Source organism: Malaclemys terrapin, chromosome 25 (genome assembly GCF_027887155.1).
Source record: "Malaclemys terrapin pileata isolate rMalTer1 chromosome 25, rMalTer1.hap1, whole genome shotgun sequence".
In the NCBI taxonomy this organism is placed as follows: Eukaryota; Metazoa; Chordata; order Testudines; family Emydidae; genus Malaclemys; species Malaclemys terrapin.
In genome coordinates, this window is record NC_071529.1 from 10354769 (window position 1) to 10425851 (window position 71083).

A 71083-nucleotide genomic window follows, 5' to 3' on the forward strand; every position below is an offset into this window, starting at 1 on the left:
TATGTGCTGGTGGTAGGAAGAATGGACTAAGGGTTACTGGCTAAGGCAGATGGGTAGAGTAGGATCTGAGGCTAGGGGTGAACAGAGAATGCCGTGAGAGGGGTGAGTAGGGGAGAGCATGGATGGAAGAGGTACGCGAGGAGGCAGTTGGTAGGAGGAATCTTCTGTTGATTGAGCGTGAGACTGGGGATGCAGAGCTTGGGGAGGGGCCGCGGTTGCAGATGGTCTGATGTAGGATGGCAGCAGGGAATGGGACAAGATTAAGAGGATCTGAGAAATCAGACCTCGTTTGTAGCCTGGAAGTCTGGGACAGGGAATGGAACAGGACGGTCTTACGAGAGCAGAGGGAAGACAGGGCACAGCTGGGGGGGATTTTGTTTGAGGCACAGAGTGTGGGGCTGATGGGTTTAGGAGCTGACAGGGTGCAGCGAATACCAAAGCGTCAATAAAGGGCTGGGGGGGTGGGTGGCTCGGTTGGGGTCGTGCTCTTCAATCCACCACTCCCCCAGCCTCCCTCTTTGCCCTCCCCACCCGCCCGAATAAATTCCATCAGTCGCCTGACGCGAGGCTCGCTGGAGCTCATGACTGCACGTGTGCGATTGAGCCAGGGGCCAATTTCTCGCTCCTCGGGGAGCAGTAAACAGCAGAAAGGAAGTTGTCCGAGTCCCTTTCCCCAGCCCCTCTCACCACAGCAATGGGAACCCCAGGCTCCTTTCCAGACCTTATTGTTAATATTTTCCCTCCTGCAATAACCATAAATCGGTTTTGTTTCCGGGGGGGCGGGACATATTACACAGCAATTCCCACACATCAAGACCACCTTGCTGAGTCTCCTCCTAGCCCCCCACCTCTCCCAATCAGGGCTTTGCATCCGGGGAAGAGAAGCAGCAGGCGAGGATGCCATGACCCTCACTTGGAACCTTGCAGGTGGTATTGTCACCCTGAAACTTGGGACAAAGGCAATCCAGATCACGGCCCAACCCAACCCATCCACCCCGACCTCTCAAAGACGCTCATCCCCTTCCTCTGGGATTAAGGGGAAGCAGGTTAAAATCATGAATCGACCGCAGTTATTCACCATTTCGTTATTTGCCGTGTCAGAAGGAAGGTGCAAGTGGAGGGGAGCGACAGATCTATAATCCCGGGCTTCACCACAACGCCCACCAAGGAGAGGGAACTGAGGCAGCTGACAATCAAATCATTCAAGACCCCAATTACAACCCTGGGAGCAGAGCTGAGTACATGCTTCTGTGCGTGGAAACCACCCCCCCACCAGACCTGTGTGCGTAAAGCCACACCACAGCCCCGCAAACACACGCGCAGTCCTACCGCCACATGGCTATAAACGCACTCTGCACCAAGCCCTGCCTTTATCTGAAGGGCATATTGTCTGCTGTGGAGCCCGTGGCTTTTACCAAAGACCTTAACTCCCCTTTAGGCCTGGTAGTTGCTGAACGATGGGAATCTGGCCCTTATTTCGGTGTTTAAATGGGAGCAGAAAATCTGGCCTCTGTGGTGGTGCTGAGCCATTTTGAAAATCTGGCCCTGAGTTCTTTGGAAAACTGGACCATAACAAATAATAAACTCTGCCCTTATGTTTTTGTCAGGTTAGTTCTGTGCTCATTGACCTCAATGGGGGCCCTCGCTGGTCAAAGCACCGTGCAAATCTAAAAGATGCCCCAAAATAATAATTCGGGTTGTGTCTATGTAGGCTTCTTTTTCATAGCTCAAGAGCAGCTCGAAGGTGTTTTGGGGGCAGGAAAAATGTTTTCTTCATCCTTTCTTCTTTTTTAAAGCGTTAGAAATACAGGTCTTGTCTGCATTAGAAGATGCTTTGGGGACCAGCTAAATAGTGAAACTATGAGCACACACAAGACTGAAACCTGCGGGGCAGTATCTTCAGTCAGATGCTGATTCTGGTACGATCTCTGTGGCACTCATGTCCAACGAACCATTGGGAGAAAAGAAGTCTTTGTTAAAGAGTCCTCAACCTGCTGCTTTAATTGAGGTGTGAGTTCCCACAGTACACGGCTGACACTCCCAGGCCATCCTCTCTCCAACTCAATGAAGACCAGACTTTATTCTTCTGATATTTCTAAGGTTAAAAATCAAGCGGGGGGGGGGGGAACTAAAACAAACCAACCCCCACCTTAAAAGGGACTTAAGAGAGTTTTTATCTTTCATAAACATGGGGGGGAAAGGAGCACGAGTCTCGCTATTTAACAATCATTTGAAGGTCACCTTCCACTAATCAATCCCAATAGCAATAGCATCATCCTCACTGGGGAAACTGAGGCACAGACTGCTAAGGCAGCTTGACTGGCATCTCAGAGTAAACTCAGTGGTAGAACCACAATTAAAATCCAGGTGTTCGCAATTCAGCTAGACCAAAAAGCCTCATCTTGAGAGACAGTCCAAGCAATACAAACACAAAGGCCAACAAGCACATACCCACAAGCCCAAATTCCAGTGCAACACACAAGTGAGGACACAAGCCTACACACACACACACACAGTATGAAACACCAATGTACTCACACGTGCAATCACAGCTACATGATCACACGTCAACGAAGGCAAAAGCAATCGCATGCAAAATACAGCCAAGACACACCAGAGCTGTATGCTGTTTATTCATGGCTGAACAATACACCCGGATAATTGCCCACACAAGCACAGGTTCATTCACGGACACACAGACACAACCTTTTGATGCTGGGCCAGGTCAGCCATCCACCCAAACCTCCACTGCGAGCCGCTGACACCAATCACAGCAAAAGGACTAATTGTGTGGTTCAATTACAGGACTATTTATTCATTGTAAGAATTTCTAATAAATTGGCATTTCTCCTCTTACAGAGAAACCCGAGGGGCCGGGATAATAACAGGTATTAACAAGAGGAACGTGCTGTCTTTGTACAACAAAACATTATAAAAAGCAACAAAAATCTCCAAGATCATTAACTTTGGCTTATTTTTTCCTCGTTATGTTTGTCTCAGCACAGGAAGGTGAGACGTCCCTAAGTCCTTCTTTCCATACTGAACGCTTCTCGCTTCAGCATGGAATTTGGTGATGCACCGAGGGGCTTCTCCTACATGGCCGTTAGGACCTGAGCGCTTAGCAATATTGCTCCGGCGATAAGAAAGAGATTTCTGAGCTCAGTAGCTCCAGCTCTGCACACTGAATTGCACCCGGTTAAATGAAAGTGCGACTTTAAACCGATTTAGTTTAAGTTGTGCAAAAACCAAATGTGGCCGCTCGTCAATCCATTTAAATCTAATTTCTAATGGTTTAATTTTTACCAGTAAATTTAACAACGCAAGTAAAACTGGAAGCCAGTTTTAAGCTGAGCTGAAGGTACGTTTACACTATAGCCATGAAAACAGCATAGCTTTGAAATGGATTGTAATCAAACCAGTGCCACTTCTGTGTGTAGACAGGCCATAAATCCAGAGGCATCCCAATGTCAGGGGGTTTGCACATTCAGACGAACTCCGTTGGATTTCATTGGGATTTACGTCAGGGCGGCTGGGCTCAGAGACAAGTTCTCCAAACTGGTGGGTTTTGCATGCATAGTTGACAGCTAAGGCCGTCAGTAGTTGATGTGGGATGGAAATGGTTCGTCCTTGGAATGGGTCTTTCTGCCTTGTCTACAGAGAGATTTGCATGAACGCAGACTCTTCAGGGCTTAAAAATTCATCCTCTGCTGAGCCTCCACCCCCTGCTTCTGACCTCTGGCGCTTTCCCTGTGTCCCACTGGGATGCGGCAAGCAGAGGACTATATGCTGGGTGAGATGGAGGCTGCTACTCAAGCAGGAGCCACCGTGGCTACCACGGCTGAATCCCTCCCTGCCAAAGTGCCCGTCCTCCCATGCCCATTGGAGCCACCACGCTGCACGGAGCCTTCCCCCCTCACGCAGACGCCATCTCCCCCATTTCCTGACGCCACACTGCTCCCTGATCCTTTCTGGAGCCCAGGGAGGCATCCCTTACACCTAACAGTCTCTCTTCCCCTCCTCCATTAGAGATTCCCCACCCCCACCCCTTCTGCCAGGCTCCCTAGCTGCCCCATCTTTCCCTGCTCGCTTTGCAGAGCCGGCCCGATCTTTCCTTGTTCCCACACCGTGCCCTAAATAACCCCTGAGTCCTCCCTTATTCCCACCGGAGGCAGGCCGCCCCGTGCACATGCTTTAAGCCTCATATGGCCCCTGTACATGACCCTCGCTGACTTGCTTTGGATTCTGGCAGACATCTGGGCCATTTTTTTTTAGTCTCTTGCAGCAAGGGACAGGCGTTTGCAGGTAGGGGTGTAACTGAGAGCCTGGCTTTAAATTAACCCTTTCACCCCGCATGGACGGAACACAATGTGATGCCTAAGGATTTACAGGGGGGAGGGGGGATTATTTGGAGATCTGTGACTAACGAGGATGCTTTTGTTCTGTTCTCTGGTTTTAGGATTCACAGTGCAAATAATATAATCAAATACTGCTTTGTGGTGCTGAGTGACTTCTTAAAAAAGAAGGTGGAAGAACATTAACTCATAGAGTCCTCCTCAGACATCAGACCATATAAATCACTCCTCAGAGAAAGAGAGAGAGAGAGAGAGAGAGCACATGGGGTCTATGTGGTTGCAGGGGAAGCAGGATGGTGAAGTGCTAGCCTGCAGCACAGGAGAGCTGGATTTATTTCCCCTGTTCTTCCATAAACTTCCTCTCTGATTTGACACAAGTCATTTAGTCTCTGTAAAGTGAGAATAATAGCACTTCCCTGCCTTAAAGAGTGGGAGGTGATCAGATAAGAACATAAGAACGGCCCTACTGGGTCAGACCAAAGGTCCATCTAGCCCAGTGTCCTGTCTTCTGACAGTGGCCAATGCCAGGTGCCCCAGAGGGAATGAACAGAACAGGGAATCATCAGGTGATCCATCCCCTGTCGCCCATTCCCAGCTTCTAGCAAACAGAGGCTAGGGACACCATCCCTGCACAGATACCACAGTGATGGGAACCATATAAGTACACCTCTACCCCGATATAACGCGACCCGATATAACATGAATTCGGATATAACGCGGTAAAGCAGAGCTCCGGGGGGGTGGGGCTGCACACTCTGGTGGATCAAAGCACGTTGGATATAATGCGGTTTCACCTATAACGCGGTAAGATTGTTTGGCTCCCAAGGACAGCGTTATATCGGGGTAGAGGTGTACCGCAGACGTCTTCCACTGACTTTCAGTGTGTACTTGGCAAATCCCAGCCAAAACCCCAATATAAGCCTGTTTTCATGCAAGTTTCCCATGTGATTAAAAAATGGAGCTAACCCAAAATATTGGAGCTGGTTGAAAATCTTCAGCTAAAGTTTTGTTTCAATGTTTTGCAGGAAATTTTAAAACAAACCCTGAGAATTTTCATTTCATTCCGATTCAACTACAAATGTTCCCTTTGATGCTAGTAGAAATTTTCAACAATCGAAACAAAAATTGCCATCTCAAATGAAGCTAAATGAATATTTTTGTTCTGAACTTTCCCTTGAAAATGAAAATAAAATTTCATGAAAAACTAAATTTTCCTGTGATCACTTTCATTTTTGAGGAAAACCTAATTTTCTGGTGGGACCAATAGTTCAAAAAATTTCAGCCCGCTCTACAACGTAGACATGAGTCTGCATTTGCTTTTCAGAGTTCTCTGCAGGGCATTTTTGTCTGAAACACAATACAGGTATGTTACGACTATGATCACCTTCCACATATATAAGACAACTCAAAAATTAAAGCTGTTGCTTCATGTACAATATCTAAGCACCACTGGGTTCTGTGAAGAATACCTGATCTCTTAGATGATGCTTCAGTACCTGCATACAAAAAATGAGTAATAAGGTCACTATTAACATTTTTTTTTAAATCCCTTGCCTGCGTTACTAATAACACCATATAGATTGTTAAAGATAAAATCGGTCTGACTCCAATATGCTTTTTTATTGTTTCTAGTCTTTCATCGCTTGTTCATATTTCTCCCAGTTTGACCTAGACTGGTAAGTTTCAGTTTTTGCTTCTCATGCATTAGCTCAATGCTGCTGGCCAAGAGTTTTGCAAATGGCTTGTTATCTGGGGACGCCTTAAAGGGGCCTGATTTTCAGAAAGGGCCGAGCACCCACCCTCTGAAAATCAGCCCCTTTTAAGGTGTCCTCACTTGGGTACCTGAAGTCACTAGTCACTTTTGAAAACCTTGGCCATTGTGTTTACATTTTCAGCACCGAAGCAGGAAGGTTTTGATCCAATCCCTCCTTTTTCCATTGTCATTTTTTTGCTTAAAATATTTGGGACATTTCCACTCACATTAAGTTTTCTAAAACTTAAAAAAACATACATCTAAACAGGCAACATTTTTCAGAAACGGGGGCCTAAATGATCCGCTGCTCAGTCCATAGTTTGGCACCTGGTTAAGTGGCCTGATTTTCAGAGGTGCTCATTTCCCCACTGACCGCAGTTGCTGAGTGCTTAACCCTAAATCAGGCCATTTAATCACATGCCTACATATGGTCATCATGGGTGTGGGGTTTTCCAAAGCATCTTAAGTGACCTAGAAGTTCAAGCCCCACTGGAAGCTGATAGGACTTGTACTCCTAAATCAATCAAAGGTATGAAGGTAGCCGGGCGTTTTTGTAAATCCCGTTCTAGAAGCCCAATTCTTAGCAACCTCCGCCCACCCCCATCTTTTAAAGCACAATGGGTGAAATTTTCCAAAGCACTTAAAGGAGTTAAGTGCTCAACTTCTATTGACTTTCAATGGGATTTGGGTGCCATCTAATAACCATGGGTACGTTTGAAAATTTCAACCTGTCCCTTTAAAAAGGCCTGAAAGTTCCATCCTGGATCTAATCTCTGCTTTCGTCAGTTTCGCATGGCCTTTCAACATTGCCATCATCATTAAAAAAAAAAAAAGTGTGCGTATGTCAATATCCTTCTGTCCTCTCTTTACTCTGTAAGGCCAGAATCAAGGTTATTATAACAAATACAAGGCTGGTAACATAAAATTCAACCTGCAATGCAGAGCCATGAGCAAACGGATCTTTGCCATCACACCGTCCATCAGGAAGACGCTGGGAGGCCAGTCAGTTCATGGGAGCTGAATGGCACTGGTTATAACACTTATCATAGCTTTGTGGAAGAACGGGTAACAGCTAGACCCCATGCTAAGACAGCGTTGAACAGAAGTCTTGATGACAAAGCCAAGGTCTCCTGCTTTTTAGCACTGTAATCCACGTCACACTTAGAAACATTTAGCAGTGAGTAAAACAAGACAATATTATTTACAATTCTTAGTTGTCTCATTTAGGTTTTTTTCCCCATTTCTTCCTCAGTTAATAATAAGATTTCTGGTGGAGCTGGGAGGCAAACAGCGGGTCCTTCACTTATGTAGCTCAATCTCTCAAATTTCCCTCTTCAGGGACAAGTTCGGCCCCTTTGGAGCAGAGATGAACGTGGCCCATAGACTTCATTTCGTCTGTGAAATTATGACCATCACCAAAACGCAGCTACTGCAGGCCCCGAACATGAACTCCTTTCTCCAACAGTGCGCCCACTGCTTTCCAAGGCAATGCTGTCTGAGCAAGGAGGCTAGAGTCAGGCTGTTAATGAATTTGCAACTCAGGTCGGATATACAACATGGACTTGCTGGCTTGAGGTCTAGAGGAAGATGCCAGACCAGAGGTATAAAAGGAGGAAGGGTGAGGGGCTCCCCCCACCCTAGTTCTGCTACAATTCTTCACTAGCCACCAATCAAATGAGATTTGATCCTATGTTGTGAGGGCAGAAGTAAATAACCGTTCCTCTAGGGTAATATTCTAGAACTGAAGACATTTGGGGCTGGATTCTTACTTGGATTGGATAGAAGAGCTGGCCAGGAATTTTCCAAAGAAACATTTTTGTCCATTGGAAAATGCTGATTCTTTGAAATTGAAACTTTTTTTTTGCAGAAAAGGGTCAGTTTCGACAAAAGTTTTCTACCCAACATTTGGGGGGGGCGGTGTTTTGTTTCCCCCCCCAAAATCATCAATGTTTTATTTTGACATTTTCTACATGAAAAATCATAGTTTTCCTGTTCAAAGTGGCTTTTTGCTTAAAAATTTAAGCTAATTCTAGTAACCCCCCCAAAAAAACCCTTAAAATGGTCAAAATTAAAACAACATGCTTCAAAATTATTGAAACGAAATATTTTGACCTGATCTGAATTTATTTTGCCAGATTTTTTGATGTGCGAAAAACATTGCCATTTAGACTTTTCCTCTCAATTTGGGATGAGAAAATGTTTCAATAACTTGAAAACTTTCATGGGATGGGAAAATCATTCCCTGGCCAGCTGGGTTTGAATAGCCCCTTATTCAAGGAGTCTTCATCATCAGGGGGTTCCTGGTGAAGCAAGGAGCTATTCAGTGGGAGCAAAGAGAATCTGGCCCTCTCCGAAGATCAAAGTGCTGTGAAACAATCTTCGAAGTCATCAAAACTTTTGCTACCAGTTATTGGTCCCTCAAAAGGAGCCAACCCAAGAACGACCTCCCGTCTCCAGCTTCTAACGCTCCCAGGTGTGATCTGAAGTGTAAGTAACCGTTCCTCTCTGGTTGGACTGCTAACAACAGATGCAAGTTCTACAATCACATTCACATTCTGTATTTTCCTCCCTCCTTGCTCCACAGACGGTTCTTCCACCTTGGGGCCTCTTGCAGGGACACTTCATTTGTAGCTGCTGGGCACCCCCCGAGAAATTTTATTGTGGATTGGTCTGCGGATGCTGGAATGCTGCAGTCCAGGAGTCATCCACTCAAATCTGGAGTGAGGTATGATCACCAGTACTGCCCTGTATATTATTATCATTCCTGTGCTGTCATTTCCCGTCACATACCAGCCATACTAGGAATCTGATGGGTCCAGGAGGTAGAACTTCCACTTGGGCAAGGAGGAGAAAGCTTGCAAAGCAAGGACGTGCCGCAGTTCTGGGAGAGGTCTCCTGAGCCTCTTAAGGGCTAGAGCACTTTGCATAGTCCCCTTGACTTCCTGATGGCTGTCGGCAGGTGTGGGAGCCCTTGTGGTGAAGGAAAGGCATTTTCAAGTCACCCTTCCCATCAGGAGCTTTATATGAAAGGGAGCCCTACGGACAAGGCTAAGCCACTCATACCACTTGGCTGCCAGCGACCCTGGGCTCCATTAGAACTCCCCTCTCCTAGGAATACATATCTGGAGCGCCAGGAACTGGTAGCTTCCTCCAATGGGTGGGAAACAGCTGAATCCTACGATTTGGTGCTTTTCTAGTGTCTTCTTCAAAGAAGGAACTTCTAACTGACGATTGGGCCCAGCTGATTTGGAAGAAGCAAGATCCACCCCCTCCCCCAACACCCCCTTTCATCCAAACCCATTTCCGAGCCTGGGAAAAACTCCATCGAACACACTCCCTGACCCCCTGTTCCTTTAGAAAGGTTGCTGCAACTGCCTCTCTACCTCCTGGGTCTTCCTTGGAAGCCTCAACATACCCAAAGGAGCCTGTTCTTGGGATGTTTCCAGTTTTGCAGAGACCGAGCGGTTCAGATAATACAGCGAAGACAGCTGAGCTTCTGGGCGCTTTTCCAAATCACCCTCCGACCCTTTCGAGCCTCATCCGTACCAGCTCAGATACTATGGTAATGATCATGGTCTAGGAATAGAATCGACTCCATCACTAACGTCGCCCATCCCCACTTTCCCCTTGCTCGTCGGCTGCTAAAGCAGCAGTGTGATTACGTTGTAGCCCACAGTGGGTGGATCACTGGTCTGGGGAAGGGCACAGAGCCTGTCTTCTAGTGTCTCACCAGTACAATATGTGAGAGGTCTGGGATGACAGCAGCTGCTCCAGCTCTCCATGGCCGCACGGCGATTGTTGGCTGACCTGCAGCATGACGGATGGCAATTGTTTTCTGCTTTCCCAGGCACCGTTAGCGGGTTGCTATTCTCCACTAGAATTTGGGGGCTCTAACAAGGGTGATGTCTGCCCAGGAGCGATCAGCACCTGGGAAGGTGCTGGCGATTGACCGCTGAGCACCCAAGACGGGCAAACGACATTATTCCTTAGGTAACTAGATTGTTTCTTAACGTGTCAGACAGCTTGGCTGCTAATGACCAAGGCAAACTCTTCCAAGCCTGAGGAATGTGCGTGTCATGGAGGCATGTGGATCTCTCGCCAACACGCACGCTGTATGTTTCATGATTCACAGTGTAGATTTTGCCTGCTAGAAACAGTCTTCTCCCTCCTCACCACTTCCAAGGACAGTGCAGAGGCACAAATGTGTGTTTCTATAGATGGGGCCCTTTTTTCCCCATGCGGCATCCTTGGGTAGCTCTTTCTAATTATATCCCTCTGCTCCCCACCCTCCATCCCAGTTCCCTGTTAATAACATCTTCACTCAAACGTTAGCCCTGAAATCCACCCAGTTCTCTCTGAATTCAGCTGGGTCCGTCCTTCCTGGCTTGGGAGGTGCAATTCAAAGAGAGCAACTGGTGATCTGGGGCAAACAGAAGGGGGTGGATATTGTGGGGGACAGAGGAAGATCCTCAGAGGGGGAGTGGAAGAGGGGGAACGAAGCACACAGAGAAAGAAAGAGGAGAGACCTGAGCGAGAGCAAACGCGGTCATCGTTGCAGCTACCGGAGACGTGTTGTTGGGGTTCGGGGGGGCGGGGCGTGCACAAGAGATTGTTTTGCTCACACAGGAGGTGCCGAAGCCGTCAAGCGCTCCTAGGTCCCAGCAAGACTGAGGGAGGCCACAGCCCCTGGTGGCCTTGGCTATATCCCTTCTGTTTTAGCATCGGCCAGTCTGCCGGGGAAAGGGGGATAGAAAAAAGGGGACAATACTGAAAATAAGAGGTCAGTGCATACGGGATTGTTCGTAAATAGCAGGGGGCCCGGGCGGGAACCCCATTTCCTTCACATCTTCTCGCCAGCTGGTATCTCCGTGGGGTCGCAGAGGGGCTGGCTGGGGAGTGCCTCTCCCGCCCCACCCTTCACACCGGCGACGTGGCGGTCGACTCGCTGTACAAGCTCTCCACAATGTCTCCCCGCTGGATTCGGCGCAGGGCGGAATAAAGGGCGTCCATGGTGGCGCTGTCCTTGCTGGACCAGTCGGAGAGCAGGGCCCGGACAGGGCACTCCTCCTGCGTGAAGGAGTCTATGTGATCCTCCTTGTAGCCCAGCTCCCCCGCCAGGTGACGCCAGGTGTCCTCCGGGGAGCTGTTCAGCAACTTCTCCACCTCCTCTTGCTTGTTAGGCGGCAGGCTGGTGTAGAGGTTCCCGTCTCCTTTCAGAGCTGTGCAGGGAAGGGGAGGAACAGAGCAGGGTCACTACGGCCTTTGGGAGGTGAAACTGAATCAGAAGGGGTCAGAAAGCCCAGGAGAGCACCAGGATCGGGGGCGGGCAACTTGGTGCTTCGTACATACTGGGAGATTTTCCCAAGGCAAACCGGGGGATGCCTATGACCTGTACCCTGCTGTGTATCATTTCCCCATCTGGACTTGCAGCATCACCCCACTGTTTCAGTCCCGGGCTCCCCACTGCCCCTCTGTCCCAGTCTGCAACCCCTGTCCAGCCACTCCTACCCCGATCCTGACCCGCAGCGCCCCTTCCCTGCCACACCATGTCTGATCCTCCCAGCTCCACCAGCGCTCCCCAGACTCCTCCCAGCCCCGGGCCCACCCTAGCGCAGCTTGGTGGATAAACCTTACCCTGCACCTGTGCGGTCTGTGTTGGTGGCTGTTGGTCGTGAAGGCTCTGGCTGTCCACGGAGATCCCGCTGTCGCTGTGAAGCTTCTCTCCTTCCGGAGAGGGGGTCTGGTTGACAGGGCGGTTGTTGGCGCCCTGTTTGTTCTGTTTGCAGCTGTTCCACCTGCAGACGGGACCAGCGAAGTGGAATGAAACAGCCGATCCAGCCACAGCGGCCAGCCTCTTACCCGGATCTTATTGTAAGTCAGCCAGAGTCACAGAGCCTCATTCTCCCTGTCCTGCCCCTTTGTGCCCAGTCTGCCTTTGCAGTGCTGGTATAAATGTTGATACGAGGGCAAAGCAGCAGAGAGCCAGACCCACTGGCCTTACAGATCCAGGCTCCAGCATCCTGCTACTGATTACTATGTTATATTGCAGTAACACCTAGGAGCCTTAGTAATGGGTCAAGACCCCCACAGGGTGCTAGGTGCTGTACAATCCCAGAACAAAGAGACTCTCCTTGCCTCAAAGGGCTTGCTGTCTAAGTCTCAACTAGGAATAAATGAGGAGCAAGGGTATGTCTACACTCCAGTGGCACAGTGATAGTCCTGCAGCTGTAGCGCCATAGTGTAGACGCTTCCTACGCGATAGTGTAGACACTTCCCATGCGGGTTTTTCCGACGATGCAGTTAATACACCTCTCCGAGAGGCGGTACTGAGGTCAATGGAAGACTTCTTCTGCCAACCTATCCGCAGCTACAGTCCACGCTACGTCGCACAGGGCGCAAAATGTTTCATAGCTCTGAGTGATGTAGCTAGGTCGACTCAAGTTTTAAGCATAGCCCAAGTCTAGCTCTTCCGCTGAAATCAGTTGTGTTACAGAGGTGAATGTGGCCACTGAGTCAGGCTGCTTGAGATCATTGTGATTAGGACAGGATTGGTTTAGTTTGCTTGGGGGCCTAGGTTTAGCCAGGCTGACTAAAAAAGATTGGAGCCAGAAGGGGATTGGTCCTGCTTTGAGCAGGGGGTTGGACTAGATGACCTCCTGAGGTCCCTTCCAACCCTGATATTCTATGATTCTATGATTAGTCCTTCAGGGGAGAAACACTGCATTGCTCCTACTGTCTATGGGCCAAGCTCTCCAACAGTGTAAACGGGCAGCGTTCCACTGAATTCAGCGCCAATTTGCGCCATCAGAGACCTGAGTTTCGTGTAAACATAAACTTTCCTTTAGACATGCAAATATTTTTTTAAACGGACATGAAAACCAGCCTGTGCCGTCTGCATGCCTTTATGCACCAGAGTCTGTGCACATATGGGAGTGTGTGCACACTGTTAGCCAATGTATATGTTATATGTATTGCACAGCATATTATGATGTAGTACCCACCATATTAACAGTATATACATTACATTATATATGAATGTTGGCACTACATTGTATTAGGGTCACGCTTGCCCACTTACATTGAGTGATACCTCCCACAATACCTTGCAACGCTAGATACGGCATTTAGCATTAGCCAATATAAATCCTGTCAAAATCAAGAGACACGAGTGTCCTGCTCTGGTACAACGCGGAGAATGTCTTCGTGGCGTGGCGTGGAGTGCTTTGTTCAAAAGGAGCTAAGGGGCACACCCTGGTACCCGGACAAAAAAAGGTAAAAAAGCTAATGGGTGAATGTTAGTCTTGGGTGTCATATTGCATGCTTTCAACTTGTAAATGGGTCTACGATAAAAATAGGGAGCGGTACATAACATCCTTTTCGTATTGTACTATTTTGTTTTTAGACAATAAACTTCGCTGAGGTTGGTCATAAGGTTGTCCTGCCTTGAGTGCAGGGGACTGGACTAGACGACCTCTTGAGGTCCCTTCCAGTCCTACGCTTCTATGCTTTGATCTCTTGAATGTTTTTAATAAGGGACCGCGAGTGTAGGGCTAATCAAATGGCTGCATTTTGATCCATAATACACCTGTGATTGTGTGTGCTCATATACATGCATGTTAAAGCGTGTGTGCACACATGTAAATGCATGTGTTGAGATGCGTTGGTGTGTGCACCTGGAAATGCCTGTGAAACAGCGTGTGGGTGGGTGCGTGTGAATCACTGCACCGAGCGAAATGCAAAAGCACATGGGATTGTGTGCGCACAGGCAACTGAAGGTGAATTTAGTGACTCAGTGCACACAGGTAGTTGGGTGAGAATAGGCACATGTAAACCATGTGGTGTGCATGTGTGAACGTGCTTGTGGGTGCGCACACGGGAATGTCTTGGGGGCGGGTATAGATGCACCTCTGCTGGCATCACTGATTAGTCAGTGGGCGTTTCCTTAGCAGAGAATTCAGCCTCCTCCCTAGGAAGCACAGCGATTGAATTACAAGCACCCCCCAAGGGAAATGAATGAGCTAAAGAAAGAGCGGGATAGGCGAGAGAGACCATATAGGGCCCCATTCTCCATTGCTCTGCACTGCAGGGCAGGTGAATGCCCAACTCCCCTTGGCCTTCCATAGGAGACGAGTGCCCGACTCCCATAGGTGCCCCTCCGGTGCTGTCATTTACACCAGTGCGAAGTGTAAATCTGTGTAAAACTCCAAATCGGGCCCATTATCACCGCAGGTCCCAAGACGATCAGGTGCTGCTAGAGAAAGCTGCCCGATGAAGCATTAACGGCCCTGGGTCTCAGTCTGAGGCTGGCAGCCTTCCCCACTCCTGGATCCCTCCCTCCGTTCCTAGAATGCCCCAGGGCATTGGCCCCTGCCTACCTTTTGAAAGCAATGTAGGCTATTAGCCCCACCACCACGGCTGCCAGGATGGAGCAGTAGACAGGGATGAGGTTATCGGCAGTGCCGCGGCTCACGACTGGCTGGGAGCTACCCAGGACGGTGGTGACTGTATCTGCGAGGGTGCTGGCGAGGCCTTCGGTATCGTACGGGTCTTTGGTGAAAGGCATGGGGCTGTCAGACCCCATCAGGGTTGGGGTCCGAGCCGTCCAGCGCGGGTGAAGATCTGCCAAGGGGAATAAAAATGGAGTTAGCAATTCACCCTGCCTCCTTTTCTCCTCTTTAGCACTCAGTAATGGCACCGCAGGGAAGGGGGAGGCAAGGCCAGCACTCTCCCAATGAAGCTCTGCTGGCACCCAGGGGGAGGAGCCAAGTTGCGGCCCACCCCCTTCTCACACAGACACACCCCTCTGGAGCCCTTAACAATGTTAGCCATCATGGACGGGCGAGCTATGAAAACAGGTACTGCACAATCTCCACCATTGACTCTCTCTGGTGGGGCTCAGGGCGAGAGGAGCCTTTTATCTCAGGTGTAACTAAACCTGCCCAAAGACTGTCGGGACTTCCTGGCAAAGGTGGGCTCACATGAGAAGCCCACAGCCTAACACCCCTGAATTCTGCAGCCTGAACTCATCTTTAACCACTGTCTGCCAACCCTAAACATAGCGCACCCTTGGTGGTGCTTTGGTTATCATGTGCTGGGCATTGTGTAACTAATCTACCGAGCCTCCCATTCCTCTTTCTTATTAGTCCTTCTCATCAGCGCCACATATCCCTGCAGGTGGCAGCCTTTGTATGCAGGCATGTAATTCCAGAGAGAACCGAATCTTTTCCATACCCTTTCTCCACCCTGGGACGGCTGATCCTGCCTCCAGCCAGCTCAGAACCATCTTTGACCTTTGCTCTTTGCCAGTTTTTGTTTATTGGAGGCTTTTTTCCTGACGCTCAAGGACCGCGGGGGTTTGACCTGTCGCACTCTAAAGGGCGTGAAATCTGGAGCGCCAACCAGATCGAAAAGGGCAAAGGGTTTCAGAAACGCAGCGCTACTGCCAAATACCATGGGCGGCACGGAAACTGGGAGTGGCTGATAGCGAGAGGCCAGTCTGCAGTGCGGGGAGCGATTCTGGACTGGGAAGATCAATAAGCAACACACTCCTTTGTAGCACCGTTGTCTAGGAACATCGCGTGGAAATCCGCAGCATGGCTATTAGGCTACCCAGAGCTTGGTACACTTAGCACCAGAGCAAATGCATCCCACCTGGATGTACTAGGAAAAGACAGCAACAATCAGAGCTTTGGGGACTGCAGACCATATAGATCAGGCTATGCAAGGGGGGAAGCAGGTCAGGGAAGAGCTCAAAATCAGGGCAGGCAACTGCGATGATCATTTGAGCACGGTTTGCAGTAACCTGATGGCCTCCCTCATAGGTAAGGGTCACCACTGAGGAAGGCTGAATGCAAAGAATGCAGCAAGCAGTTGGAATGTCTAACGGAACACACAGAGCAATGCAGATTCTTAGCAAGAATGAGGGACAGTCCATGTAGCACTGTTCGTCCAATGGCCATTGCAGTATAGCATGTACCCGGGAAGCTGTTCACGCGTCACTGAAATGCAGCCTCCTCTGGAGTGGAGGTGAGGCAGCTTTTTCTGCAAAGTGTTCAGCTCCAACCTCAAACACACCTAAAATTAACCTTGGTTCAGGCTTAGAACTAGGGGGTTATCCAATGAAATGAATAGGCAGAAGGCTTAAAACAAACCAAAGGAAGTATTTCTTCACACAACGCACAGTCAATCTGTGGAACTCCTTGTCAGAGGATGTTGTGAAGGCCAAGACTATAACAGGGTTCAAAAAAGAACTAGATAGATTCATAGAGGATAGGTCCATCAGTGGCTATTAGCCAGGAGGGGCAAGGATGGCGTCCCTAGCCTCTGTTTGTCAGGAGCTGGGAATGGGTGACAGGGGATGGATCACTTGATGATCACCTGTTCTGTTCATTCCCTCTGGGGCACCTGGCATTGGCCACTGTCAGAAGACAGGATACTGGGTTAGATGGACCTTTGATCTGACCCAGTATGGCCGTTCTTATGCTCTTATGTTCTTATTATTTGTATTTCAGTTGCCCCGAGGTGACAGCCCCCCATAGCGGGGCAGTGCACAGACACTTAATAAGAGACAGTCCCTGCCCCAAGGAACTTACAATCTAAAGAGACATGCCAAAGGAGAAAGAGGAAGTGCTGTGCCAAAGATCACCCAGCAGGTAAGTGGGAGAGCGGGGAATAAAAATCAGATCTGCCGATTTTCCTCACATTACCTCTCAGAATGGATTCTTTTTACAAATCATCTATGGCACAAATGGATTTTGTTCCTGCCCTTCAGTCCCTTCCTCAGAGCTGGCTACATACAGCGATACTGGCCTACAATTTATGGAAGAGAGGAACCAAGAATACCCATTGCCAGGGGAACACAGAGAAGGAATTTAGGGTGTCAGCTTGTACTCATCCAAACACAGTTCCCTTGAATAAGTAATAACCAAGGTGGGACAGGCCACCTAAAGCCACAACTATTTCAGGGTCAAAGAGAATGGTCCAAGAAGTTGTAACTAGAAATAACGGGATAGTTTAAAAAAAAAAAAGTAATATGGTGCAGGATAAATATCAAGAGAAACACCCTCAACAGTGGGATCTATGTGACTGTGTGATAGTCTTCCAATGGCAGCTCCATCCCTGGAGATATTGACATCTAGGCTGGATGACTCACTAGAAGACATTGTCAGGAGCAATCCTGCAATGGTGGGAGATTAAACTGCTGTGCCACTCGAGTTTTGCCGGAACACTGGTTAACATCCCATCTCCTACTCCTGGGAGATGTGCCCACAGCACATGTGATTATCACGAACGGCCAGGTTTTTTCCTGCAAGATCTCTCACCATAGTGCTGGCCTGGCCCAACCCCGCTTTGCTGATGAAATCTGACTAGATCGGAGCCTGAGGGGAGAGATGTTCTTTCTGCTGTTCCTCCTCTCAGCCCTACTTTCCGCCTGGAGCCCGGCTGCATCGCAGCAGCAGTAAGCGACCCTCAGGGGCTGTTCGGTGGATCAGCTCCACCCAGGCAACGGAAGCTCAGCGTTGCCGGGGTGCCGCACTGTGCATATACATCTCTTTATCCTGCACGGGAAGGATGGGCTTGTGGGCAGCAGTCCAAGACTCGAGAGAGGAGTTCAGTTCCTACCCCGTCTCAGACTGTTCTGTGTGAACTTGAGCCACTCTCTCTGTGCCTCGGTTCCCCATCTGTACAATGGGGATAATACCATTTCTTCTGTCTTCCTTGGCGATTTAGGCTGTAGGCCTCAAAGCTGTTCTGTGCTTAACTCCCACTGAAATCCATGGGAGCTAGGTGCCTAAATACCTTTGCGGATCAGACCCCAAGCTCATCAGGGCAAGCACTCTCTTACTCTGGGTCTGTACAGGGCCTACCATAATGGGGCCCCAACCTCAATTAGGGCTCACCATCACATTCATTTTAATACACGGGAATATTGTGCTATCCAGCCTGCAGACACAGCTATGGTGCAGCAAACACACATCTGCCATGAGACCAGTGGCGTAGCCAGGTTTTAAGAGCAGGGGGAGCAAACATAAAAAAGGTGCCCCCCCCTTGACTCCTCCTCTGGCCACGCCCCCCTTGGCTCCTCCTCCAGCCGCTCCGCGCCCCGCCCCCCCTTTGGCTGGCTCCTCTGGCCACACCGCGCCCCCCCCGCCCCCGCCCTCATGGGGTCCACTCCGTGCTGGCCTCCCCTCTGCGCTGCTACGGTGCCGAGCACCCCCCTCACTGGGCCCCCCAGGCGGGGGGTGAGGTGACACCCCGACGTGCCCCAGGCCGGGCCGAGCCGCAGTGGGGTCCATGTCCCTTTAAGAGCAGGCTGGGCTGAGCCGAGCTGGCGGGGGGTGGCTCCGCTCCCCGCTGCAGGCTGATGCCGGAGCCTGGGCTGAGAGCCCCGCTCATCTCCTGCACCAGCTCCGGGCGGGGTTTTGCTGCGGCTCCCCCAGTCCCCCCGGGCCACGGCCGCCCCCTGCACGGTAGGGACGGGTTGCATGAGGGCCGGCAGGGCAGGACCCAGTGGGGCTGAGCGCTGAACAGGCCTGGCAGGGCGGTGCAGGGGCTGCTGGAGGGGGATGCTGGGGCAGGAGTGGCACGGCCTCAACCCCCTGGGGCTGCCTGCCCCGCGGAGGAGGCAGAGGGGCGCAAGCTGCAGCAGGACCCTAGCCCCCCGAGGGAGGGGATCTGGGACCAGCCCGGGGAGGCAGGAGCAGTCCCAGGGGTGCTGGGCATGTGCAGAGCAGAGTCCCGGGAGAGCCCGACCCCAGCCCCATGGCGGGCAGTGCTGCAGAGGAGGAACCCATGCCCCGCGGCGGGCGAGGGGAGCCCCAGGCAGGGGGAGCCGGGCCGCCCGCGAGAAGCTGAGGGGAAGCGGCTGCTTCCTCTGCACCCCACTAGCTACGCTACTGCGTGAGACCTGTGTACAGGAATGCCACCTGTCTCAGCAACATGCATGGCGTCCAGCATGGAGCTAGGGTCATCCCTTGCTAACATCGAGGGGTTCCTGTTTCACCTGGATCCCCTCCCTCACTGTGTGACTCACTGGCACGAGTCACACAGTGAGTAGCCTGCACGCTCACTCAGACTCAGTGAGCAGCAGCGTTCCCAGTTTGTTCTCTTCCCATCTGTGCCCAGACGCTCCTATCCTCCATGCATGCCCCGTTGCTCTGTCAGCCTGCTGGGACACACCCTGGCCTTTCCGCTCTGGAGGGGAGGAAAACATTTTCCTATTGGCTGGTTCCCCGTGTTCAGCCAAGAACCGCACCTAGGCATGCCTGGTGAAGAAAATGTGTCTCATCTTGTACCTGTGAAGCAGGGAGGGTCCTAACCCTTTGTTGCCAGGGAAAAGGCAGAAAACAGTCCTGGGGAGGTTATGAAAGGTGGCAGGGGAGGCGAGCAGGACGGGGCGAAGGCAATGCCTGCGGGCCTGTGATTTTAGAGTCTCTTGCAAGAAACAGTCTCTGAGGTTTACAGCATCCCATTGCCAGGGGAGCCTGACAGCTGAGCTGACACTTTGGCTTCTGTTTTAACTCTCCCTGGTGCCACCGATCCTTTTCATGCTGCCCTTGCTGTCTGCTACGCGAGGATGGAGCGATCCACCTTCTAGCTCTAGCACCGACATTTGGAATAGTCCATGCTGCAGGCTATGGGTTCTAGGGCCAACAGTTGGAATATTCCACTGTAGCCTTGGGTTCCAGGGCCAACAGTTGGAATGGTCCATGCTGCGGCCCGGGGTTCTAGCACACGCAATTGGACTGATCCACACTGCAGTCTGGGGCTCGAGCATCAGCAGTTGGAATGTTCCATGCTGCCACCTTGGGTTCTAGCGCCAGCAGTTGGAATGGTCCATTCTGCAGCCTGGGGTTCTAGCGCCAGCAGTTGGAATGTTCCATGCTGCCACCTCGGGTTCTAGCGCCAGCAGTTGGAATGTTCCATGCTACCACCTCGGGTTCTAGCGCCAGCAGTTGGAATGGTCCATTCTGCAGCCTGGGGTTCGAGTGCCAGCAATTGGAATGGTCCATGCTGCTGCCTGTGGCTCTAGACCTTTGGTATCTTCCCTCTAAGCTGCTCGTTCGCTCTAAATCAGGACAGACCTCAGCAATCCCCTTCTGGTAGCTGCCCGAGTTCCTGCTCTGCCGTGCCCAGCTCAGAGCGCACCCGCGCCACAATGTCCTCCGAGAGCCGTGTCAGAAACACACTGCAGATGAACCCTTGCTCCAGGACCTTTAAAAAACCCCTGCCCATCTGAATGCGCACCCGGGCCCCTCTGCCATCCCCTCCAGCTAAGGGTGAACCACGATGCAAGCCGGGCCATGGAGCCTGCCGAGGCACCGACCCTTGCCATAGGAACTGTCTAAGTAGAGCACCACACGGGGCCTTGAGCAAACCCAGATCCAGAGGTAGTTTCTCAGGCTGGAGATAGCTCCTGGCTCAGAAGTGCTTGTAGCAACTGGCAGCCCTCCCTACTCTGCACGCTGCCCTCGGCTGGGCTGGAACACACTCCTCCTGTGGCATCCCACGAAGGCCTTCCTGGCTATTTCCTGCTGGGCTCGGAGCCCATCCCTTGCGCCCCCGAGCATAAAAACCTGCTAACAAAGCCCGCCCTTTGTGCCTTGACTTCTGGCTCCATTTATTCAACCCTGTAAAGGGATCAGCCAGAAAGGGCTGCCCAGAACTCCCCCCGCCTTGCAGCGGTGAATCAGAGACGCCCATGGCACAATGGTCTCTTCTCTACTTCTGTGCTCGGGGCAGGGAGCATAACTACGTCTCCAACCAAAGGAGGAAACCGGTGCCCTCCCCCACCCCTGCCACCAGCCCAGCGTGCCATTCATTCTGCTAATGAGCTTTCTAAATAAAGGACTGCCCCTTTTGGGAAATCCCCTGGGGAACGGGGCCTCTCCGTGAAGTGTCATCAGCATGGCTGGGGCGGCAGAGGACTCAGCCTGGGGGAACAGGAGGTTACTGCCAGATGACAACAAAGGGAATCAGATATTGCGTGTTGTTGCTCCTCCGATAAATGGCATCCCTTCCCTACACGGGTGACATTTTGTGTAAACCATTACAGTGCTAATTTGCTAGTTGACCGGCACCCTGGGGGATTGAATCGGGAACCTTCAAAGCTAAAAAAAAAAAAAAAAACCAAAAACCATAAACTGCTGTAGTGTAATCCCAAACGCCTTAGCTAGGGCTGTACAGACTCACCTCTTCTGGGACCCGGGACTGGTAGCTCACACTCACCAGTGGGTTACATCGGACCATAAACTTCCCAGGCCCAGGCCTACCCCTTCTCTGCCCAGAGTGCCTAGGTGGAAGTGAGGAGCTTAAATATCTTTGAGGGGCTGAGGCAAAGTCCCAGGGTGACATTACAGCCGATCCCCAGCTGGCCCCGAGTGCTCATTCCTTCCCCCAGAGCTCAGTCCCTATTCTATTATGCTCTAATAAATTTGTTAGTCTCTAAGGTGCCACAAGTACTCCTGTTCTTCTTTTTCCCTATTCCGTGACGTGCCAGGACCTGAACTCAACACGGGCATTCGAAGAAGTAGTGAAGGAGCTGAGGGACTGAAGCCAACAGGCCAGAGCTTGCCATGCCCTGCAGGGCTGCGTGGATTTGCTCTGTCTCACCCCCCCTGGCCTGTTTCCCAGTTCTGAGATTTGATTCCTCAATAATCCCAGGGGAGAATTGAAGCATTGTCCCATGCTCCCGATTTCCTTACTTCCCTCTTCTTAACACAATTCCCCAGCAAAATGCAGCCCGGCCCCACATCCCTCCTGCGGGGTGGCACAGCGGAGCCTCAGGAGCAGTCACTGATCCCGCGTGCCAACTGGCGCGGTTCTGCCAGGCACTGAGCCTCATTGGAGCCAGCAGGCCCTGAACTAGATGGGGATGCTGTAGGATTTTAGGGAGACGTTGTCCCTGGGCGTTGTGCCCCAGGAAACAGAGAAGTTCTGTGTCCACTCCACACCCCCACTCCCCAAAATGAAGCACACTAGCTCCACCTGGGGCAGTGCAGCCCCCAGGTCTGGCAATGACTAAATGCCTCAATTAATTCCCATTAGGGGCCCGGCGGCTGCCAAATTCCATTTTGCTGAAGGCCAGGACTGCCAGGCTCCAACTGCCACAAACAAAGCGTCTGAAGCTATTAAACGTCTCCTCTTTGCTCCAGGTTCCTGTAACTACCAGGCAGGCCGATTATTTTTAAACGCAGCCAGCAGAGGCCTCTGGGCACATCCCTCCCCACATGAGTCGGGCTTCACCTTGGAGCCAAGATGCTGCCGTTGTCGGGAAGTCATAGACCCCTTGGAAACACACCAGACCAGCCGCCAGTGCAGGGCAGATGTTTGCAAGCCACGTGAGAGCTGGAAGCAGCAGACACAAAGCCACGTGGTCAGAACGTGTGCTGGCTTTTCTGGAATCTGCCCACTGAGCGTCAAACCCCTGAAATGCCCAGGGCTGCATCTGAGACAGTATTGCATCCCCGATTTCCCTGCTAGCCATGGGGTTGCTGTTTTATTACCCTGATGTGTGCAGAGCCACTGTTCAGAACCAACACTCTGACCCCAGGCATTCCAGTGGCCCCAGCCTAGGATCCACGCTGCTTTCTCGACTATGTGTAGCAGTTTTCATCATAATGTTCAGCACTGAATTAAGCTGATGGGTGATCAATGTCAGCCCCGGGGATATAGCGGACACAGATAATGCTTTGCATTTATAGTGTCTTTCACTGGAAGATCCCAAAGCCCCGTAACCAGCTGGGTGCAGCACCGTTATCCCCTTTATCCACAAGGGGAAACCGAGGCACAAAGCTGCTAAGGGAGTTGGCCAAGCTCACACTCCGCTGATCTAATCCCTGGGCCTCTCAGGTGAACAAAGATTGGCAGCCAAAGAATTTCCATACTTCCATACACCCATTCCCCTGCCTCTGATGCGGAAGCAGCTGGGGTGGGCTCGGTGCGGAAGCATGCGGGGGGCTAGCCGGGCGGAGCTTTCTCTGACTTGGAGGGATAGCTGCCAAGGCCGTGCAGTGGGGGCAGAGTCAGAGAACATTGTGGCTGGTTCCATTGCTCATCTGGGAGCTGTTTCTATATTGGCACGGCGACATTGCTGGGGACGCCAGATCTGTCTGAAGTGACAGGTAGAACCGTATGGAACAATCAAACCCTGCATGTCCTGCTTTACCATTATGTCCCAGAAAGGTGGGGAGCAGAGGTGGGGAGGGGGGTTTAGAAGTAAAGTTCCCAGTCTGCTGGGAGGCCACATTGTCTAGGGGGCTGGGACTGGGAGTCAGGACTCCTAGGTTCTTTTCTAAGCAGTTTGAGTGGTATTGTGATCAAAGCAGGGGACTGAACGCCAGGACTCCTGGGTTCTTTGCTAAGCTGTTTGAGCGGTGTCCTAATCAAAGCAGGAGACTGGGAGCAAGGACTCCTGGGTCCTCCTTCTAATTTTGACACTGGCTCATTGTGTGACCATCAACATATCACTTCAACCCTCCTTGTGCCTCAGTTTTCCCTTCAGTGAGGTGAGGCTAATGCTCCTGACCTACCCTTGGTAAAATGCTTTGAGAGGTAGGAATGGAAGGTGTGCTGGGTGACTTATTCCGTTTGACCTGAAAGTCACTAAGGGACAAATCGTGAGCCCAAGGTAGCTAACGGCCAAACTCCCATTGCCTTTAATGGGGCTGGATTTGGCCCTAAGGTGTTAATCTGAACTACCATGATCCACGCTCCACAGCACAGGGATGCAGGGGCCCATTACCTCTGCACTCGGCATCGGATACCGGGGTGCACTCCTTGATCAAGACCTCGTTCTCCTCACAGATGGTGCAGGGCAAGCAGGGGTCCATGTGGTTGGCTTCGTCGGAGAAGGTCCCGTCGGGGCACTTCTCACAGACGGTGTTCTGAGTGTACCCGCACGGGAACATCAGGCCGTAGCCCACCTCGCAGATGTCACATTCCTTGCATTGGCCGCTCCCCTCGTCCTGGTAGTAGCCGTAGATGCATTTGCAGACGGCGTCGTCCGACTCCACGCAGGGAGCCGACATGCTCTGCAGGCCCACGCACTCTGTGCACGGCTTGCACGCCTCCGTGGCGCTGACGGTGTCCGAGTAGGTCACGCCTGCAATGGAGCAGAGGGAGAGAGCGCGAGCGAGAGATCAGTGTGTGGGTAACCCCCCCGGTGAGCGAGTGGTACAGGCCTATGCTGATCCACAGAGGATATGAGTCTGTTACTGGCCTGACTAGGCAACCTTGCTTTTCAGCTCAAGCTGTAGCAACTCTAGAAGCTCCTGGTTCCACCTCTGCCACAGCTGTGCTGCCCTGCAGGAGAGCCAGACGATACCGTTGCTCCTGCACAGATCTATAGAACTATATCGAGTCCCCCTCTAAACGGAGCTACCGGTGGCAAGGCAAACTGGCCCAAGGCAGGAGCTGTGGCAGGACCAACACTCGGGGCTCTGTTGTGTCCTAGCACAGGCAACTTCTTTAGCTGTACGCGGCTGTTACCCAACTGGAACAAGAGGAGATTCAAGAGCAGCTGCAGCACAAGGTTATAAAAACCCAGGCAATTACGGGTTTTATTATTCGGAGGCGTGTTTAGGACTGGTGAAAGGTGCCAGATTGACAACCTTGGAGACCCACGTCCCCTTTCCCCAGGTCACGGCCCCGCACTGTCCTGCCTCTCCCCAGGAGCTCAGGCCCAGATCCTCAAAGCTATTGAGGTTCCTAACTCCCCACGGCCCATCCACTCCCCAGCCTGCTCATCGGTGCTAAGGGGATGATAGAGCTCCTTGTCCAGCGGGCGCTGGACCGAGACCAGTGGCTCGTTCAACAAGCCATTCCCTCTGGCTGGATTTGAATCAGCTGCCTTGTGGGGAAAGCTCGGGATCCCGATAGCAACCCCCCCAACCCCATAAGGAAGGGGAAGCTCAGGAGAGGGAAAGGCACCAACTACAGCAGCCTCAACCAGACCCGTGTTCCCTTCACCCTAACAATGGGGGGCTGGAAGCTGCCGTTAACCCTGTAATCAGAGCAGAACAATTTGCCGCACAAACAGGGGGCCAGCCCCAAGCTGCAGTGGGAGCTCTTCGCTAACTCAGGCCCTCTGAACTCCTGCCCTGTTGGGAGACCCCAGGACTGTCAGCCACAAGCTAATCTCTGGCATAACTGCCGTGTAATTAGCATGCGGCGTTAATGGGGGAGGGGTGTGTGTGGGGGGGTGTTTTCTGCACACACTCATTCAGTGCTGTCTCCCTGAGGGTCATGCAAAGAAAGGAAGCAGTGTCATGCCTGGGTGTGAGCCAGGGAGGCTGTTGGGGGAGGCGGGGATCAGGAGGAATTTTTTCCTAGGGGCAGGTTATCCCATAACACCCTTCCGCGGGGGTTTCTTGCACCTCCCTCTGGCCACGGTCAGATACAGGGCCCTGGGCTAGAGGGATCCCCGCTCTGATTCAGTCTGGCACTGCCTGTGTTCCAGCTGCCAGTCCATGGCTTCCTACCTCAGAAGGGTCCGCTCACCCCCTTCGCAGCTGCCTAGCCCTCCCCAATGACCCCACTGCCAGCACCCCCCAACTGCCCACTCTCTCCTGCTACTGCCCCACAACATAGAATCATATAATCGTAGGACTGGAAGGGACCTCGAGAGGTCGGCTAGTCCAGTCCCCTGCACTCATGGCCGGACTAAATATTATCTATTATCTATATTATCCATCCCTGACAGATGTGTGTCTAACCTACTCTTAAAAATCTCCAATGATGGAGATTCCCACAACCTCTCTAGGCAATTTATTCCAGTGCTTAACCACCCTGACAGTTAGGAAGTTTTTCCTAATGTCCAACCTAAACCTCCCTTGCTGCAATTTAAGCCCATTGCTTCTTGTCCTATCCTCAGAGACTAAGAAGTACAATTTTTCTCCCTCCTCCTTATAACAATCTTTTATGTACCTGAAAACTGTTAGCATGTCCCCTCTCAGTCTTCTCTTCTCCGGACTAAAGAAACCCTAACCCGCATGGCCCCACAGTATGCCAACATTTTTATGGCTGACTTAGAACAACGCTTCCTCAGCTTTCGTCCCCTAACACCCTGTGACGTTGTGCAGTCTATGTGGTTTTATAAAAACATGATAATAAGTGAATATAATGTAACTGGGATAGTTTTATAAAGATTTGATAATAAGTGAATATAATACAGCTGGGATATGCTTCGTGCAAAAGGTCTCTTGTAAGGTATCATTACAAAGCTCATAATCTACTGAGTGTGATCATCCTATTTGTGGAAATGTACCACTCTTGTATCTAAAACTAGAAATATAAAACATAACTCTGAGGGCCTATTGTAATTATGTAAAGTGTGGGCCATTAAGGATGGTTTGGAATCTTGATGACTCCCATTAACAAGGACCATTGTCTGCAGATGGCTGTGTTTACCTGTTAGTCTTCCTGTATATGTGTGTGCTGGCAAGTGGGCAATGAAGTCTTGCAGGGACATGTGATCATGTCACCTGAACTGGAATCCATCTTTAACCTGGTGCTTTTCCAGTGAGGGGGCGTGGAAACCCAGAGGGACAAAGGGCTCCCGCCTTATGCAAAAGATATATAAAGGGGTGGAAGAGAACAAAGGGAGAGAGAAGCCATCATGAAGAATCCCCTAGCTACCACCTGAACTGGAACAAGAGCTGTACCAGGGGAAAGAATTGTGCCCAGGCCTGGAAGGTGTCCAGTCTGAGAAAAACTTACTGAAGCATCTCTGACGGTGACATTATCTGTATTTAGCTTGATTAGACATAGATTTGCGCATTTTATTTTATTTTGCTTGGTGACTTACTTTGTTCTGTCTGATACTACTTGGAACCACTTAAAACTTAAATCCTATTTTCTGTATTTAATAAAATCACTTTTTATTTAGTAATTTACTCAGAGTATGTATTAATACCTGGGGGAGCAAACAACTGTGCATAGCTCTTTATCAGTGTCATATATTTATGAGTTTGCCCTGCATAAGATTTCTGCAGGGTAAAACGGATTTATTTGGGTTTAGACCCCATTGGGAGTTGGGCATCTGAGTGCTAAAGACAAGCACACTTCTGTGAGCTGTTTTCAGGTAAACTTGCAGCTTTGGGGCAAGTGATTCAGACCCTGGGTCTGTGTTGGAGCAGACGGGAGTGTCTGGCTCAGCAAGACAGGGTGCTGGAGTCCTGAGCTGGCAGGGAAAACAAGAACAGGGGTAGTCTTGGTACATTGGGTGGCAGCTCCCAAAGGGGTTTCTGTGATCCAACCCGTCACACACCCCTACTCTACTTGCACTACATTGATAACATCTCCATCATCTGGACCCATGGAAAAGAAGCCCTTGAGGAATTCCACCAAGATTTCAACAATTTCCATCCCATCAACCTCAGCCTGGACCAGTCCACACAAGAGATCCACTTCCTGGACACTACAGTGCTAATAAGCGATGGTCACATAAACACCACCCTATACCGGAAACCTACTGACCACTATACATACCTCCAGCTTTCATCCAGACCACATCACAAGCTCCATTGTCTACAGTCAAGCTCTAAGATACAACCACATTTGCTCCAGTCCCTCAGACGGAGACAAACACCTACAAGATCTCTATCAAGATTCTTACAACTACAATACCCTCCTGCTGAAGTGAAGAAACAGACTGACAGAGCCAGAAGAGTACCCAGAAATCACCTACTACAGGACAGGCCCAACAAAGAAAGTAACAGAACGCCACTAGCCGTCACCTTCAGCCCCCAACTAAAACCTCTCCAGCGCATCATCAAGGATCTACAACTTATCCTGAAGGACAATCCCTCATTCTCACAGATCTTGGGAGACAGGCCAGTCCTCGCTTACAGACAGCCCCCCCAACCGGAAACAAATACTCACCAGCAACCACACACCACACAACAAAAACACTAATCCGGGAACCTATCCTTGCAACAAAGCCCGATGCCAACTCTGTCCACATATCTATTCAAGGGACATCATCATAGGACCTAATCACATCAGCCACACTATCAGGGGCTCGTTCACCTGCACATCTACCAATGTGATATATGCCATCATGTGCCAGCAATGCCCCTCTGCCACGTACATTGGCCAAACCGGACAGTCGCTAAGTAAAGCATAAATGGACACAAATCAGATGTCAAAAATTATAACATTCAAAAACCTGTCAGAGAACACTACAACCTCCCTGGCCACTCGATTACAGACCTGAAAGTTGCAATTCTTCAACAAAAAAACTTCAAAAGCAGACTCCGACGAGAAACTGCAGAATTGGAATTAATTTGCAAACTGGACACCATTAAATTAGGCTTGAATAAAGACTGGGAGTGGATGGGTCATTACACAAACTAAAAACTATTTCCCCGTGCTAATTCCCCCCTACTGTTACTCACACCTTCTTGTCAACTGTTTGAAATGGGCCACCCTGATGATCACTACAAAAGTTTTTTTCCCTCCTGCTGATAATAGCCCACCTTAATTGATTAGTCTCATTAGAGTTGGAATGGCAACCCCCATTTTTTCATGTCCTCTGTATATATATCTTCCTACTGTATTTTCCACTGCATGAATCCGATGAAGTGGGTTTTAGTCCACAAAAGCTTATGCCCAAATAAATGTGTTAGTCTCTAAGGTGCTACAAGTACTTCTGTTTTGCTGATACAGACTAACACGGCGACCACTCTGAAACCAGTTTTTTCAATCTTCCCTCATAGGTCATGTTTTCTAGACTTTTAATCGTTTTTGTTGCTCTTCTCTGGATTTTCTCCAATTTGTCCACATCTTTCCTGAAACGTGGTGCCCAGAACTGAACACAATACTCCTGCTATTACATCCCAGAATGATGTTTGCTTGTTTTTTGCAGCAGGGCTGCACTGTTGACTCATATTTAGCTTGCAATGCACTATGACCCCCAGATCCCTTGCCACAGTACTCCTTCCTAGACAGTCATTTCCCATTTTGTATGTGTGCAACTGATTGTTCCTTCCTAAGTGGAGTACATGTAATCCTGCTCCCCTCCCAATGCTGACACCCCATCCTGTGACCCAACCTGCCCCCCACAGCTGCTAACCCCTCCCCAGCTATGGAGTCCACTTCTCATTACTTTGCAGGCCCCCTGCTATGGGCTTGGAGCCTCAGGGGCAGGGGAGCAGCTGGCATTAAGCATGTTGACATAGGGGAGGACTGCTGTTGCATGGTGCTGACGGGCTGCTGTGTTCCACCCCAGAACTGGCCACCCGCCTTCTGGTAAGGGATCCCTCTGAATGCAGCCTGTCAAGTGCTTTGTGATCCCAAAGGTGCTATAGGCATTCTCCTTAGTATTTATATTACTGTAGGTGCCTGAGGGCCCCAACTGAGATTGGGGCCCCATTGTGCTAGGCCCCGAACTGACACTGAGTGAGCAAAACAGGCCCAGCCTCTCAAAGCTATTTAGGTGCCAAACTCAACAAAGCCAACCTTCCTCTCCTAACACCCTGGAGGCTTTCTCCTCCTTGCCCTGTCGGGGCTGTTTCTGAGGGGCGCTGCCTCCCCTCCATTCCCCCACCGAACAGCCATTTTCCCCAAACAGAGGCCACACGCCCCATTTTGGTTAGCTGCATCTGTTTCCCATCCATGACTGATGGAGACCAGGACAGAATCAAGATGCAGGAGCCCAATATAAACAGGAGCGTACGATGCTAATTGCTGACTCTCGCCCCAGCCTAGGTTCCTTGGTCTCCGGTTTCAGCGGCACCCTGCAGAACTGATTCCTTGGTGTAAATCAATCTCCCCCACATGTATCCCATGCTGTCTTCCCTCTCCCCTCCCCAGCACCTCCAAGACTCAGAGACTCTAAGGCCGGAAGGGCCCCTCATGATCATCTAGTTTGGCCCCCGGCACATTGCAGGCTGCAGAACCTCATCCACCCACTCCTGTAATAAACCCCTCACCTCCGGCTGAAATACCGAACTCAAATCACAAGAGAAAGACTTGGCTGGAGGTGCAGCAGGCTGGAGGCCAGGGGCGAGTTTAAAGGGCTACAATGCTGTCCTGGGGCAGGGCTGGCTTGGCCCACAGGCCCTGCTGGGCAGAGGAGCTGGGCGATGGGCTGCTCCGAGCTGACCCTAGCAGGGCATAGGCTGCCTGCTTCCTTCCGAGCCCCGTGCTATCCCGGCCCCATAGGAGACAGAGGGAGGCCTGTGGGTTGGGAGGAGAAGAGCCCTTGGGGGCCCCCGCCCTGCCCCCTTGGCTACCGGGAGGAACCCCGGCGTCTATTTTTAACCCGGGGAAGAGGAGTTCCTGTAGGGCTGCCACCACTGTCTCTTCATCTACGTCCTTTGAATTCATTTCCTCTGCTCTGACCTGCCAGGGCCTCAGACCTCCTTCCTCCCTCTGGGCCTTGGACTCCCCCCCTCTCGTCGGGGGGAGAAAGGTGTCAGAGAGATTAACCCTAATCCTCGGCTCAGCCTCCCCCTCATTTTGAAAGCGATCCATCCCCGTATTAATCTTTAATTACCTGGGCGATCTCCCGAGGACGTTCACGGGAGACGGCAATTATCCTGCTGAATGACAGGGCGCAAAGTGCTCCGCTCAGATTGAGCGCTGCCATCACGGCCGCCCTGCTCCCGGAGTCTTGGTTAAACCTGCCCTTTGCTCGCTGCCTGTCTAGCGCTGGTACTTAAGGTCCCTGTAGCCTCTGAGCACCTCGTGACCTTTACTGCATTTTCCCTCCTACAAACTGGGAGGCAGGGCAGTGGCGTTATCTCCACTGTACAGATGGGGAACTGAGGCACAGAGAGACTAAAGCCTGGATCTGCAAAGGGAGTTAGGCACTTAACTCCCAGTGGCATGGGAGTTGGGCATCTAAATACCTTTGAGGATCTGAGCCTAAGTGACTTGCCCAAGGCCAGACACGGAGTCTGTGGCAGAGCCGGGATCTGACTCCAGCTTCATTCGAAATGAGCATAGAGGGGGGGGGGGCTGTGGTCTTTGAGCCTTTCTTACCAGTGCAGAGCTTGGGCATTGAAATAAGGAGACTGGTGGGTTCACAGGAGGAGACAGGAGGCGGCTAGATCGTGGGCTGAAAACTAAGGGAGAAGAGGAACAAGCCAGATCTCTGTGGGATAACACATCCCGCCCACACCCCTATGAAGCTAGAACAGACATTATTAGCTGGATGCAGGTATTCCTGCATGAGGTTCTCTGGCTTGGGTTGGGCAGGAGGCCAGACTGGCCTCTTCTGGCCTGAACCTCTATGAATAAAGGAAAAGAAGTGGGGCTGAGGAAGACGATGTATCTGTTGGGATTTGTACGCACTATCATCTAGCTAAGGTGGCCCCATTGCCATGTTATCTTATAACCTCACCATCTCTAATGTACCGAGCCTCACCACACCGCTGGTGAGGCAGTGCATGGTACAGATGGAGAACTGAGGCTAAGTGACAGGCCCAAAGTTCTGAGCTTGAATCCAGGTCTCCCTAGTCCTGTGTCCTAACCACTTGGCCACCCTTCCTCTCGAGAAGGCAGCAGCCCATCCAGTGCCCTTGACAATCTTTTAAAAAATAAAGAAACAGACCGTCAGTTCCCACCGAGCAAATCGAACCACCCCACGACAACATAAGCACCATATCACACACATTCCCCAGAGTCCCACCCATGGCTACCAGCCCTACCAACTGCTCATCTCCTCACCAGCCAGGAGAAAAGGTAGGCCCCTGAAGGCTGACCCATTCAGGCTGGTGAGAAATGAACTCCAAAGGTCCGGAGCCTTCATGGAGAGCACCTTGTGAACCAACCTCGCTCAGTGACACCTCGTGGCCAATGGGGTTAAAGGCGGCTGACAAATCTATGGCCTCATTCCTTCCTATTCATCCATCGCTAGGAGATCATCCACCAGAGTTGTCTTTCTCAGTAAGCAGACTGGCCAGGAGATCTGAGCATGGTCTCACCCCAACCTTTTCCCATAAGCTTAACCAAACGCGGAAGACTCGATACAGGGTGAGAGCTGGCAAGATAGTCAGTGCCAAGCAATGAGTTATGGATAGCCGAGGCCTGCCTGGCAGGGCTGTACAGCCCTGAAGGAGAGGTGGCCAGATCACGGGCTTGTGGCATGATGCTGTATTGGCAGGGAGTGGTAGACATGTCTTCTGTGGTAGGATGTGCATTGCCTTGCGGGAGAAGACAATGGTAACCACAGACTCCACGTTGATCCATGTAGGCGTGTGACTCATAGGTGACATGAGTCCCAGACCGGTGACTTTATCACAAGCTGATCTTTTCTCGCACAGGACGTGCATTGGACAGAATTGAACAGGCTGTGTACCCCCCTCCTCTTCCCCATGGTCTGCATCATGTCAATAAATATAACACGGTGACACTCCGTAGTGTCTACCAGGCCTTGGTGTTTGGGCCCAGGTCCAATGGGATTTAGGCAGCTTTGAGGGTCCTTGGCCATAGTGAATAGCTCGGAGCTGTCCCGGCCATCTGCCAGGAGGTCCGGGAATGGATGGCAGCCAGTCAAGCCCCAGCGGCTCCAACTCCGTGCAGCCGGAGGGCTTTTCTTTCGGCAGGACAGCGCGCCGGTTCAGAGGTGCAGAAAGCAGCCATGTTTAGCTATTTTAGGCAGCGTCCTCAATAATTCAGCAGCATCAGTTCTCGGTGTCAAAGGATCACCGGGAGGATGCTGCTAGCGATGAAAGGCAGAGGGGTCCCCATGTGGCCCGAAGCAGCTGATCGCTATTAGCTTGGCTATTCAGGGATGACGTTGGTGCTGGCAAAGAGGGTGCTCCTGGCGGCAGTAAGAGCAACCAGACAGGTGAGCGCGCCAGGGGGATCTTGCCAATCTCTCCACCTCCTTGGCACAGCCTCTTCTGCCAGGCCGTCCATGCACCATCCTGCTGGCACCGGTCCGGTATTGCCATTCTCCACACCATCCTCTCCTGCTGTACCCTGTGCTGCCGTGGGGGGGGGAGACCACCACCCCCTGCTGGCCCTTGAAAGATGCTTCCATCCTCTGCTCTGTGGCTGAGAGCACCCCCCAAACACACCCCCTGGCATCCCATGGCGTTCCCACTCGCCACACTCCCATCCTCGCTGGCTCAGTTCAGTCCCAGCCTGCGCCAATCCTTTGCATTCCTCTGACCCTTTAACCCCTCAAGGAGTGGATGTGGCTGTGTTGGGCGGGGGGGGAGGCATTCTTCTTCGCCTCCTAAATCTGTTGATTTGAGCTTTCCATCCCGGCAGCAGCAGCTCTCTCTTCTCTGCCCACCTCTGCTTTCTTGGCTCCTCCGGTGGCCGCCAATTTCATGGTCATAACTGAACACAGGCTGGAGATCAGACCTCCCCAATCTATTTTATTCAGGCCCTGACCCCCATGACCCCCCACCCCATCACCAGCGCGGCACAAAGATCTGTGCTCTCTCTCTCTCCCTCTTGCCCGTCCCGCTCCCCCTCTCCCCCACCTCCCGTGCCTTTCTGAGCAGTTCCCAGTCAGACGCTGGAGTGCACAGCTCCCATTAACCTGGGTTAATTCCTTACATTATTCTGAATTATTGATGGATGCCATTAGAACGGGGAGCTGGACCGGAAAAGCATATTGGCTGAGTGCGCACATTTCCAGTGGCAGCAGGGTATGCGACCTGAACAATTACAGCTGAGAATCCAACAGGCCCCCATGTAACGATGGATGTTGAGGAGATGAATAAATAAATCATGAGACAGCGGTCGGGAGAGGCTGCCGGTGGGAGGGGGAATGAAGCCGTTTGGGCTAATGCAGGACTCAGGTTGAACTTCAACATGAAAGCAGACCTGCTTTCCCCCCAGCAGCCGGTGACGCTTTCTTCTCCACCTGCACAGACTGAGTTTTGCCCGGATGGTCTTTTGCGCCTTGCTGTTGTCGAATCAGTTGCAATTAAACGAGGCCGGCGAGTCAAGAGCAAATCCCCCCACAGGGGGAACTGAAGGAATCTGCGACCGTGGGCGGTCACCCGGGCCAAACGGCGGGGCTGCATTATTAGAGGGCTCCATCGTGTAATGACCAGCAACCGCACGATTATTCTGGACGCTGTGATCGAGGGGCGGCACATGCCATGCTCTGGGGTAAGCCAATCCCCTGCGGAGGCCCAGAAGGAACGTCTCGCCCACCCCACGCCAGGGACAGCATTTCACAACTGGCTAGTATAGCCGTTTTCTCGGCCCCCTTTGAAGCACCGAGGAGTAGCAGCTGCCGGGGCAGGAGAGTGGCTTTGTTGGGTCACTAGTCTGAACCAGTGCTTGGCGGTAGGTTAGTGGATTGACAGGGCTACGAGCCACTAAGGTGAATCCTGTGGGTGTGATTCTGCAGCACCTCTGACACTCCTCTTAAAACCCAAGGGATTCTCACACATGGAGCAGCACCGGCGTCAGACCGGATCGCTCCACACTGCCGATATTTCACAAAGAAAAGAGGGAAGGGAGGGGGGCTCAGAATCTGGCCTGGGAGAGGCAAGGGGCTTGATTCTGCAGACCCGTCCGCCAGCCTTACGCTGGCATAGCCCCCATGGCTCCTTATTTACAGAGGAGCAAGCGAGGCCAGAATCAAAGCTGAGGGCTCCTTCCAATCAGACATGGAACAAGGCTATTAACGGCAGCTCAGCCAATCGATCGCAGTAGGGGATTGGTCCCCTATTTTCAAGTGTTTTCTCCCATCTACTTTTAAATGCCCCCAAGCACTGGGGAGGCTGTCGCACAGCTTGATGGCGCTCACGGCAGCAAGTTCTGCCTCCCAACTTCGCTTTGCTCCTAGCTACCCCCATTGGGTCACACTCATTCTTCTCCTTTCTTGAGGGCGTCTTTACATGTGAGCAGGCGCCCAGCTGGCTGCTGAGGGGAACCCTTTCACCATCAGCGTCTCTTGGACACCTCTGCTCCCCCGATGACCTTGAGCCCCGCCCTGCTTGAGGGCCTAAAGGCGGGCAGAGGGACCAGCTGACCGATCTGCCACTCCTGGCTGTGAGATGGCCTGTATTTTATTCCGGTTTTTTAAATAGTTACCTCCAAGTTTATAGCTATCTATATAGCTTTTCTCATCTTAGTTTTTTCCTTATTATTTCCATTAAAGTAGCCCCATTGTGTTAGGTGCTGGACAAACACATAGTAAGAGACAATCCGTGCCTTGAAGATTTTACAGTCTAAACAGACAAGTCAAACAAAGGGTGGGGAAACCGAGGCACGGAGAGGCGACGTGACTTGCCTAAGGGCACCCAGCGGGTCAGTGGCAGAGTCAGACTAGAACCCAGAGTTCCTATTTTCCAGCCTGCTGCCCTATTATCTAGATCAGCTGTTCTCAACCAGGGGTCCTGGGGGCTGCGAGCAGGTTTCAGGGGGTCCACCAAGCAGGGCCAGCGTTCGACTCACTGGAGCCCAGGGCAGAAAGCCAAAGCCCCACTGTCCCGAGCCCCACCACCTGGGGCTGAAGCTGAAGCCTGAGCAACTTAGCTTCGTGGTGGCCCCTGTGGCACAGGGCCTCAGGCAATTCCCTGCCTGCTACCCCCTAATGCCAGAAAACCAGTTGTGGCAGCATGGTGGGCCGTAGAATTTTTATAGCATATTGGGGGGGGCCTCAGAAAGAAAAAGGTTGAGAACCCCTGATCTAGATCATACAGTCCCTCTACCCCAAGCCACTCCTGCCTCTGGATTACTTTGTGACACCGGGGTAGGGGGAAGGGGACATCTCAAGACCCTGCTGATGCGTGATTGGTTGCGTAGCTCAGCTCCCCAGTGTGACAAAGCAGAGACCAAACCCAACCTTTACTCCTGATTCCTAGCAGCAGGATGGAAATACACACTCCAGCCTGGGACTAAAGCAAGACAAAGACATGTCAAGGTCAGCTGGGCACAGAAAACAGAACCACATGTATTTATACACATAACCACCCACATGCAGATTAATGGACAGATGCAGCCACTTCCCAGTCGCTCTAGTGCTGCATCCGAGTTCTGATCCTGCTCTCTTAATATCCCCCCGCCCCCCCCCCCCCCCCGCACACATTCCCTGAGGGACTCACATGATGAGAACTGGAATGGCTCCCTCCCACAGGGGAGAATGCATCCCAGCCGGAAGGATGTGGCGGGGGAGGGGGCGGGGGGTTTGCAGAAAAATGTCATGTCTCCACTCTGGGATTGTGAGCCTGGAAACGACTCGAAAGCCGAGAGTGGAGAACGAACATGTGTCCGTGAGGATTAATACCGACATCTGTGAAAGAGTCTGGGAGCCTGGCATCCAGCCCGCCGCACGCACAAAGCCGCCGCTGCATGGAAAAGCCAACAGCACGCACGCCACAAACACAGCCACGGTCCAAAGAGACAGATTGCAAACACTTGCACACAGAGCCACCCCCAGGAGTGGTTAACCTGTAGCTCCATAGCACAGACTTGAGCTAACGGAGCAACGTCACTAACCAGCCGCAGTAGTAGGCTGTTATCCTGAGGAAACCAGCCACGAAAGGTGGGGGCACAACACACACTTGTGCATGCACGGAGCCAGAGTCATGCTACACCCATCAAACAAGTGTGATCCAAGGACACGTGCACGCCCATTCACATCCACTCAACAGGGAGGGATTGCAACTACTTTGGAGGACAGGGTCATAATTCAAAATGATCTGGACAAATTGGAGAAATGGTCTGAGTTAAACAGGATGAAGTTTAACAAAGACAAATGCAAAGTGCTCCACTTAGGAAGGAAAAATCAATTTCACACATACAGAATGGGAAAAGACTGTCTAGGAAGGAGTACGGCAGAAAGGGATCTAGGGGTTATAGTGGACCACAAGCTAAATATGAGTCAACAGTGTGATGCTGTTGCAAAAAAAGCAAACATGATTCTGGGATGCATTAACAGGTGTGTTGTGAGCAAGACACGAGAAGTCCTTCTTCCGCTCTACTCTGCTCTGGTTAGGCCTCAGCTGGAGTATTGTGTCCAGTTCTGGGCGCCGCATTTTAAAAAAGATGTGGAGAAACTGAAAAGGGTCCAAAGAAGAGCAACAAGAATGATTAAAGGTCTTGAGAACATGACCTATGAAGGAAGGCTGAAAGAATTGGGTTTGTTTAGTTTGGAAAAGAGAAGACTGAGAGGGGACATGATAGCAGTTTTCAGGTATATAAAAGGGTGTCATAAGGAGGAGGGAGAGAACTTGTTCACCTCAGCCTCTAAGGATAGAACCAGAAACAATGGGTTTAAACTGCAGCAAGGGAGGTCTAGATTGGACATTAGGAAAAAGTTCCTAACTGTCAGGGTGGTTAAACACTGGAACAAATTGCCTAGGGAGGTTGTGGAATCTCCATCTCTGGAGATATTTAAGAGTAGGTTAGATAAATGTCTATTAGGGATGGTCTAGGCAGTATTTGGTCCTGCCATGCGGGCAGGGGACTGGACTCGATGACCTCTCGAGGTCCCTTCCAGTCCTATAATCTATGAATCTATGAATCTATGAAACATTTACTGCATGTGCACTCCCTCCATTACCCGGGTGGGAATTATTTTATCTTCTTCCAAATCCACATTTCCTTCTGGAATGAAGAGCTGGCATGTCTCCCCGGGACCTGATTCACACCGCATGTGCTCTGTGTGATTGTAAAGGCGCATCAATGTGGAATCCCTGCTCAGGGAGGTACCCGGTGAGAGACCTAAAGGGAATGCTGCAGAGAGTTACCAGCCTATGCTCAGGGCAGGGGGTGCTCCCTGGTAGAAGCTGCTTTTCACGGTGTTAACACGCGTCTCCTCCAAGGTCAGACAGCGGGGCTGGTATTCAATATCGAGAGTCCTTACTGCCGTTCACTCCGAGGTTAAGTGGCATTCATTGATTTTGAAGGAAGGTTGATATTTTTAGCTGGTGTGCCGCAGAGCTGTGACTGGCCATGGAGCGTTTTCCTCTAACGAGTCAGATCACCTGCCCAGAGCCCCCTCCCAGTCAGCACCCTTTCCTCCACCGGTCCCCTCTCTTCCAAAAACTGTTTTCAGGAGACACCCTCCCCAAGGATCTCTCCTCCACTGGGGAAGCCTTGTCCTCAGGGATGTCTTCTCCCCCCGCAGCATTTTCAGTTTTGCTCTGGGTCAAAATAATAATTGTGAAACTAACCGTCACGCAGCCCTTCACCACGGTGTTCTGGCTTGGGCGGATTTCGCTGCAAACAGTTGGAACCAGCCGCATTTCGGCACTATCCTGCCATGGTAAATATTTGGAGGGCAAGCTGCCCTGGTGGTGGAGGATGCGGGGGGCTGGTGTTTTTATTTTCTCTGCAAAGCACCGTGCACGGCCATGGCACTACAGAAATAATCGCTCAATCATTTCATCACTACGTGTGCACCCAGATCACTAGCACATGTACTCTACCGGGGCCTACGAAGCATCCGACGGGGACAAAATGCCTTCATCCATCCGTGATATAACAGCCAGTTTCCTTGTCCTACCGGGGCTACCTTGTTCTCATCCCCTGCTAAACGGTCAGTCTAATTCCACTTTCTTATTATACTGTAAATGACACAGGGGGACTCATTGGAAAACATCGCATTGGGCAGCCCGTACAGCTAAGCAAGAGAGAGAGAATTTCCCAAACCTCTGAGAGAACCAAGCAACTCCCATCAGCTGGTGCAAGCCCAGGGAAAGGGGCCGAGTGGGTGTGGAGAGGAATAGAGACCGCAAGGAAGCAGGGAATGACACAAACGGCCAGTAGAAGAAAACGCAAAGGGCCGGTATCTCAGAGGAGGGCTCGGGGGGAGAAATCCCATAAACCCCTTTGCCTTTGGATGTGCAAGTTAGTTGGTCCATGAAGACTGGGAGCCAGTTGATCAGACTCCGAGGCCACACCGGTCAATTTCAGTTAACAGGCTTCAGTGACAGTAGTTACCGTGTTTGTGGAGTGTATGTTCTGTTTGTTATATCCCACTTGCTGCAGGATACAATGGGTTTAAATGATATAAAGGGAGACCAGATACTGTAGTAATGGGCACGTTAGAAATTGCAGGTGAGAGCAATTGGCTAGATCTGGCGCAAGCCGATACCTGAGTGAGGACTGTAGCAAAAGGGAGGACAGAGCAAAGGGGATACCCATTTTTTTCTAGGTGCACCCTGTATCGTAGTCATGAGAAGACAATACACACCCAATGATCCACAGGGCTTTTCAACCCAGCCATCTCACCCCTCTACTGGAATCTCCCTTCCCCCCAGCTTTATCCCCAGTGCAGTAGGCAGCAGGCGGTTTCCACCCACCCCCAGAGCTTGCTGTGGGGGTGAAATCGAGGACAAGCTACTTACTGTCCAGGCATGGCTCACAGACCGTCTGATTCACCCCACAGGGCTGCGCTACCCCTTCTCCCAGGTTGCAGGCTTTGCAGCACTCCCCGCTGGCGGTGTACTTCTTGGTGAGACACTTCTCCTTCGCGGCCCAGGCCGGCCCCTGCCACGGGAGGGAAACAGAATGATCGGGTCGGTCTCTTTGCCGGGCGGGTGGGGTGGGTGAAGAAAATAAGAAACTAACTAAATTCAGTCCCACCAGCAGGAGGGGTGTCCAGCGTGATCAAACGCCCCCGCCTAAAATGCACGTGATTGGAACCATCTGGGCTTAAGATGAGCTCACCTACCAACTATTATTAACATCAAAGACCTGGGAGAAGAAAGGGATTAAAGAGTGTTGTTCCTCCCCTCCACCTCCCCCAAATTCCCATTCCCCAAGAAAGCCCCCAAAAGCATCCAAATGCCTGGATTCAGGCCTCTGCCAGCACAGCACAGCACATCGGGGGGGGGCTGGGTTCTTCTGGGTGCCTATTGCACTCCTTATTTGCACTCATATAGAGCCTTTCATCGAAGGATCTCAAAGCACTCTGCAATCATCGACCACTTAACCCTCCAACCATCCCTGTGACGTCTAACGGAGACGGGGGAATAAATAGAGGCTTAGAGACTTACCAATGGGAGAGCTGGAAAGCGAACTGAGTTTTAAACACTGCCATCCCAGACCCTCGCCTAGTTAGGGTGTCCAAACTGTGTGAAAAACCGGGACAGGGGATGGGGGGGTAATAGGCACCTATATAAGACACAGCCCCACCTATAGGGACTGTCCCTATAAAATCGGAACATCTGGTCACCCTACGCCTAGTGCACCGTGGTTTACCTGAGCTCCAGGACTTGAATTCCGAGGAGTGATAATGGAAGCGCACGCTTTGAAGTGCTTGGTAATTATGGTGCCAAGGGATTCAGCCGCATCGCTGTCTAATGGAAGCAACAATATTTGCTTTCTAAATAAACTCTGCCCTGGCGTATGGAAGCAATAACACGCCGCAAGTTGTGCGGTTAGGACAGAGCTGCACATGCATCATGTGGGTTTGGTAAACGGCAGATGAGCGAGGCCAATCTTCCTGAGAAGTGGGGGGGCTGGGTGCTTTAACTTCACAAAGTGCTTTCTTGTTGCGAAGCACCTTCCCTAGCAACGCTTCCCTAGAAGAGACAGCTAGCGGCCGAGTGTCGGCAAAGGTTACGTTGTGCAAAGGCTATTCTTTCCCCCCCCCGCACCCCCGCTGCAATGCTTGTTGGTAGAAGGATCCTGCAGGTTTGTCTGAACTGTGGTAACAAAAAGAAGAAGGGGAGGATTGGATGGCTCAGGGCATGGTAATGAGATTCAGAACCTTCCACCGATGGGAGTTGGGCGCCTACATACTTTTGAGGCTCTGGGCCCCAGTGCAAATCTAGCCCAGGCAGGGACCAAAAGATGCTACTATCTGGCGGTTGTTTGTCAGCAGCACGCCACTTTCTATTCTGCATGTCACAAACCAGCCGCCACGGGCGCTAACTGCCGACCGTGTCTACGGTCTCAACAGAAAGGCCCAGGAATACATGGGAGAGAGAGACTGAAATACCTATCTCCTTGTCCTGAGCAGTGGTCCCGCAGGGCCATCGATAAACACAGCTATACTTGAACAATCCTCTTGGCTAGTGCTGAATGGGAAACATTTCCTGGGGGTGGGGTATTTTTGAAAAGCGACCACTCAGTGCAACAAAAATACATCTGCTCACAGCACTGCAGGCTGGGAACTTGCTGCTTTATTCAACTGCATCACAACAGAGTGGAGGGAGGGAAGCTTCCATTGACTAAAACAGGAAGTAAGGGCGAGGTGGAGCATGGCTCCAACTCATAATACTCTGAATTAATCCCTTGATAACCATCTCCTACTTCGACTACATCACTAATGAAGAGGTCCGTAACATCATCACCCAACGCGCTGGGTCATATGAAGACCTTCTGACGACCATGAAGAAGCACAAGCTGAAGTGGTATGGCCATATAACAAGATCATCTGGCCTATCCAAGATCATCCTCCAAGGGACAGTACAGGGGAAGAGAAGAGGTAGACAGAAGAAGAGATGGATTGACAACATAAAAGAGTGGACAGGAATGGACTTTGCGGAGACTCAGGCACTGACACACAATCATCAGGGGAGGAGACAATCGGTTGATTGCTTATCAGTGAGGGTGCCCCAACGACCAATGCGGTTATGGGAGTGATGATGATGAAAGGCATAAATCATCAATCTCTACGCAATTTAAGATTCACTTTTTTTAAGAAAAAATAATTCTGTTTCTAGCTTTTAGGTTTCTGAAGAAAACCTCCCAAGTGGGAATGGATGCAGCACTGTCTTCCTGAGTCTGCAGACAGATAGCTCGCCTGCTGCTCACCGCTTCTTCAAACAGCAGCAGAGTAAAACCTACAAGCTGGTCAGTTTCATGGCCTTTGGGAACAAGAACCATGTCAGTTTTAGTCTGTTGCTATGGGTAGCAGCACAAGAAAGCATTGGAGTTATTCATGAAGAAAGAGTCAAAGTATGGCACTTGGAGAGGGGTAGAGTAGCAGAAATCTGACCTCTCCAGCAGCAGCAGGTAGCGTGTGGGAGGAATAGCTAAGTGGAGTTGGAAGAGAGAAAAAGTTCTTCCTTCCTTCCAGCAAACATAGGAAATTCACATTTATCTGCCACCCATAGCCGGAAGCAGCTACACAAGATGGAGCAGAGTCTTCGGAGAGCATCACTGGAAGGAACCCCAGTCCCACTCACGTTCCCAGCAACCGGGAGAGGAGCTCCTGGATTCTCACCATCACACTCCCTCTTGACTCCCATAGTATCAGCCTCTACAATAGGTTTACTCTTGTGCCGGGTAGGTGTCTGGGACAGTTATCAAGCCCATCAGGACTCTAAGGCAGCATCTCCCTACTGCACCTTTCATGAGCAATACAATTCATACCAGAAATGAAAATACAGCATTGAAAACAATCCCTCAGAACAAACCCTGCCAGGAAAAACAAAACAAAACGAGGCAGGAAAGACGCTTTCCCGACAATTTCTCTGGCCCACACGCCCCTGGCCACGCAAGGGAGACGAGCTGGGCTAAGGAGACCAGGGCCTTTGCTAGCCAGCTCAGTTCCCTGCACAGCAGGCCCTTCCCTCAGCCAATTAGCTGCCTCCTTTCCCAGTGTCCACTGGATAAACGCTGTGCTCTGACTATTACAGATGCTGGCGTTAGACAAGGGAGCGCCAATTACAGGCATTTGAATGACAAAGGGCTCCAATTACCCAGCGCTTGAGAGCATGTGGGCACTGCATTTGGCAGCACAGTTAACTAGCGAGGGCCTGGGATGACTTTCTCTGGGCACGACTGCACTAAAAGGCCCACGGAGGCTGGATCAAGTGACAGCTCAAGTCACGGCTCAAAACAGCCGTGGAGACGTTCTAGCTTGGGTTGGACGCTGGGCTCTGAAACCCTGCAAAGGGGGTGGTTCAGAGCCTGCCCTCCAGCCCGATCCTGAACACCCACATGGCTATTTCTAGTCCCGCAGCCCAAGCCCCACGCGCTTGAGTCAATTGACCCAGGCTCTGATGCTCGGTGCCATGGGTTTTTCTTTGCACAGACCCTCTTGTAAACGTTGCATCACACCAGTGACCCCAAGAGATGGGGCTTCATGCTCCAGCCGGCACATCCAGGCTAAGAAGGGTCCCTGGCAAGTAAAGTAGTAACTGCAAGCCCCTCACTGGCTCCTTTATCATTATTTTAGGGCCGCGGTTCTCAATCGTTTTGGGCTCAGGACCCATTTGGAAATGCTTATGGCCTGTCGCGACCCAGTAAATAGTCTGGGGGTGGAGGCCCTGGGGTGGTTTCGGTCGGATCCTGCCCCCTGCGAGGGTTGGGTCCTGCCCGGCACTCACCCCACAGTGACGACTCCTGCAGCTCCTGGCTGGGCTTGGATCTCTGCTCCAGGCATTGCAACCTGCAGGGTTGCAGCGCTGCTCAGATTTGGCCCCCCTGACTGGACCAAATTGGTGTGAGTGGAGTTGTGACCTAGCTCATGGGGTTGCAGCACCACTCACTCAAATTTAGCCTGCCCGGACTCCCGCCGGCCTGACGGCTCGGCCAAACCTGAGCGACACGGGGACTCCAGAGACGGCAGCGCCAGGAACAGGGAGGCAAGCCCAGCCAGCCCCGTGGGACAGGAGCTGCCACGGGGCCCTTTGCAACATTCTGGCGACCCAATGTCAGGCGCCGACCCACGGGTTGAGAAACCCTGGTCTAGGGCATCTCTGCTGGGTGAAGCTGGGACTGGGAAAGCTGTGGGGTCCCCCTCCACAGCCAGCACTGTCACATCATTCGACAGTGCCCCCTGCTGGAAGAAGGTAAGAATTAAATGAGGGCTGGCCAGAAGAAAATAATTCCATTTGGTGAAAAATGGGGAGGTTTCAAAATGTGTTAACATTCTGCCTCGGAATGAAACCCAAACCTTTCAAAACTGTCCACAAAACATGGCAGAGAGAGAAAAGCCAAGAGCCCTGTGACTAGGGCAGTGAAACACCCTGACTCAAAGCTTTCGTCTGCCTGATTCCACCAGCTTCAGAGGCAATCTCTCTCTACCTGATTTGAACCTGGGTCACCCCCCCGCAGCGCAGCTGAGGGCCCTAACCACTGAGCTATGCTTGCTTTTGGTTTGCTCAGAAATTCCATCCTGACCTAAGGAATCTTCCTGGTGAAAGTTTAAGTAAAACTGGTAAATTTCCACCAAAGAGTTTTGACCAATTTCCCCTTTAGGCTTTTGGCCTACAACGGTGTGTGTGTGTGTGAAAATTCCTGAATGATTCCAAATGAAATTGCTTTAAGTGCCATCATACCCGGCTCACCTCTAGGGTGACCAGATAGAAAGTGTGAAATATTGGGACAGGGGGTGGGGGGGTCATCGGTGCCTATATAAGAAAAAGCCCCAAATATCAGGACTGTCCCTATAAAATGGGGACATCTGGTCACCCTAGTCACCTCCTGCATCACCCCTCAGTGACCCCTGCTGAGAGGAACAAGAACCGCCGTAGTTGGGTCAACATTGTCCTGTATCCTTTCCCGCAGTGACTCCTCTTGCCAGAGGCTGGGGCTGGAGTAACAAACCAGCTGCTCACATTTTTTACTATGAATAGCTCTGGGAACGAATGGGACCACAGCAGCTGTGCTTTCGGCCCCAGTCTGCTCAGGCCGGCTGGGACTGAAGGAAGTGGGTTACCAAGAGCCAGGCTCTCACCCCAGCTTCTGCCAGGGTTCCTAGAAGCTGGAAGTGAAATATACAGACTTTCCTGCCACCGGCACTCCCTGCAGTGCCCCCTGCTTGGAGAGGAGCAGCTGTGAGATACGGCCAGTCCCTCGCAATCTGATTGCCGGGGAGGGCCACTGACTGGCAGCTCGCACTCTGCATCCCCTGTTGTAATTCTTGCCGGGAAAGGTAAGAAGAAATGAGCAATGCCCCCTGCTCCTTGGCAATCCCTCCCCTCAGTGCTACTAAATGGTGTGGAAAATATAACTTCCATTCCCAGGTTCCAGAATCCATCCTCCCCGCCAGCCTGCGTTTCCCTTTCCGCTCCGGGTCCTGAGCACTGAAAACTCCCATAAAGATTAACACATTTATGGGAGAGCACATGGCCTAAATTAGTCCGGCGAAATGTGCATGTTATTAACACAACTCCTGTTGACAAAGCCGCAGGTATTAACCCCATAAAGCATTTTGACAGCTCGAACAAGAAGGAGAGAGTGACACCTCCGTGAGCTTTTAATTGCTTTTTAAGTTGTGCTGGGGTGTGTGTGTGTGTTTTGTTTTGTTTGTTTAAGGAAGAGGATGACTGATCATTAATTCCTAAATATATGTAGGACATGGGAGCTGGGCATATTACCAGTAAGTCTCTGGCATGAAAAAGATTTCACCCAGAACAGGAGACCTGGAGCAGACTTTGAGCAGGAGATGGGCCCAAAATCCTGGAGCCGTACTGCCCTGCAGCCTTGACACATTCCCTGGCTACTCGCCTCGCTGTCCACAACCAGCAGAACCAAAATGCCAGCTCAGAACAACCCCCCCACTTTGGGGACATCTGAAATCTGCATCTGAATTCTACAGCCGGGGTCATTCGCAAGTCACAGCACCACATGGGCAGTTCCTCTCTGGATCCTACCACTTGAGAACGGCACTGCCCAAGCCAAAGAGCAGATGAGCTCCCCTTCCCTTCCTAGTCCTCCCAAGGAGTTTATCTGCGGCTCGGGGTTGGTAACGGGACACTGAGCTTTTCAGCTCTAAGTAAGCGGTTCCAATCCGGCGCAGCTCGGTGATGACTGAAAGTTATTGCCATCTGTTCGGTGGCCTGTGTGAAGTGAACTGGTGGGTGTCTCTCTACCTTCTAGGGGCAGATGTTCTCGTTGCAGTCCACCACTGCCTGCCCCCACACCCTGCTTGGCTGGCTGTCTCAGCAGAGAATCAAGGGTGCAAATGAACTCCCCTCTGAGCCCTAGAGGTGACCCCTCCGGGTCACAGCTGAGCAGGGAGAGCGTTGGGGGTGCCTGGCCTGTATCTGCTCTGTTGATCAAGTTGTGGGCTGAGGAAGCACTTCTCACCAGCGCAAAATGGCTTTAAATAAATGAGGTTGGCTCGAGCCCTGAAGCATGAGGTTTAAAATCCCCTCCAAAATGTGCCCAGCAGTCACTCTCATAACACTGGATATCCCTGATATCCACGGAAACATCCACGCCTGCCCTGTGGATCTGAGCGGGGCTAGCAATTCCTCTGTCCCTGGGATCTATCATTTACCTCCGTCTAGGCACCTTTTCTTCTGCTCGGTCACTGCCTTTGGCTTGTGAATATTTCATTGGCCTGTCGCACTCTCCCCCGTGCAACACTTTTAACGGTTGCCCCCTATCGTATTTGAATGGCTGGTGCCCCCCAAGAACCCAGGGAGGGCGGGGGAGGGGTGCTTTAGCAAAAAAAAAAGCATCATTTCTCTCGGATCCTGTAGCTCCTGCTCAGGTGGGAGCCCAGATCTCATGGGGGTAGATGCCCTCTTTTGCCCCCCCGGGGGGCCCAGACTAGAGGAGAACCCCCTGGCCCTCTGCTAGGCATGAAGGTCACAGGGGTCCTGGCACTTGGGCTGCCAGGCAGGCTAAGGGTGAGGTTAGCTGAACTGAGCCAGCTGTGGAAAGGTGCCCGCAGGCTGAGACGTTCCCTGGGCCGGGGCTTCCCCTCTCTCCGTTGGGGGTGGCCTCCAGAGCTCCCCGAGCAGGGACATTGGAAGCTGCCATGATGCTCAGCCGGACTCCTGGGGGTGAGGAGAGATTTTGCCCCCACCCCTGTCCCTGGGAATGGGGTAGGGAGAGGTCGGGGAGTGTCTGGAAAGGGGCACAGCAGGGGGAGGGTGGATGGATGGAGGGAAGAGGTGGGGGGGGTTCATCACAGGGGCCAGTTTGGCCGCACGATCCCCAGCCCAGCCCCCTGCATTGATTTAAAGCCCCTGGGCATCCATTGGTGGGTGCTCCGCTCCTTGGCTGGATGGAGCCCCCGGGGCGGGGCATGTCCCAGGCAAAGTGCCCGGCCCAGAGGGGGGGAGGTTACAGCTCAGCCGTGCTCTCTGTGACCCCCCCCCTTTGCCCAGCTGCCCTCCGCTCTGCACCCCTGTGCCTGGCCATCCTCCACCCCCCCACTCCTCCCCTGGGCTAGCCACCCCCCGGGCCTGGGTACCCCTCCCCAAGCCCCCTACCCCCCGCTCACCCCTCCCCCCGTCCTCTTGTACTCGGGTACCCCCCCGCTCACCCCTCCCCCCCGTCCTCTTGTACTCGGGTACCACCCCGCTCCCCCCTCCCCCCCGTCCTCTTGTACTCGGGTACCCCCCCCCGCTCACCCCTCCCCCCGTCCTCTTGTACTCGGGTACCACCCCGCTCACCCCTCCCCCCGTCCTCTTGTACTCGGGTACCCCCCCCCGCTCACCCCTCCCCCCGTCCTCTTGTACTCGGGTACCCCCCCCCGCTCACTCCTCCCCCCGTCCTCTTGTACTCGGGTACCCGCACCCCCTCTCAGCTAACCACTCCCCTGCGGATACCTCCGCAGCCCTCCCCCGCTAACCACTCCCCTGTCCCCGGGTACCGCACCCTTCCCCATTATCCACTCCCCTTCGCCCCTGTACCCGGGTACCCTCCTGAACCCCTCCCTCGCTAACCACTCCCCTGCCCCCGGGTACCCCCGCATCCCTCCCCCGCTAACCACTCCCCTGCCCCCGGGTACCCCCGCATCCCTCCCCCGCTAACCACTCCCCTGCCCCCGGGTACCCCCGCATCCCTCCCCCGCTAACCACTCCCCTGCCCCCGGGTACCCCCGCAGCCCTCCCCCGCTAACCACTCCCCTGTCCCCGGGTACCGCACCCCTCCCCATTATCCACTCCCCTTCGCCCCTGTACCCGGGTACCCTCCTGAACCCCTCCCTCGCTAACCACTCCCCTGCCCCCGGGTACCCCCGCATCCCTCCCCCGCTAACCACTCCCCTGCCCCCGGGTACCCCCGCATCCCTCCCCCGCTAACCACTCCCCTGCCCCCCTGTACCCCTCTCGCACCCCTCCCCCGCACCCCTGTACCGAGCACCCCCCGACCCGCTACACCCCTTGTCTCCGTCCCGCCTGTGCCCGGACCCCCGTTCCCTGTCCCGCTACACTGCCCGCCTCTCTCCCTGCGTCCGGCTGCCCCCCCGCTCCCGCCCCATCCCTTTGCCCGCCTACCCCCTTCCCCACCACCCCTCACCCCTCTGCCTCCCTCCCCGTCCTCCGCCCCGGGGGCGCCTCCTCCTCTGGGGCTCTCCGAGCGCACGGTCCCCCCGGGCCCCGGCACCAGAGCCCGCAGGTTCACTCACCCCTGGGACCACCACCACCAGCACCACCAGCAGCAGCTTCTTCTCCATGGTCTTTCCCGTGTGTGCCCCAAGCCAAAGGCGAGCGGCCGGGGGGGACGACGGCGCTTCTCGCAGCCCCAGCAGCCTCTCACCTCCCCGGCGGGCTCAGGTTGGAAGAAGGACGCAGCCCGGCAGGCTGCGGGACAGCACCTGCCTCTAAGCCTGAAGCTCTGCCCTGTTTTATTAAAACGATCGATGCTGCCCTCCCACTGGCTGGGTGGCTTTTCAAAAACCCAAGTCACTGCAGCTGCCCCTCCTCCCTGTGCCCCCCCCCCCTTCCCCTCCACCCCCAGGAATAGTAGCACACACACACACACACACACACACACACACACAAGCTGGCATCTGCCTGCTCCACCAAAGACTCTTTGGAAAGGAGCCTGGGAGACAATTAACGGGGAAACACACAAAACTGCAAGAGAACCAGAATGCAACTTCCAGCTCCCTTCCCTTTCGCCAGCTGCCATTCATCGCCCTGGAAGAGCTGAATGAGACACACTGTACTTGACTGGGTTTCCGGGAGAAGTGCTACACACAGCGCCGATCAACTGGTTTCATTGGGGGGTCCTTCTGTATTATCCAGCTAAGGTATACACCCCCTCCCCGCCCCCCAAACCTATCTACCCATCCATCTCATCCACAACCCAACATCCATCCCCCCCCCATCCATCTATCTATCCATCCATCTCTGCTCCTGTCTATTTTATTCTTTATTTGTAGTACAGTAACACCGAGAAGCCACCATCGGGTTGATGCCCCTGGGCGAGGCAGCCTGAGAAAGCCTGAAGAGGAAGACGACCTACAGACTAAATCCCCCCTTTCACCTGCCCATCCCACTGGTCCTCTTTTAAGTCCGAGATTGCTGGTATGGAGAGGACTGCCCAGATGGGGATGAATACTGGAGACTGGCATTATGCAGCAAGGGTCCCAAAGGCGTCAGGGTCCCTCCTTTAAAAGCTAGCATGGTATTCTACAAGAATGGTCCAAAATGTTTGGGCCAGACCCTCCGTTACAGCTGAGATGTGTCCAGTACAGTTTGTGGGGGGGGAGGGGAGCAAGGAAGTGTCTTTTCCCCCCCTCCTGAAACTAGGCCAGCTGTGTGCAGCTCGGGAGTGCGGCATAATTCAGAGCAGCTTGAAGGCTGCTCTAAACGATTGCAGCTGCTAGGGGTCCCCAGGGGCTGATACATCAACCAGGGACTGCCAGTCTTTCACATTCCTTTTCCCCCCAGTCCCTGTCCATACATCGGCAGCAGGAAGGGGTGCAGAAGAGGAGTGCCCTATACTGGGGCAAGCAATTCCCCTATACTGGCCAGGGATGCTGGCATTAGGGTTGCTGGGCCTGAAGTCTTTGCCATGGTGCCCATGCTGCAGGGGAGAATCGGAGGAATCCTGTCTCACCAGAGTGCTACCAAGTGTCTGGAGAGATTGTGGTAGTGTACTGTATTAATTAAACATTGCAACTACACTGTTCGGGGCCATTACTGGAGAACACTGTAGTGCCGTTACTATTAAGGTAAAATTCCCCTTGTCCCTCACTGCAAGCGAGGAAGGATGGTCTTGGGGCTACCACACCGCTCTGGGGCTCAGGAGATCTGGGCTCATTTCCAAGGGTCTGCTGCCTCAGTTTCCCCACTTGTAAAGCAGGAGCAATATAACACTCCCTTTGTCTATTTGGATTGCCAGCTGTTTGGAGCAGAGGCTGTCTGCTGTTATGGGTTTGTACAGCCCCTAGCACACAGGTGCCTTGAATTCAGTTGGGGTCAGTAGGTGCTACTATAAGACACATAATAAGAAAGAAAGAGGTGAATGGATTCCTTGATTCGCAGCAAGTTCCCCCATCTTTGCCCAGACCTGGTTTCTGCAGCCTCATGCTGGCTGGGCGCTCTTCTCTTCTGCCTCGGAGTTTGAGTTTATCAAAAGAAAACCCTGTCTTGCTTCCTCCCCTGACTAGCTAATTGTGCACTTGTGAAAGGAGGCAGTTGAAAATGCTGCTTCTCCCCCATCTCAGCAGCAACCTTATGCCTCCGAGCGGGGAGCTGACATGTAGCACGACCCAGCGGAGCATGACATTGGCCGAATGCTCTCTGTGGTGCTCATCACACCATTACCGGCCTTCATTGTGGCTTTGGTAACGGATGCCAGTTTGAGAATTACCCAGCACACACTGGGTGTTCCTGTGCCCTCCCAAAATGTCCTCTAGCCCCAGGGGACAAGGAGCTCTCTAAGTCAGATGGCTCCAGCTGGCAGGGCAAGGCATGGGGGAAGGTGAGACTGATCCCTAATGTAAAGTGGAGAATTAGGATGAAACTCAAGGGGGTGTGTTGTGGGGGCAGGGGGAGAGGGGAACGTTGTGACTTCCTTTCTGCACCCCCACCAATGTGCCCGAACCTCCCCTGTCCTTACTGGGAGACAATGGGCTTTTGGCCTAGGAGAGCAGAGTTAAGGATCTGGCCCCTCTCTGGAGTTCGCTGTAAATGGCTGAATAAAAAACCAAGCCCAAGGAGGAGAATGACCTCAATTAAGATACCGTCCTGCTCTCCAGCCCCAACGCACAGCCTCCAGCATCCAAGGAGGCCAAACCCTCCCACCCGTAGGTGAGTTCTGTGGGATTTTTGCCTGAGTGAGAACAAGAGGAGGTGGCCTATAGAAATTAAAGACGGCAAAGACCTGCTGGGCATCCCAGGTCCACCCCCAGCTGGTGCAGGAGTTTCCCCCTCCTCCATCTAGTCTCCAGTCCATTGCCCAGTTTCGTTTTCAATCTCTCCAGGAGGCTGTTTCACCGCCCCATGGCATCAGCCTGCAGCTATCCCATTCCTAAAAGACATCCCATCACTTGCGAGTTACTGTCCTTCGCTGGTTTCCTACCAATCGCACACCCCATCGCTCCTCGTTAATCCCACCCTAATGCGTTCCGCCCCCTTCCGATATTTGCAGGCGGAAACCAGGTTCCTGCAGAGCAGTTGCTGAGCCAAGATATTTAAATTTGTTTGATCTTTCCTCGCAAATCAAGCCCTGCAGCTCCCCGATTGTTTTTGGAAGCTCTCCTTTGAACTGCCTCCAGTTGAATCTATCTTCCTGGCCCACCACTGAAGGCAGTAGCACGACTGCGGGTGGGTTTTTCAGATGATGACCGTAGCACTGGCTGCAATCTGTCGCGTGACTGGCTTCACCTTGCTAAGAGCGACTGGGCATTCGCCCATACGTTAAACACCTCTCCTTCACTGTAATGAAGAAGTGGTCCGTCCCTGCAGACAGCTCTGGGCTGCCGCCCTGCCATTGCTAGCCTTCATGCTGCTGCTGGAGTAAGGACTTTCTCATATTGATTGGTTCAGGCTGCGTTTCCTCTCACAAAATGCAAGCTATCGACCTGCCAAAGCAGATGGAGTCAAACAGCATGACTGGGGCAGCTGTATTCTTCTGGGCAGCTGGTCTGCTCTGATGAGCAGCTACAAAGGATCTTTAGGAAAGCCCCCTTTCGCTCAAGTCAAATAAACTTAAACAAAGGATGCGGTTTGTTCTTCATCCGCCAGACATAGCATCATAAGTGCATCCCACCACAGGGCAGGGTCTGAAGTTTGGTTTGCTGGCTCCGCTCAATTGTCTGTCCGGGGTGAAGCTTGGGAGCAGGGTCCTCAGTTGAGTATCCGCTTGGCAGAGCTGGTCTTTGAGACGTGAGCCCAGTGCCCACTCAAGGATCAAACCATTGGAGCTGGAAGCAGGGGTGATAAACCAAGCTTTTCTTTTGCTAATGCAGAGAAGATTACAATGGGCAGATCTGTCTGGTTGTAGGGCAGAGGGGTGTGGATACAATGGGGGAGATCCGGAACAAGGAGACGACTCATCTTGTGCTTCCCACTTCAAGCAAATTCACACTGCCTCTAGTAATATATCAGTCCCTTGCTGCTCCCTGGGAATGCATTCCAAACTCCTGGGAGTTTACAAATCGACTCCAGGTGTCATGGATCCTGAAACAAGCCCGCATCCTCAGAGGCCCCCATTCAGAGGTGATGTGCAAGGTGGGTCTGGAGGCACCTAAGCTGGTGTAACTTACACGTTCCAGGGCTGGAAATGAGCAACACATCAGGGAAAGAAGCTGACAGGAAGGTGTCAGTTAAATTATCTTTCCTCCCCTTAACGCCCACCTCCTCCCAGGCCCACAGTGTGTACGTTACATGGAACTTCCACTTCCCCAGCTGTAATCGACGCAACCCCTCTGAATCTGACCCTCAAATCTGAGGGATCCAGCCGTAGGCACTGTAGAAGCCGCTGCAAGGAGCTCTGGGTCTGGACCGCATTACAATGGAAATCATAGGGAAACCCCTCAACGTCAGGGGTTCTGGAACTAAACCCCTTGGGCTTGATTCGGCCCTCACGCCCATGCAAATCAGGAGTCAAGGGAATTACATTGGGGTGAGCGAGTGGAGGACTGGGCCTCTTGTCTCCATTACCCTTGGGCTCACACTTTTCTCTCCAGGGTTCTGGGCTCGAATAACCCACCCTCTCAGACATTGACTGCCCCAGCTCACAGGCTGTGGGATTGATCCTCAGAACTCGACAGAAAATAGGAGCCCCTTTCAGTTAGATTTGTGATCTCCCCAACCCCCATATGCTCTACCCTCCAGGGGTAATCAATACTCGAAAGCCCAATGCCTCTCCCTAGGCCCATGTACAGCTCTCTGCTCAGCCCTCAGCAAACAGCCTGACACTGATGGAGCAATTGGCCTGGGGGCGGGGGGCGGGGGGGGAATATATCATAGTCGTGTAAAGCAGAGTCAGGCAGACCGAGACACCCGGTCAGATGGGTTGTAGCTGCAGTTGGGCTGGGAGACAGCTAAAGTAAGGCAAAACTTCTGCTCCCACTGTAACCTTCTTCGGCGCCTTTGATGAGTGCGTTAGCTAGGGCTGCTGAATAACGTGTTTTGCTGTCACACAGGGGTGGCAGCCCTTCCTGGCTCTGTGTCACGACAAAGCTCCTCGTACAGGCCAAGGGGCACCACTCAATTGGAGCTTATGGCTGGAGGGGTCAGAAGCTAATGACTGGGGTGTGTGGGGGGGGAGATGAGGGTCTGGACCCCAAGGAACCTCAGGGCTTTGATCTTTAAGAGACTGACATCCAAGGGTTAACACCCAGGTCCTGGCTGACTTCCTGGGGTCCAACGGGAGCCCAGGGGACTCCCACCAAGGGGGAAGGTTTAGGATCCAGCATATCTGGTCTCCAAGGAGATGAGGCCTCTGAAAAAGAGGGAGGGTTTCTAGTCATTGGAGTGAGCCCTGCCCTGCCCCCACCAATACCCTCCTCCTGTGCCTGGAACCCCCAGCATGACCTGGCTTCACTTCCTGTTCCTGACCCTCCCTTGGGCTGGGGCAGTCAGGAATGGGGCAGGAAGGAACCCGTATGGAGACGACTGTGGGGGCAGGGAAGCAGATAGACGAGAGAGATGCGGCTCTCCCCAGGTCTGAGGTGCAACTTCAAAGGCCAGCCATCTGCTCAAGCCTCATCTCTCAGGGGTTCGGTAGTGTCCCTCCTATTCTGGATCCCTCCAGCCCCATGATAGCTCATCAGAAGCACCGGAGAGAGGGAGCTGGAGAGGGAGGGACTCGAACATGTTCCATGCCCTTGGTCTGAAATAGCTGCCACGCTGATGGCCTTCCGGGCATCCTGCAAAAAACCATCTGCTCGGGTTTTAGCAGGACATTGCTAAGGAGTTGAGGGCAAAAGGGGCTTTGCTGTTGCTTTGATTTATTGATTGGCTGAGCTCATTAGTCCCTGCCTGTGATTTTCTTATACTACTGGGTAGTCATCCTTATGGGACTGCAGGTCTAAGTGATTGTTAATCCACCAGAACTTTATATATGGGCATTTACATCTACATAATTAGCTCTAGGGACACCACAGGACTAAAACCCAGGGAGGAGGTGCTGAACACCGATCCACAGTTTTATGGGAGGAGGATGTTGCTGGTCCCATATATATTAGACAGGGGTTCAAGTGGCAAAATTCAGGCCCAGATTTGTAACACCCTGAATCTCAGGAGAGAGTTTGGCTCAGGGGAGCTGAGTTGGGCCCATTCACAGCAGGGTTGGGACTAGGGTGACCAGACAGCAAGTGTGAAAAATCGGGACAGGGAGTGGGGGGTAATAGGAGGCTATATAAGAAAAAGACCCAAAAATCAGGACTGTCCCTATAAACTCGGGACATCTGGTCACCCTAGTTGGGACATTCCTTTACCAGGCAAGAATAAAACACTTCCTAGTGACCGACGCCACTAATCTGAGCAGTTCAGCTGTGCGGCTAGCGAGCCAGCTAGGCTGTCTGTGTCTCTGCGTGTGTTGATCTAAGAGGAAGGGAAGCCCTTCCTTCATCTTCCATGAGCCAGGTGTCCTTTCTAGCCAGCTTTCCTGGGGGAGAAGCTCGCAAAGAGAGAGAGAGAGTCTGCCTGCTTCAAGGAAGGAGTGTCAGGGGCTGAACTCAGCCCCGCTGTGGCAATCCAGCTGCAGGCCCCCCCTGTGCTGCAACAGGAAGACGTGTGTATGGGGCTCATCACAATTTTGTATTCATCAGCTACTGAGTCAGCACTTAGCCATCAGGGAGGGGATAAGAGGGCAGGGTTCAGAGAGAGAATGAAACAGCAGTAAGAAAGGGCAGGAGATGGACGGCAGAAGCATGGATGGGTAGAGAGATGCACATCAGGAAATCGTGGCTACGTCTGTGTGCATGCAAGACAGCCAGATGCTGGGTTTTATCCTGCTGACAGTTCCACTCAAATCGGGCACGATCCCCATTGCTTTCAGTGTAATTCAGAGCAAAATGTGGGCCCCCCCAACAACTCCTCTTCGATGGTGTTGTATAGAATATTAGGTAAACTAATTCGGAATTTCTGGAAAAAAGCATCGTCATAGGGAGTTAGGATCTATCTATTAAATTACATTACTTTTTCTGGTGATTTTCAAGACTGATCCACCCCCTTGCAACACTGAAACAGACACCCAGAATTAAAGACCCATCCATCCACCCCCTAAAGCGTTACAGAATTTATGGCCAGCCCCTTATTCTGGAATAGCTATTCAGGAATACTCCCCGTGTAGAAAAGCCCACAGACACCTACCTCAGAGGAGTATTCGAAGGGTGAATTAGTTAGGGCTTTGTATGTACAAAGTGCTCTATTAAGCATGTCTCAAGGATGGAGCCTAAGTGCACGGCGTGCCTGGCGCGAGTTTTCATCAGAGTGGTCTTTCTCTCTGAATTTAGTTTTTATCCAAGCCAGCTCCAGACACCAACAAGGGGTAAAACACGGGTCTGCTTTCCTCTCACCATGCACGAGTGCCATGTGAACTCAGAGCCCCCCCCCCCCAGAAATAGCTAGCGTTAAACACTGTGTGAATTCCTGCCTTCAAACTTTTTATTGATTTTACTCAAAAGCAATAGGTAATTACAGGCCCGCCAAAGATGGTAACACACTACAGTAAGTTGTAAATAACGATGAATAAATAATACATATACACACACACGGAAAAAGACAACACTACTACCTAGAGTATGCACAGCTGGGGCCGAAATGAAATCAGGTTGCTTGGCATCAGGTTCACTTCCATCTTCATTGAGCTTGTACATGTAAAATGGAGAGTGAGACCATTTATAGACAGAAGAATTCAGCTCCTGTTTAGACACTCTGGATCTCCAAAAGCACCTCGGCCCAGAACCTATAAAGGGACAGGTGTCTAGCCCTCCTTCCCTATTGAAACCAATGGGAGTTAGGTACCTAAAAGCCTTTGAGGATCTGGGCCTATATGACTTCAGAAGACAGGTCAATGGGATTTGTGCTTCTAAGTCACGGAAAACTCTGGAAAAAAAAATCAGGCTGAGGTGTCTCAAATGGGCCCCCCGTCATTGAGGTACCCCAAATTAGTCATCATCTTTAGACTCATTGGTTTAGCACAAGTGGGAGCAAACTGATCTTTGGTGTTAAAGGTCCTGGGGTCAAGCCCCTGCCTTGTTAGGCTAACAAGAGAAAAGAAATTAAAGCATTTGCCTCTGGTCTGCATTAGGCACTAGTTCTTTCTGACTTTGAAATTATGAATCTTTGAAGGAGGGAGTATGAATTTGTACAGTGCTTGGCACACTGAGGTTCTGGTGCAAGACTGGTGTCCCTGGGCACTGACTAAATACAAAGAATAAGTATGAAGCTATGAAATTCTGCTCCCAGAGACAGTACAATGGTATCAGATAACTCCATTAAAATGCTTGATTTTCAAATTATATTGTAAAAAACAGGATTTCTGCTTTGTTTATTTAAACTGAATATATTTAAAAAAAACCCAAATTTTAAACTGTTCCAATTTAAAAAACAAAAACAAAACAGAAACCCAGTTTTATTGCAACTTACAGGAGTTGAAAAACATTTAATTTTTGATGCTTTTGGATGAATGTTCATCCATTTTCAGAAATGCATACTAAATTATGCTGGTCTGCTCCTTTGTTTTGGTATCTGTCTACACCCAGTCATTTCTTTAAATGTATCAGTAATGGAGACAACAGCTAGTTGGAAATCCAGTTTTTATCCCCATGAAAAGTTGTTGTTCAAAATTTGGTTTCCCAGAGGAAGTTTCAACCTGACTCAAGAAACAATTTTGATCCAAATCCACTTAGTTTAAAATCATTCTTTTGCTTTGGCCTATTTAAACCAAAAAGAAACAACATGTGAAGCAAATTACAAGTGAAAACTTTCAGTTTTGAAATTTCATGCGGGAAATATAGAGAGACAAGGGGGTGAGGTAATATCTTTTATTGGACCAGTTTAAACTTGTCTCTTTCACCAACAGAAGCTGGTCCAATACAAAGATATTACCTCACCCACCATGTCTCATATCCTGGGAACACTGCATACATCATGGGGGGTGGAAGGGGAGAGAATCATTTTCCCCCCACAAAAACTTTGGTTTTAACAAATCCATATTTTCCAGAAGGAAAACATTCCACATGAAGTGTTTCATCTAGCTCTAATAAAGACCATGCAGATGTCAAAAAAAATTGCAGGTTTTAGAAATATTGGTTTTCTATAAACTACCAACAAAAATCAGAACGTGGCACCAGAACTATTCATGGAAATGTGTTTTATGACGTGACAATTTGCAAAAAAAATAAAATCAAACTCCTATTTGTTTTCTCTTTTTATAACAGAAATCCTAAAATCTGCAGCATTCCAATTTATGCAGCAGAAGTATTTGCAATCTGAAGTCACAACCTGCGAGGGTTTTTTGCCTGATGTTTTAGATTAATCTATTTTGTTCTTGTCTTGCTCGCCAACAGAAGTTGGTCCAATAAAAGATATTACCTCACCCGCATTGTCTCTAATATCCTGGGACTGACATAGCTACAACTATACTACATGCTGTAGGTACAGAACAGTCTGAATTCTCAAGGAATTTATAATGACATATAGGCCTTGATAAATTACACATGTTGAAGTCAATGGGACTTAAGCATGTGCTTAAAGTTAAGCAGATTCTGCGCTTGGCTAGGGACTGTCTGGCTGTTATAAAGAGCTGGTCTAATTTATGCTGCCTCCAATGGTTTCCAATGGAGCTGTCCAGCAACACAGAATAACCAGAGTTTAGCACTCCAGACACACTCCTTCCCGCCTCTGACATGCCTCTTCTTGCCCCTGGTTCCACGCTGCATTTACAAAGGGGAGGGTTGTGTGGGGAGGTTATGCTGCCTGGGGAAACCTCCCCCTGCATCAGGGATCAGCCCGGATTCCAGCACCTATACACTGCTGGATTTGCACGAATAAGGCAGAGGCAGACTGCCTCTCCCATCCCTAGAGGTGGTCTCTGCAGATCCAGGCTGAGATGCAGAGGTGGGACCACATGCTGGATCTTGGGATGTCTCGCTGCTTCTCTGGGGATAACTGTAGGACTTCAGTAACACTGGTACCTATCATGGGATGAATAACAAGAGCGAGATCAATTTGTACTCCATGCCCATCACGTTGGGGAGGTAAATGGGGTCTGGCATTCTCTTAACTAACAAAACTCTGATTTCCATCCATGTCAGAGTGTCCAGTTTCGGTTCTCATTAGACAGCCCTATCATTTCTCCTAATGCTTCCCCGCTTTTCACTTGTTAATCTCTTCAGTCCAGGGCTTCCCGTCTTCCCTTTGTTTCATATAAATCATCCTTTCACGAAGCTCCATTGCTAAAGTATAGCCGGGGGGAGGGGCAGTCATTTAGTGCATGAAATGAATCTTCAGCTCCTTACAAGGAGCAAGGATGGGGTCTGCTAGGACCCATCTGTCCAAGAAAGATGATTCACAAACGGGATAGAACAATGGTAAAATAGAGAGACATAAAAATAGAACGTGAGTTTTTTCCCCCTCCCCGAGCAACAAGAGTTTACAAAATCAAAAACAACATACTAAATTCAGGGGACGTTCCTCATGGTGCGTATAATTAGGGGCATAAATATGTCTGCTCCGGCAGCTTGGAGATTGCATTATCAATATTTTTCTATTTAAGGTATCGATCGATTCCACATGCCAAGGGCATGGCAGGCTCACTTCTCACCGGCCCCGGTTTTGGGAACTGATTGATTCAGTTATGTTGTTGATAGACCAGGAATTCTGCTGGTGGAAGGAAATGAACTTCAGGTCCTTTGTTGCCTAGATACGAAGGAAAAAGGCAGGCGCTGGACGTGGAGTCAGGACTCCTGGGTTCTGCTCTTGGCCCAAAGTCACGAGCAAAGCAAGTCACAGCTACATTTTTCAATAGTGACCTCTGATTTTGGTGGCCTCAGTTTCCCGCCCGATGGGAGGTGCCTTGAAGTCTGATTTTCAGGTGGGCCAAGCACATCTCAAACTGGAAGCCGAGGGAGGCAGTGCCTCTGCAAGCCAGATCGAAAGCGTTTCAAGCTGTGACCACAAATCAGTGGCCACTTTTGACATTTTGGCTGCTAACTTCTCCCTGTCATGGTTTCCCCCTCTGTAAAGTGGGGATAATACTAGCCTTGTCCCTTGGGAGTCTGAATGCATGTTTGCAAAGTGCTTAGAGAGCCTGTGATGAAAGGCAGGGTAGAATTAATTATTCTGGAGTTACTTGCTCTAAATCATGATTGTCCCTTCAGTTTGGGGATCAAGGTGTTGCTTGCTCTAGTACTATGCTGTTCTCTTTTGTCTCTGAAGTATCTTCAGGTAGGATGGAGAGGGGGGGTTTCCACCCAGCACAGGGACCAGCACTGGTCTCTACCATCTAATAAGAACATAAGAGCACAAGAGCGGCCATACTGGGTCAGACCAATGGTCCATCTAGCCCAATATCCTGTCTTCCAACAATGACCAGTGCCAGCTGCCCCAGAGGCAGTGAACGGAAGAGGCAATCATCAATTGATCCAACCTTTGTCATCCATCTTCTGGCAATCAGAGGCTAGGGACACCCAGAGCATGGATTGCATCTCTGGCCATCTAGGCTAACAGCCATTGATGGACCTATCCTCCATGAACTTATCTAATTTTTATTTGAAGCCCAATATAATTTTGGCCTTCACAACATCCCCTGGCAAGGAGTTCCACAGGTTGACTGTGCCTTATGTGAAGAAGTACTTCCTTTTGTTTGTTTGAAGCCTGCTGCCTCTTAATGTCATTGGTGACCCCTAGTTCTTGGGTTATGTTTAATGGGAAAGGGAAAGGCCTGTCTTCATGGGGGATAGGTGCACCAGCACAGCTACATCAATGTAACCCTCCTCATGTGTCAAATGGGGTTTGCACCATTGTGACCTAACCAGTTTCGAACTACCTCAGCTTCAAATGGTCTTTTACTCTGTCTAGTGGCCAGAACCACAGAGGCTTGCTCCAGGTCATCTGTAATATTTCTAAGGCACCGATCGCCTTGGTAGCAAAGCGCCCAAGAATGACTCAGAGTCCACTTGGTTCCCAGTCCTTTGCTCTAACTACTAGACAACACAGCCTCCTCAACCGCTCTCTGGGATTTTGTTCCACGTGGAAAGAATCAGAGAATATCAGGGTTGGAAGGGACCTCAGGAGGGCATCTAGTCCAACCCCCTGCTCAAAGCAGGACCAATCCCCAGACAAACTTTTGCCCCAGATCCCTAAATGGCCCCGTCAAGGGTTGAACTCACAACCCTGGGTTTACAGGCCAATGCTCAAACCACTGAGCTATCTCCCCCGTACATATTTGTGCGTTCAACCTCCCATTTCCAGACTGTATCCTTTACCAGGCTTGTTTTCACTGCCAAGGTGATTCGAGTGTTGCCTCTCCTAACCGGAGTCCTGTCCACAAACAGAAACTTCCCACCTGAGAGTGGGGGTGCTTTTAACTCCATTTGGCTGGCCCGTAAGGGGGTATAGGCTAAAACTCAAATGAGCACAACCCGTCAGCTGCGAACATGATCATTTGACAGCATGGACGCCGGTTAGCTTTACTCAAGCGCTAGTCCTCCAATACCTTCCCACAATTCCCCCCGTGCACCCAGAAAGGACAGACAAGTTCTCCCACAATTCACTGGGAAAGAAGTCCTAGAACGGGTCAGCTTGGTGCGGCACAAACAGGGGCGGCTCTAGCTTTTTTGCCACCCCAAGCACGGCAGGCAGTGGCATGCCTGCGGGAGGTCCCCGGTCCCGCGGATTCGGCGGCATGCCTGCGGGAGGTCCACTAGTCCCGCGGCTTCAGCATACCCGCTGCCGAATTGCCGCCAAATCCGCGGGACCGGCGGACCTCCCGCAGGCAAGCCACTGAAGGCAGCCTGACTGCCGCCCTCGCAGGGACCAGCAGGGCGCCCCCCGCAGCTTGCCGCCCTAGGCACGTGCTTTGAGCGCTGGTGCCTGGAGCCACCGCTGGGCACAAAGGACCATGGGATGCGCTCCCAGAAGTCTCAGCACGGCACACGAGTGAGCGCAACAGCCGCTCAAGCGTTCCCTCGCAGTGGGGCCGCTCTGGCTCGAGCAAGGCTCACTCGAGGGGGAGCAACCAAAGTGCTAATAACTCAGGTGAACGCTTCACCGAAGAGAGACCCTTCCTAGCCAGCTCTTCTTCCCCTGCCCGCTGGGCTGCCCCCGGCCTGGCTTTGCCTTGGGTCTGCTCTGTGCATTCGCTCTCTCGCTGGTCCTCTGTGCTAAGCCAAAGGCCCAGTGGTGGCTCTGGATTCTGACTCCATCTGCTGTGCTGTGTCCAGCCCCCACGGATCTGTTGACCCTAGCGTTTCTCAGGAGGCAGGCGACACCTTTCCCTTCCCAACCCAAAAAGCTCCCGAGCCCAACCTTAGCTCTGCTTGGGCCAAGTACCATCCAGCACTTCTCATTCCCACCAGCAGCCCTCTGCAAACAAGCTGCCTTTAAAGCCCTGGGCTTCACCTTCTAATCCCTTTTCTGGGCTTTGCACCCTTTTATCGGGTGGAGTGTTTTGCTTTAACGACCCCAATCAGCCCCGGCAGACTCCCTGCCCTGAGTCTTTTCCTCGTTAAAGACCAGATCGCAACTGACACCTGGGGGAATAACCTTACAAATTATCCTTGAGCTTTGTTACACCTTCACAGCCCTTTGGCAGGGAGCAGGGGGTCCGGCTTTGTCCTCCTTGGACTTTCCCCGGCAGCTGGTTTCACTTGACTGGTATTTCCCTCCATCTGCTCCGAAAACTGTTCCTCCTTGCACCATCCCACATCCTTACCGCTCTCTAGACAGACATTTCACTCCGCTCAGGACTGATTCTCCATCTGCTACCAGGAGGAGGGGGGGGTAGGAGTAGCTAGTAGCAGGCGGATTCTCTCCTGCATTCTCTTCGGTGGCTGTCAGGAAATGGCTTAGATTCCAGTTTGGAATGAGATTCCCATCCTCCCGCTCTGAAATCGTTTACTACGAGATTCATTAAATCACAGGCCACCATCTTCCCATGGACAGCTGTATACTTCCGAGCGCTTACCTCCTGCTGCTTGGACATGGCCAGAAACGCTGCAACCCAGCAGCCTCCAGACAGCAAGATTCATTAATACGACTGACTCCACGTCCATTACTCATTCTCTCTGCTGGGTCACTGGCCTCACGGTTCCCGCTCTTTAAATCAGGTTTATTTCCCTCTCTGCTCCCCCTTCACTGCCTCCTCCAAGCATTTCTGACGTGGGCACCATGACATCTGGGGCAAGCAAAGCGGGGTTGTCCGTTTCAGAGAAGCAGCCAGGTCAGGGCACCATATGTGCGAGAAGGAGAAAGGGGCCATGCAGCTGACACCGAGTTCTGATCCACATCCCAACTTGTGGAGGGGGTGTGTGTCAAGGGTGCCAGGTGAACCTCCCCTTTGCGGAGGCTTAGCCCCCAGCCCTGCCCTTTCCACCCAAGGCCCTCCCCTGGCAGCCAGAGCCCTGAGCACCCCCCCCCCCCCAGCCAGGGGAACCCCAGCCGGCCCGAGCACCAGCCTGACCCCTGGACTGCTAGCCAGCCCGAGCTGCTACTGGCCACGTCTGCCCCTCCAGCTAGAGCAGAGCCCCCACCAGCTTCAGGGGAGAGGAGGAGCGAGGGTGGGGCCTCGGGGCAGAGCATAGGCGGGGCCACGGCCTGGATTAGCGGAAACATAGCCTGCCCTGCCCTATGATACCCACCGCACATGGGGGGTGTTGCTCTTTCAGGCCCATCCCACAGAGCAGCCGCTTCCTCTAGTGCACAGAAAAAAGGGGCTGCAGACTCACGTTTTTAACCTGCCATCGTTGTGTGGCTCAGCCACCCGACTCAATCCCGAGCTGCTTTCATTCACTCTTACGCCCTCCCTGATTCGGCTCTAACCGAAGCCAGTGGCTAAACCTCCACTGACTTCAACGGAAGCAGGGCCAGGCCCCCAGCTAGCAAAACACCCTTGCGAGACAGACCTTCTTTCTGGTTTTCGGGGAGGGGATTCTCACACGTGCTCAGCACTGGTTGACATCTGCCCCCCCTGGAGTCAATGGGAGTTGACGTTGATCGGCGCAGAACTCAGGACAATGCTGCATGCTGTTGATTTACAGAACGTGGCCCAAGCAGAGCTAAGGTTGGGTTTAGATTATAAACGCTTCAAGGCAGGAACCATCATTGTGCTCTGGGTTTGTACAGCACCTGGCACAACTGGGCCTTGGTCCATGAGTGAGGTGGAGGAGCGACCATAATACACCTCAAAGCAATACAAATGTACAGCACCTGATGCCTACTCACCCTGTCACAGGGTCTTCGATGGGCAGATGCTGCTTCTCACAGGGTCCAATGCAGTGGTGCTTTAGCCCCCTGGCTATGGATCGCTTGAATTAGCCAAGGCATTCCGGTTCAAAGGGAAAGGAATGCTCTGAACTCAAAAACAGGGTTATCTGAGGAGTCTTTGGCAAGACCCTGCCTTCCTACTCAGGGCTGGTCTTCAAGCTGGTCTTCTGTGGGTAGTCTCCCCGGGACTGGTCATCCCCTGCACTGGAGGCTCATCCAGGCAGTACGTGGTCTCTGACTCTTAGCCGAAACTCGCCAAAGGAGAAGCAGAGGTCTGCTGTCCTGCTTGGTCAATCCCAAACTGAGCTGGGCCTACTCCCCTCTCCACACCTGACATCTGATGCAGGTGTAGCAGAGCTGGGCCGGGTGGGGCTCCAGGCCTTCATTAACCCCCTCCTCGCCAGGGTGGGGCCTGTATGCCCCAGCACACCCACCTATCTATACATTGCCGTTATTGCCAATGGTATTGCTCTAGGTTTTCCACCCCCCAGTTTGGCCTATGTATTACTCAGTCCCTTCATACAACAGGTGGGAAAGATGCTTTACAGATTACGTGGAGATGGATTCAGCACAGATGCTTCGGGGCTGATCCTCCATCGCCTGAGACCCTGTGGCCGTGCTTATGCCTTTGCAAATAGCCACCACTCTGACTTTGCACTGGTGTCCATGACAACACAATAGGCAAGGTAGCACTATAGGAGGCCATGTGGCCTATAAGGTGAGCGCACTGGGCTCTAGAAGACCAGAGTTCTGGTCCCAACTCTGGTCTGTGATCTTGGCTTTTTTTCTTTGGGGAAAGGACTGTCTTTCATTATGTGTACATACCGCACCTACCGCAATGAGGCCCTGTCAGCATTTCTAGGTCCTACTATAATAAACTAATTCATAATAGTAACAAGGCAGCAAAGAATCAAGCCGTTTAGATGCAGATTTCATAGGAACCTAAATTCAGGGTCTTCAGATCTGAATTCCAGTCCCACTGTGATCCACATGGCTTTTGCCACTAGCGTCGGTGGAACAGGGAGGCCAATTTGGATGCAGCTTTGGATTTCAACCCCCCTTGAAGAACAGAGGTGTCTGGATCCAGGATTTTCATTTGGGCCCAACTCCAAAATCAAGAAAGATTTTTCCAATGAGATGTGAAAGCAATGTCCTGGCCGTTAGATAAATCATTGGCTGGCTCCCTCCCGACTTTCCCATATGAATGTCTTTTCCCCTCCCTCCCCACTGCTGCCTTGTTAATGTCTTGTGTCAGGAAGTTTGAAAAAGTGTCCTGCGCCGTAGCACGTGTGACGCTGCAATTTTCTCCCCGCAATTAAGTTTTGTAATAAAGTTTATCATATTACTGCCTTATTAGAAGCTTAAAACATTTCTGATGACAAAACAGACCCAGAGCCGAGGGATTTAATATCCCATCTGATGGCTGAGTGCTTTTCAGCAGAAGGCAACCATTTTCAAATTAGCTCATCCTCTAAATATTTAATTATCTCACTAGATTTGAACCAAAAAAAAAGATGGTGCCTTTGAGTTTAAAGCCATCATTTCCAGCCCTGGGAGACAACAATCAGAGAGGAGACGGCCGTTTAGAGACGCGCTCTCTGCCTTCCTCTTGCTGTATCATTGGACTTGGCTTATTGCTACCCGGCCCCAGGCGACCCTGGAATGAGACTAACACGGAGAGCGGTTCCCTTGACAATGGGGGGGCTGCTTCGAAAGGCTCCTGCTCCGTGGCCAGTGTATCTGGCAGCAAGACATTTCCTACGGGGGCAGGATATTGTCACATTGGGACGCAGAGGGTTCTCAACCATTTCCTGTTACAAAGAAAGGGAAGATGGTTGCACCTCTTCCGCCCTTGCAGGTTAACAACCCTTGGATTATGGGCATCCAATGGCCAGACTATCTCAGGTTTAGGGGTCCCCAAGAGCAGTGTTCATGTGCATGGCCTGCTCTCTACTTCTGGGTGAAAAGGCCACTTTAACGGGGGTGGTTCCTCTGTAGGTCTCCCCCATGCAACGCCCATTCAGCTGCTACCGGCCCGCAGAGAACAGAGGTGTGGGTTGGAAAAGAGATCTTCCTTTATTCCCGTGGAGAGACAAGAGAACAGCTCAATAAATGAAATGGATTCCCTATCTCCCTGTGCCCTGTCTGTGGTCCCGCCAGGCTCCTCTCCCTCCCAGCCCTTCGCAGCACGCCCTTTGCTTACTTATCCCCCTGCTTTCCCCAGGCTCCCCAGAACTGCCTGTGCGAGCCTGCCTTCCTCATGCTCCGCACTCCCGGCCTGCGACTTCCTGGCCAGCTCCCCCTCCCGAGACCCAGTCTGTTCGCAGGCTTTTTTGCCCGTGTCCCAGAACTCCTGCCTGAGAGCTCCCAGATTCGCTTCTTTCCCCTGACACTTCGCCAGCAGCCCTAAGTCAAATCTCCCATGAGAGAACTCCCTGCAGGGTCCAACCGACCCAGGTGTCCCTGCCTGGGGGTCCTACCCCTGCTCCCGGGAGCCGCCCTCCAACATCGACTCAGTTTCCCTTAACCAGGCCGGTTCTTCCCCTTGTCCCCAAGGGGTTCTGCCCAAGCGCTCCTGTAACTTGGCAGTGGGGTTGGGCCAGTCCTCCCCAACAATGGTCATCACCTATTCTCCTTCCCCAGTGCTCTCTGAACCAGCTCCCCCCTGCAGCTCCTGTTTCTCCTGGGGTCTCTCCTTTTGCTCCTCGGGCACCTCTCACCCACCTCTGTCCTAACTGACTCGCCACTATCCCAGTTGTTCTTGTTTATATGGCCCAGGTGCCCTCTCTTAAGTCCAACTGGGAGGCAGCCGATGAGTCACAGGAGCACTGGACCCCACTCCCTCTTTAAGGGACCAGGTGCCCTGTGACACCCAGCTTCCGGCACTTTTCCGTGTTCCCTTGCAGGGGCACCAGAACAGGGGGGTCAGGGGGCCATAGGCCCCCCCTTTTACTGGCCATAAAGGCGAGTGATGGGGGAGGGGACAGAGCGGAGCAAGAGGGGGCAGGGTCTTGGGGGAAGAGGCTGTATGGGGGCAGGGACTCAGGGGAAGGGGCAGCGTGGGGGTGGAACCTCAGGGGGAAGGGACAGTGTGGAGGGGGGGGTGAGGCCACAGTTTGGGTGCCTGTGGTACCTCCACTTTTAGGGTGCTTCCGCCACTCCTGTTCCCTTGTGCTCCCCAACAATCCCCCATGCTCCCCTATGTTTCCTTGTGTTCCCCTATTTCCCTGCACGTCCCATGGATTCCTCTTCTCCAGGCTGCCCTGCACCACCCTGCAGGCCCTCTGCTCCATCAACCCCACCCAGCTCCCACACACCAGCCCCAACAACCGAAATGAGACCAAAGTGTGATAGCTCACAGGAGACGAGACTGTTATGCGCCTAGGGTTTTCGACCAGAACACCCGGTCAAGAAGGGACCCTGGCAGCTTTGGTGAGCACCGCTGACCGGGCCACTAAAAGTCTGGTCAGCAGCACCGTGGGGCTAAGGCAGGCTCCCTGGCTCTCTGCAGCTCCCTAAAGCGGCTGACATGTCTGGCTCCTAGCCACAGGGACATCCACCCCACTCCACCCACCCAGTGCTGCTGCCGGGGAGTGGGGTCGGGGTGCGGGGACTTGCCCCTTTCCCTGCTCCGCCTGGCATTCCTGCCAGGGAGTGTGGTGGGGGCTTGCTCCACTCCACCTGTCTGGCATTCTTGCCAGGGAGCAGGGAAGCACCCACACCCCGACTCTGCCAGGAGTGCTGGGCAGAGGGGCGGAGCAAGACCCTGCACCCTGACCCCAATTCCCTGGCAGGAGCATGGGAGAATGGGGGAGTGCAGGTGGAAGGGGTGGGGAGGGGCCCCCACTTGCTTTGGCCCAGGCCCCAGAAATCCATAATCCGCCTCTGGTTGTATGCATGTGCACACCTATGCATTTGTGACGGCATGCCCGGGGTGGAGGCGGGGGGAGTGTGGGAGGGGGATTCTGCGATTTTGATTTTTTTTTTCTGTTCCGAAATGGAAACCCAAACATTTCAAAATTTCCCACGACGCAAAATGCTGAAAAGAATTCATTTGGGGCCGATCGAAACAGTTCATTCTGATTTCCACCCTTTGAAAACTGTTTAGCTAGACCTATAAACCAAGACATTCATGTCACACCATCATTTCATCGTGAAAAATCGAAACATGCCATTCCGAAAATGGGCCATGCCAACATTATTGAAACCCTTGGTGTGCGGGGGAAGGGAGGTGTTTCCAAAACAAAATTCCACTCGCAAGCAACACTTTCTAAACATTTTCATTTTGGTTAAAACAGCCTTTTTTCATTGAAAAAAACTGGTTCAACAAAAATTTTCCAACCAGCTCTAGTTGGAATTTTCAAATGAGCCCAAGGGAATTAGGCACCCAGCTTTCCCTGAATTCTTTTAAGTTTCTTTGAAAATCCCAGCCACCGTGTGTGACTGTCCACGTAGGCCTGAGGATGCCTGTGTATGTGGCTGTGTTTGCGTGTGCTCATCCACCTTCTTGCAAATGGTTATGACTGTATATGTGGCCATGTGGGTGCTAGTGCAAACATGCATTGTGTGTGATTGGGCGGCTGGGCACGGGAGCCTCTCTGTGTATGGGACACAGCGAGTGTGTTCACTTTGGGTCTTCCAACCCTCAAACCTGCTGATGGTTATCTTGCCATAGGTATCAATCCTTGTGGGGGCACTAGGGTCAGCTCCAAACTCTCCCCTTTAATCAGCCCATTCGCAGGCTGTCTGCCTTTATTTCCTTTTCCCCGCTCTGGTGCTCCAGCCCCCTTCCCCTCCTTTCATCAGAGGGCACTGTTCTTTGCGGAGCTGTCTGCCTGCATTTCCCTTCCTTGCCTCCTCCCACTCCGTTCTCTCCTTCCCACGCGCCCCATTTGTCAAATCCACTCCCCTCTGATGGGCTCGGTGTGGCTGGCTCTAAGCTTTAATCAAGGCAACGGGTTTCCTATCAAGACATTGAGGCCCTCTGCCCTTGCCCTGCTACATCTATTTAACACCAGCCAGCAGAGGCCCACTATGCCAGACGGGGAAGATTTGGTTACCGGAGCCCCGGGACTCCAGATCTGGCAGCACCAATGAATTCAGCTCCCAAAAAGATATGAAGAGGGATACATAAGAAGGCAAGCAAAGCAAGATAGCAAACAAGGCCTACTTGCCCCTCAGAGGTACCATCTCCATGGCAATTGCTTTCTGCAGCATCCTCTTCCCTTTGTCTCCTTTTCCATGCATCAATGGCGTAGAAGGCTGGGTCTTCCGCCCAACAGGTTCAGGCCAAAGAGGAGGCCTCATGAGGGTAAAGAGAGAAGCCTGGGAGGTTGGGTGGGGGAGATGCCATTTCACACCAGCAATCACTGGGACGAAGAGAAGAGCCCACGATCTCTATCTCTAGAGAACCTTACAGAAGTTATGCTGGCCTGGGTTGGAGATGGGGCATTGGAGAGGAAGGTACCCTGTAGGGTTATTTCTCCACCCAGAACTCGGTAGCATTTTCTTCTAAAGATCCCATGAACTTCTGAGGGAGGTTTTGGACCCAGTGTTGTTCCCAGGGCCAAATCCGGAAGTCTTCACCGACTGTTTACTCCCACTGAGTTTTGTGTTAATAAAGACGTCTGGGTTTGGCTTTCACGTACGATGGTTTAAGTCTGGCGTAACGATTGATTTCAGTGGAGTACTCTGGATTTACCCTGGTGTGACTGTGAGGGCCATTTGTCCCTTTGTTTTCCGCATTCTCTTTTTGTGGCAACAGTATTTCAGGCATGCTAAGACCTCTTTTTAGGGGGAGATGTAACGGCAAGTGACTGCAACTAGCGAGTGTGTAGCAGGGACCACCAGGCATTGAGATTCTCCTTGTTCTACCTGAAAAAAAGGGCAAAGCTGGCCCTCACCTCCTGAGCCACCCAAGCATGGGCTTCATAGAATATCAGGGTTGGAAGGGACCTCAGGAGGTCATCTAGTCCAATCCCCTGCTCAAAGCAGAACCAATCCCCAGACAGATTTTTGCCCCAAGTGGCCCCCTCAAGGATTGAACTCACAACCCTGGCAGGCCAATGCTCAAACCACTGAGCTATCTCCCTCCTTCTCCTGCCTTGACTTGTCTTGCCTTTGGGGGACACAGTCATAGATTCCAAGCCCAGAAAGGCCCAATGTGATCATCTTCTCTGACCTCCTGAATAACTCAAGCCATAGAACTTTCCTGTTAGAAAAGCACCCAAGCTTGATTTAAAAATTGTCAGTGATGGAGAATCTGCCACCACCCTTAGTAAATTGTTCCAGTGATTAATTACCCACACAGTTAAAAATCTATACCTTATTTCCCATCTAAATGTGTCTATCTTCATCTTCCAGCCGTTAGATCATGTAATACCTTTCTCTGCTAGATTGAAGAGCCCATTATAAAATAGTTGTTCCTCAGGTAGGTTCTTACAGACTGTAATCAAATTGCCCCTTAACCTTCTCTTTGTTAAGCTAAATAGACTGCACTCCTTCAGTCTACCAAAGAGCTGGTAGGAAAACTTTTGCTGAAACAGTTTGTGTTGGAAGATGCTGTTTTGACAAAAATAACTTTTTTTTTGGTCAAATTGTATCAATTTGGACAAAATTTTGTTTAAAAAAAACTGGGGGGGGGGATTTCAATGTTTTGAGCGTTGGCTTGCTAAACCCAGGGTTGTGAGTTCAATCCTTGAGGGGGCCATTTAAGGAACTGGGGTAAAAATCTGTTTGGGAATTGGTCCTGCTTTGAGCAGGGGGTTGGACTAGATGACCTCCTGAGGTCCCTTCCAACCCTGATCTTCTATGATTCTAAGTTTTCATTCCAAATCAACTTTTCATTTCAAAATTTACTTTCTTTTATATTTTTAAAAATTAAAAAGGGTAAAATGTTTTGATTGACCATAAATGAAAAAACTTTTTAAAAAAATTTTGTAGCGTAGAAATAAAATCAAAATTTTGGTTTTTCATCCCAAGTCAGGACAAAAGGAAAAAAATCCAATATATTGACATTTTTGGCTGGGTGGAAAAAAATCCATTTTCTGACCAGCTCTTCTCACCATTCAGAGGCATCAGAGCCTGGATTCTCCTGGGTCTGAAAGATCCAGACCTTGGCAATTCCACTAGGATGCTACCCACCCTGTAGGATCAGACCATCACTAGGATAAATCAGTGTAGTTCCACGGATTGCAATGGTGTTATGCCAGTTTATATCATGATCCAGCGCAGTGGGGTGATTTTTTAAATTAAGTTCACATGCTGGTTTGTTTGGACTTTCCCTCCTTTTTGTGATGTTATTCCGCAAACACTAGACCTTTTACATCTCTGTTTCTCCAGCGTCTTCATTTTTTGGACCACTTTATAGGGACAAAATGCTTCAGTGGACCCACCTCATTTTTCCAACCCCCAACTCCTCCAAAGCTGGGTTCTCATTCTGTAGTCTACCCTGACGGGCTCTACTGGTGGGCCATGAATTGAAGCTGGAGAACCACTGCTCAAGACAATTCCTAGCATAC

The 71083-nt window shown here is 51.7% G+C and overlaps 1 protein-coding gene and 1 long non-coding RNA gene across 2 annotated transcripts; one reads left to right on the forward strand and one right to left on the reverse strand.

Moving 5' to 3' along the window:
* Window positions 1-2615: 2615 nt before the first annotated feature.
* On the reverse strand, window positions 2616-48525 carry NGFR (nerve growth factor receptor). Its single transcript, XM_054014658.1, has 6 exons — window positions 48299-48525; window positions 39381-39522; window positions 23849-24208; window positions 14481-14724; window positions 11740-11900; window positions 2616-11324 (listed from the first exon to the last, which is right to left on the reverse strand). Exons 1-6 carry the CDS (start codon window positions 48344-48346, stop codon window positions 11023-11025), a joined length of 1257 nt encoding a protein of 418 aa, XP_053870633.1. The 5' UTR covers window positions 48347-48525; the 3' UTR covers window positions 2616-11022.
* Window positions 44633-46075, forward strand: LOC128829295 (uncharacterized). Its single transcript, XR_008443318.1, has 2 exons — window positions 44633-44866; window positions 45289-46075. It is a non-coding gene; the product is annotated as an uncharacterized LOC128829295 (long non-coding RNA).
* Window positions 48526-71083: the final 22558 nt, after the last annotated feature.

What these genes read in the sequence shown, in the direction of transcription:
- NGFR (XM_054014658.1), bottom strand. Translation starts at nt 48,346, where the DNA reads ATGGAGAAGAAGCTGCTGCTGGTGGTGCTGGTGGTGGTGGTCCCAGGG. An exon ending in CTGTGAGCCATGCCTGGACA is followed by an intron (nt 24,209 to 39,380) that starts GTAAGTAGCTTG and finishes GCTCCATTGCAG; the next exon opens with GCGTGACCTACTCGGACACC. An exon ending in GCCTACATTGCTTTCAAAAG is followed by an intron (nt 11,901 to 14,480) that starts GTAGGCAGGGGC and finishes TCCCGTCTGCAG; the next exon opens with GTGGAACAGCTGCAAACAGA.